This window comes from Castanea sativa, chromosome 8, assembly GCF_040712315.1.
Source record: "Castanea sativa cultivar Marrone di Chiusa Pesio chromosome 8, ASM4071231v1".
NCBI lineage: Eukaryota > Viridiplantae > Streptophyta > Magnoliopsida > Fagales > Fagaceae > Castanea > Castanea sativa.
In genome coordinates this window covers 37,939,532-38,011,620 of record NC_134020.1, presented here as the reverse complement: position 1 = coordinate 38,011,620, position 72,089 = coordinate 37,939,532, and the positions used below count along the sequence as shown (strand labels likewise).

General features: G+C 34.8%; 3 protein-coding genes and 1 non-coding gene across 4 annotated transcripts; 2 read left to right on the top strand and 2 right to left on the bottom strand.

The window, feature by feature from the left end:
• Positions 1-9,681: 9,681 nt before the first annotated feature.
• Positions 9,682-27,110, top strand: LOC142607163 (serine/threonine-protein phosphatase BSL3). The gene is made up of 21 exons (XM_075778587.1): positions 9,682-10,690; positions 11,957-12,017; positions 12,144-12,222; positions 12,312-12,391; positions 12,481-12,575; positions 12,744-12,843; positions 14,593-14,662; positions 15,316-15,417; positions 15,507-15,588; positions 18,113-18,292; positions 19,603-19,864; positions 19,969-20,206; positions 20,312-20,482; positions 21,468-21,706; positions 23,562-23,646; positions 23,743-23,841; positions 23,925-24,124; positions 24,220-24,295; positions 25,297-25,432; positions 25,524-25,663; positions 26,442-27,110. The coding sequence occupies exons 1-21, from the start codon at positions 10,234-10,236 to the stop codon at positions 26,523-26,525; spliced, it is 3,036 nt and encodes a 1,011-aa protein (XP_075634702.1). The 5' UTR covers positions 9,682-10,233; the 3' UTR covers positions 26,526-27,110.
• Positions 27,111-30,596: 3,486 nt separating this feature from the next.
• Positions 30,597-30,670, top strand: TRNAI-UAU (transfer RNA isoleucine (anticodon UAU)). Its single transcript has one exon. It is a non-coding gene; the product is annotated as a tRNA-Ile (tRNA).
• A 4,355-nt stretch (positions 30,671-35,025) lies between these two features.
• LOC142607828 (J domain-containing protein spf31) lies at positions 35,026-45,476 on the bottom strand. The gene is made up of 9 exons (XM_075779466.1): positions 45,251-45,476; positions 42,271-42,361; positions 42,129-42,189; positions 37,932-38,009; positions 37,628-37,701; positions 36,850-36,963; positions 36,647-36,754; positions 35,421-35,459; positions 35,026-35,320 (listed from the first exon to the last, which is right to left on the bottom strand). Exons 1-9 carry the CDS (start codon positions 45,346-45,348, stop codon positions 35,234-35,236), a joined length of 750 nt encoding a protein of 249 aa, XP_075635581.1. The 5' UTR covers positions 45,349-45,476; the 3' UTR covers positions 35,026-35,233.
• A 21,260-nt stretch (positions 45,477-66,736) lies between these two features.
• LOC142608089 (protein FAF-like, chloroplastic) lies at positions 66,737-68,905 on the bottom strand. The gene is made up of 2 exons (XM_075779794.1): positions 68,760-68,905; positions 66,737-68,549 (listed from the first exon to the last, which is right to left on the bottom strand). Exon 2 carries the CDS (start codon positions 68,498-68,500, stop codon positions 66,851-66,853), a length of 1,650 nt encoding a protein of 549 aa, XP_075635909.1. The 5' UTR covers positions 68,501-68,549; positions 68,760-68,905; the 3' UTR covers positions 66,737-66,850.
• Positions 68,906-72,089: the final 3,184 nt, after the last annotated feature.

Here is a 72,089-nt window from a genome sequence, read left to right as displayed (position 1 = left end):
CGTACATGTTGTTTATCTGCAAAAACATCCAAGGAGACAAGCTTGATTAGATCAGCAATAAATGTCAAAGAAATATGTAATAATATACAATATAACCAGAAATGGTGAAGTTTATTGAACTAAGTCACAGGTTAGGAAGTCTAACTCTTATAGAGTCACACCTGGGTCTCCCCATGGGACTGGGCAGTGAGGACCGTCAGACCAGTTTCTCGAGGCGATAAGATAATCGTCTTTCATGCCTTTATTGGATTTGGGAAGACAGGATATGAGCCTAACAATGCTAGATCTAGATTTAAGGTAATATCCTACGCCTTTAAGTTTATGGCACTCGTACATATAAACGATGTCGTGCCATGTGAGGTTCAGACCCATCTGTTCATTTAAAGCTTCGACACAACCTAAGACTCTAAACACATTTGGTGTGCATTGATCTGGGCATAACTTATGGTTACGTAGGTATTCACTGGTTACGTTTTTCATGGGAAGGGTCATCCCACCTTCTAGGAATGCGATGATAGGGATGATAACTTCTCCCTCTCTTCTAGCGTTGCCTATGACTTCTACAGGGCAATATCTCAAGCCTACGTCTTGGGGAATATGATATTTGGCCCGAAAACCCTCCATACCGGCGTCAGTATCTACTAGACACTTGAATCTACCCATTTGGTGGGGGTGTGAATATATGTTTAGAGAGGGAAAGGGTGCGATTAGTGGCCGAGGACAAAAGTCGAGGAGAAATGAATAAAGAAGATTGAGAACTTACGGGAGATAGTTAGACGATTCTTCACGAGCTTCTTGAGAGGAAAGAGAATGTGTAATTACTAGATTTGATTGATTTCTGAAAGGATGGTTTGAGATTTTGGATTCCTAGGCGTTTTGGCGTGTGGGAGGCGGCCTCGAGGCAGAGTTATCCCGCCCAAATTTTTAGAAAGAACCCGGGCCATTGGATGTGCATCTCACCGTTGAACGTGGGGAACAAGATGTAATTTGCAGCCATTAATGCGAGTGTTCTGGATTTCGAAGCATCAGGAGCGGTTCAAGAGAAGCAGAGTGAGCCTTACACGTGTGGTGATTCGCAAAGCGTGTGGAGGCCTTGCCGTTGATTCAAAACTCCACTTTTCTCCTCGGATGGGGATAAAAATGGAGTTTTTAGGGGCTATTGTGGGTGGTAAAATGATTAGAATATGCATTTGGGCCTTGGGCCTGACTTAGTGGAGAAAGTCTATTCAAGCATAGCCTTTGAGGCCCCTAAACCAGTTTATACCATAAGGGTTGGAGGAGCTGTCCGATGAAGGGTATCTCCTCGGATGGGTCAGGTAATGGTCATAGAACATACCAAGATGTTTGGAGACAGAATTCCGGAAGAATTGTAGGGTAAAGGCGTAATCCACGCAGTTATTGGAGGGAAGAACGTGCGAGAAATATCAGGAGAGAAAAAGCTGCTACCATCGTATTAAAGACCCTGCACCTACCTCCCTGGCCGCATTAATGAAGAGATGACCTTTGAACAGTAATGTTCAGCCTTCCAGCTAGTGTCTGAAGAATTCAAGAAAGTGCTGGATGGGACAAGTATCTAAGGGGAAGATCAGTGTTACACGTGGAAAGAGAAAGGAAGAAGAAGATGGATATAAAACAGAAAGAGGGAGATGAGAAGAGGAGAGGTTTTTTTTTGTCTAAAAGATATAAATGCAATACAAGTGGTTCTCGGCTTACGTCCGAGAAGAGTTTCTTTGCTATTTTTATCTATCTAATACATGGGTAATGGCAATCTAGCCTGATTATGTTTTGTCCAATATTCCACAATCTAGATTTCAAGCCCACACTTTACAAATTTTATTATATAAGGCTCTTTGGGCCTGAGTCCGTCGAGTGATCGGATTGGGTACAAATTGTCCACTTACAACTGCCTTAATAAGTAACAATATAAACAAAATGCATTATCTTTTTGAAAAAATGTATCACATAAATCCATTAAATTTGGCTAAAGACTAAAACAAGCACTAACAAATTAGTTATCTGAAAAGTGTGAATTTTTTAAAATAAAAAAATAGCAATTTTAAAATTTGTCATTTGAAAACACAATTTAAAAAATCATAATTAAACGTTTAATTTGGGCTTTTAGGCTAATTTGTTTGTTTGGACAATAATTTTTTAGAAGTACCACGTTCACAACATTTTTGCAATACTTACATAACAAAGCTTAGGTGGTAAGTTTTTACTAGTTTTACTTCTAATTTGAATATACCACTGAAATGATTTTTTTTGTTCACCAATAACAACCTGCAACTTAGGTGTTGCGAACATAGTATTTCTCGCAATTTTTTGGTTCAACATTCAACGGGCTAAAATTTTGGAGATGTTGAATTTAATTTTTAATGGGCTCAAATTGTTATTCAAGGTGTTCAAGTTTTTTTTAGGGTAGTCAAGTTTTTTTTTTCCCCTAAAGTGGTCAACGGCCTTTATTAATTTAAAATTCAATTTTTTTAAAGTATATTAAAAAAAATCAAGTTAGGATGGTCAAGTGACCACTTGAACTACACTTGGCGCCATCCCATAAATACTAAGGTTCTTCATCTCAAAATTTTGACTAAGAGAAAGTTTGAGCTTCTAAATAGCAATAAGGTCATTGCTGGTGATGATAATACCATCAATACATAATAGGAGAATGATGGTTCCATGGTATGTGCAACAAAAAAAAAAAAAGGTTGGGTCATATGAGTTGAGTAGTGAACATGAGAGACAATGATGCTGAATTTGGCAAACCAAGCACTCAAAGCATATATGCTTAAGTCTAGAGGATAAGAAAACTCAACTAGGGTTGCATGAAAACGGGGCTGTTTGGATTTATTGTTTTCCATCACTCATCACTTTATTTTCATCACCCATAACTCAAAACTCGTGGGTCCCACGGCTGAAGGGTGTGTTTGGATTTGTTTTCAGTTTTTTATTTCCATCACTCAATTCTCTAATTTTTTATTAATGAGTTAGCAAAACTGAAAACACATTTTGGATGTTTTCAAGTTATGGAAACTGAGCTTCCATGGCATTTTGGTAAATAAATACATACTACTGGGATCCACTAGTCCCGTCAAGTCAGACTTTCCTTCTCTCTCCCACTGGTCACTCTTCTCTTTTTTTTTTTTTTCTTTCTTCTCCACTTTTCTTTCTTTTTGTCTCTCTTCTTTCTTTGTTCTTCGCTGCAAGCAAGTCAATTATTTCTTTCTTCCTTTTCACCTTTCTCATCACATAATATTTTTTCCTATTCTTTCTTCTTTACAGATCATTTTCGAAGTCCAAATAGTTTCCACAAGTAGAACAACCAAAGCAAAGAGAAAAAGAGACAAAGACAAAGACAAAGAGAGAGCCATTATCGGGTATGATGGCAAATGGTAGGAGTAGGGTAGGTCAAACGGTGGGGCCTGCATTTTGGGGTTTTTGTAATTGAAAACCATGACCAAGTTAAGGTGCCAAACAAGGGTAGGTAGATTTTTGGGATATTTTGAGTGATGGGAAATGAGTGATAGGGTGATGAGTGAGAAGTGATGATATTTGAGTGATGAGTGAGGAGTTATAGATTTTTTGGATCCAAACAGCCCTTTATTCTCTCATATTGCCATTGAGAAGACATTTTTGTCATTATCATCAATTTGGAAAATAGATTAATGAATGAGAGGTAAATATATTAAGGATGGGTACATATAAAATAGAGGCACACAAGATAAGCAAAACTCTATTCATAACCAATATCGCCTCGATTCTTGCTCACTGTCACAAAATGAGATGGCCAGCCCATTAAAAAGGAAATGGACCTTAGAAGATATTATGATGCCCCTTTGCTATGGTGTATTGAAGAGGGTTCTACCATCAACAGCCGGGGAAGGAATACCTCCCAAGCATCCTATGAAGGGTACAGAGAGACATAAAAGCATTTAAGGAGTCATAATGGAGCTTCTCGATAAAGTAATAGTCACTTTCGCATTAATTAGATTCACTTGCTTGACACAGTCATATTTGTTGTTGAATGACTAACCTAAATAATGCCCGAAGCCCCAAAAGTCTATCTTTATCGTTAAAATGGAGGTGTAGGTTTTTTATGAGACAAGCAACTCACCAACTGTATGAGGACAACAAATTCTAGAAAAGGCAAAGATGAGCGAGTATAAAGGGAGGCTGGAGGCATAAGAGAGAGTAAAATAGAGAGAGAAAAGTAGAAGAAAAAACTATAGAATGTTTGTAAGCTTGTTCTTCAGCATTATATGGTGAAGGCAATCCTATCATTTATGTAAGCATCATTTTGGTCTTGTTCTACTGATTCAAATCTCCCATTGTGGAATCTTTGTAATCCTTCTTTATTAAAAAAATGGTGACTTCGTCATTCATCCATTTTTGAGTCCCACACTATAATTTATTCCATTTTCCTTCCCTCCCACATTCTGTGGTCAAAGATGGTGATTTCTAGTGACATTTTAATCAAGTCTTTCCTTACAATGAAAACAAATCATTTGCTTCGCAAATAACCATTGCTCTCTTAGCTTTTTTCTTCTATCGAACTTAAAAATATGGGAAATAATCTCTTATACACATGCTTGTTTTTAAAACTGAAATCATAATTCGACACATTGTACATACATGATTTTAGTTAAAAACAAGTACGCGTACAATATGTCAAGTCACAATTTAAGTTAAGAACAAGTACGTGTACCGTATGTGTAATAATCATTGATCTAAAAAGATTTTAAAACTGTGTTTGATTCTCATTAGATGGAAAGACAAATTGTGTGAGTCGTGGCCTTGTCTCAGAGGCTGATCCATGTGGCCGGCCCTGTCTAAGATGTTCCACGTAGGCCATGCATTGTGGAAATATGAGTTGCCTCACAAACCTTCTTTGCTAGCTCTTATAATTCTTTCTTAGGTAATGTTTGGGTAATGCGTCTAAGGCACATTTTGTGGGGGTTTTTTTTTTTTTTTTTTTTTCAGATACTCATGTACTGTTCATTATCCATGAATAGTGAATTTGGGCAAGTGAACCATGCAATACGTGTGAACAGTAACTTTTTAAATTATTTTTTTATTGTTTTCAGCAAAATAAGTTGTATCCAAACGGACCCTTAATGTGCCGAACAGGAAATCATTTTCACCTTTTGTTTGTTTTTTTAAAACACCTTTACTTTTAAAAGTGGCTTGTGATGTTTCCCAACACAAAAAAAAAAAAATGCCAATCCAAGAAAACATTGCATTTCAGCTGTTATTATATATATACAATAACCAAAAAACACAACAATTGTAACTGTGACACAAATTTTTAATGGTAATGATACTATAATATCTTGCTAAGCCAGCTCCCACCCCATATGTTCTTTGAGACCGGATCAATGTTACTTCTACGCGCTTCCCAAGTATTGTTCACTTACACGCACAAATCAAAATGGACCAGGTCATTATTATTATATAATTATTAAAATTTTCATAATTTCAAAAAAAAGTCGATGCCCTTTTGCTCGATAAAAACGAATCTCTTATGAATAATCTTCTACTCACAGATTGAGTTTTACTCGCACCTTGTGTTTTTTTGTGCACAACATTTAATTTATAAATAATAAACACCATTAATCATTTTAGTGATATCTCAATTTTTTTTTTATAGAAGAAAGTGATACCTCAACTTTGATAATTATGCATAGAGCACTCATGTCACGGTTTATATAATAGAAAAAGTATTAGTATATTTTAGTCAATTAAATTTAAAATTTACTCATATAAGGTTATGTAAAGTTGTATAAAAGTACATAATTGTTACAGTAATTATATAAATTTACATTAACACTATTTATTTGTATTTAATTTTTTATTCTTTTTTTTTTTTTTACATATCTAGAGGATTAAGGAAGACAATGGATCGTTGTTGTTGACTTGTTGTGTGAAAAAAAAAGACAAACAATTAAACAAAAACTATAAAAATTGATATTTTAATGAAATGTGGTGTAAAATAGATAACTTGATGTGAAGTGTTCTGAAAAATGAGTATGTATAATAGAAAAAGTGGATTCTTATAATAAAATAAACATAAATTTTTGCATGACCTAATACAAATACTCAAAGTGATAAGATGCAAATGGAAGTTCTATATGTACTTACGTATGATTTTTAGTTATCATAGCAAACTATGGAATTTATGATTTACACAAAAGTAAAAAAGAAAAATCACACGTAAGAATGAGATTTGTTTAGGTTAAACAACCACTCAAATGAACGTTAGTGAAAATTCACAAAAATAACTAACAGTAAAATTGAATTATTAATCTTTATTTATACAATCACGAAGCATGCATTTATCTAAATATTATTATTAGAGCATCCGCATTGATTTTTTTCAATTCTATCCTATTTTACCATCTAAAAAGCCACTTTATCAATTATACAATACAATTCTACACTATTTCCAGCATTCATTCTTTTATTTTCCTATCCTACTCATTGAAATAATATTTGTACGCAATAAAATAATATATAACACAATAACCCTCATTTACAATAAACACAACACCACCACCGTTGCACTACAGACACCTGACACCACCTCCACCACCGGCAACCCATAATCTACCGTCAACACCAAAAACAAAAAAAAAAAACCCACCCTCTCCGACCATCAACACCACAACAAAAAAAAAAAAAAGCAGCAACCCACGGTCAAACACAACAACCCAGACCACACAATCTTCACCCACAAACACAACAAAAATTTATGAAAACTAGATTGTTCAATTCGCTGCTGGGTAGCTCGAACGAAGCGGATTCACCGCTGGGAAGTTTGAAGGAAGTTGATTTTGTTGACCCACGCGGAGAAGGAAAAATGAAAGAGAGAGAGTGAGTTGCCGGAGAAGGAAAAAGCGGAGACCCACCACCGCCGATCTAGAAACCCACCACGCGGAGAAAGAAAAATGAAAGAGAGAGAGAGAGTTGCTGGAGAATGAAAAACGCGGAGACTCACCACCGCCGATCTCGCCAATCTAGAACCCACCACGTCGATCTAGAGATGGCAGACCAAGAACAAGCACAAGGGAGAGAAGAGCTAGAAGACGGAGAGAGAAAAGAATGAATTAAAAGAATTAATAAAATATATTAAAACTTATACCATTTGAGCTACAGTGCGATTCTACAATTAGAACCGCATTGTAGCTCAATTGTATTTTTTTTTTACAATTGTATCAGTTTACCACATTCACTGCTGGGCCTAAATGAGACTAAATGGGAAAAGGGCCTTACATTTGGCATATCCCACATTCAATGTGGATGCTCTAATTATTATTTGCTACAACATTGTTCTTCCACTTAAAATTTTTTCCCCTTATTGTTATACTATGGATGCCATATGCTGATAGTTGTTTTATTGTATATAATTGCCGTTGGTGTTGTGGGTAGTATTTTTATAGTGTTGTCGTGTAAGAAAGGAGTTGAATGTTTGAGAACAAAAAGTAGTATGCTTATACATGGCATGAATTAATTAAAATTATATATATATATATGTATATATATATGTGTGTATATGTGTATATATATATATATATATATATATATATATATGTAGTATGCTTATACATGGCATGATTAATTAAAATTATATATATAAATAAAAGAGGATTACCCCTCTTTCAACTATATTTTTATGTGGTTTAAAAATACCATCATTAATGAAAGGTAACTTCATTTATAAATATGGTCATAAATTTCAAATACAGATTTTATTTTGAATTCAAAAAGAGAATTTCTAAAATTTATAATTTTTTTCTCTACATGTTCAAAAAAAAAATTACAGTTACTACTTATCTCTAAAGTTTATAATTTTTATTTGGATGAAAAAAAAATATTTCTAAATTATAATAGATGCAAACTACTAACCTTTACTAAAAAAGAAAAAGAAAAAGCCTCTTATCACGAGCTTAGTTGAGTTTTAGAAACTATAACTATGCCAAATGATTCATTTAAACATGTATTACACATTATGTCTTGGATTTTTGTCACTTGTAAATATTTAAATAAATTATCATAAACAGAACTCTGTTACTAAAATAACAAACGACTTATTAATTAGAGTGCGCATTTTGGAGTGAGCTTGGGGCTTACACTTATAAGGCTTTTAACTACTCACATCCTTCACTTTAATTATTTAGCCAAAAACAGGACCTATTAATTGGTAAGATAGTTTACTTTAGGTAGAACTTTATCACCTCAATTTCAAAAATAATTTTATAATTTTACATCAACTGAATTCTATTACAAATAATTTGAAGAAAATAAAAATTTTATAATTTATTTTAAATTATTCTGATATTCTATCATATGTTGTATTTAATATAATAAAAGTTAATCTTATATATTGTGTTGTGTCATTGACAAGTGATTAATATACGCATTATACGTTGTAAATTAATATACTTTTGCCATGTGGCTTATTAATTGTTATGATGATTAATTTATTATATATGTGAAATTCTATTAAAGTTTTAATTTTCAAGTGGCGGGCTAATGATTAAGATAAGATAATTTTGATTATATTAGTAATATAATTTGTTGAATCTCATATAATTCTTATTAATTTGTGTAGTGTTTGAACATAATATCAGTTCATATATAAAAATAGAAATATAATTCATAAATATCATCATAATTGAACAAATAAGGTATTAAAAAAAACTATGTTAGATGATTAAAATAAATATTGAAACTTCAAATAGTTAATTCTTTAGTAGTATTATGTTAATTAAAGTAGTAATTTAAATAAAACTAGTTAGAACTTTGGCAGTGGAGTCTGATTTATGATAGAATTAAAAATTTTAATGTACTTTATGGTGAGGTGAGAGATTCTTTTGGGATAAGAAGTCTTATTAGTTGTATAAAAGAAATGGGTAAAGATTGTCCACATGACAATAACATAAGGAAACAAAAAGAGAGAATACATTCATCGGTGCAACCATGACATGTATGAAACAATTTTTATTATATAGTAGGTGAAGTGCATGATAATAATATGCTTACATTAAATTTTGTCTCGTATATATTGTAAGAGTCAGCTGGATTTGATATAATTTTTCTATCAGCAACACAAGAAAATGGCAATTGAGTAACAAGTTTCTTAATAAATGTAAAAGAACTTCATGAAGTCTAAATTTGGACTATAGAGTATATATATTTTCTTGTAACAAGAGTCCAAAATTTAAATAAGATGAGTTTTAAGTGATATGATTTAGTCTTATGCAAATCTAAAAGAGTAGTGAGATAAGTATACAGTAGTATTTGAGTTAGTTTCAACAGTTGAATTCGCGCGTGATGTACACTTTCTTTTCATTGTAAATTGCTTTTATCCTTCCCCAACCTATTAGTTAGGAAAAGAGGCAAAACTTTCCGTAAATAGGAACCGGTAATCACCGTTAATAGTTTTATTCGTTCCCGGTTTATCCGGTAACACTTCTTTCTGTTCGCCGTCGCAACCACCACATCTGGCGGCGCATCTTACCGGCAAATTACGGTAATAAATCTAGAGAGAGAGTAAACAAAAAGAAACAAAAAAAAAAAAAGTTTCAAACAAAATTGAAAACAACGCACAATTTCTAGAGAGTGAAAGAGAGAGAGACATAAATAATTAAATACAACACCACCACGCCATTCTCTAAAAAAAAAAAAAAAACGTACATTTGGAGAGAGAAAAAGGAAAAGGAGAATAGCAAAAGAAATAAGAAATACTTGTATTACTATACAATAATATTATAATTTAATTCCTAGAGAGAGAAAGCGAGCGATTGGTAGAGAGAAAGTGAGGGATTTTTAGAGAGAGAGACAGAGATAGATTGGTATTTTTTCTCACTTTCATGTGTTGTTTGTTCGGCCTTTTGAGATTTTCTCTGTCCCGTTTTTCATTTCCTTGAGGTTCTTCAGAGAGAGAGAGAGAATTAGAGAGAGAAAGAGATAAAGAGAGAAAAGCCTCGATAACTTTCTCTTTGCTTCGAACTTTCTTTGAAAATTTGCGTGGTATTTTCTCGGACTGAAGAATCGAGGATCTGAGCTAGGGTTTTTTTTTTTTTTTTTGTCTGTGAATTCTTCGAGTTGCGAGAATCGTTGAAGGCGTAAGGGGGATTTTGATTTGAAAAGTGGATCAAAATGTTGATTAGAAATGCGAATTCGGGATAATTGTTGCTCCGATCTTGAACGTAGGGCTCGAATCGAGGGATTGAAGCAATGGATGTGGACTCGTCGTCGATGGTGCCGGAGACCGATCACGATCCCGCGGTGCAGAACCACAATACGCCGTCATCTCCAGCTGCAATGGAGAGAGAACAACTAGGCGAGCCGTCGCCGGCTCAGACTCCGGCGCAACAACCTCCGGCGCAACAACAACAGCAACAGCAGCAGCAACAGCAACAGCAACCGCAATCTCCACCGCCGGCGCAGCAGAGCCCGGTGGTGGGACCGAGGCACGCGCCGACTTATTCGGTGGTAAATGCGATTATAGAGAAGAAGGAAGACGGTCCTGGACCGAGGTGCGGTCACACGCTCACGGCAGTGGCTGCGGTCGGCGAGGAAGGCGCGCCTGGGTACATTGGACCAAGGCTGATTTTGTTCGGCGGTGCCACCGCGCTCGAGGGCAATTCTGCCGCCACCGGAACTCCTTCGTCAGCCGGAAGCGCTGGAATCCGTATGATTTCTCATTCCAATTTCCTCAGTTCGATTGTTGGCTTATAGTTAATACAAGTTCTTAAAAAGGAGCTATTTTCTACTTTTAGATTTTGGTGTAGCGTGAGGAAACCCTAATTTTCTCAGTGAGTTGAATTTATAGTAAGCCAAAGTCATTGAAGCTTCATAGTTTGGTCGTCTTGTTGATTTTTTTTGTTGTGAAAAACCCTGACTTTAACATTCTTTGGAGGGTGAACCTAGCTTTGTCTTACAGATCGTGGTTGTTCTGTTATTGGATTATAGAATATCATTTGTTACTGTTTTGAAACTTTGGTTGTTCAAGTGGTATGTGATCCCTAGTTTTGCCAGATTCCATTGAGTCATAAATTTGTGTTGATATTGTTGACCTTCAAATTGTATTGATTTTGTGACTAGATGGTATTCTCTTCTCCATAAGTGAGATATGGAGTGTTAAGGTTATTGGTTCAGTTGAATCAGTCCTCTATAGATGAGTGTTGTATTTATCTATCCAAAAAAAAAGAAAAGAAGGGGATGTTTCACGTTCACCTAGTATGTTTTGAATCCATGAACTCCCTTGCTATCTGTTCTTGCAACGGAAGGAGGCACCGATTTACTTACTTAATTTTAGAGATTTTAGGTTTTGTTATCAATTTTGGTGCAACAACACTCGAAATTATATTTTGTTTTTGACATCTAACCCTATGTTTGGATGTTGGGAGATGGAAGGGGAGGAGAGGAGGAAGGGGCTGAAATATACGAATTTAACCACACTCCAAATTATGTTATGGTTTTGACAGATGACCCTATGTTTGAATGGAGGGAGAGTGGACTATTTTCCAGTCACCTTCTGGTCTCCTCTCCTTCCCCATCTCCTTCCCCTCCAAACATACCTTTAGTAAATTTGATCCCTTTTATTGTTGAATCCCAATGAATTCATGCCAGAAATTATTGCTGTTGTTTTGAATTCCAATGAATACAAGTGGTATAGTAGGCATAGCTTGTCAGATTCTAATAATTCATTGATGTTTCTTTGTTTTTTTGTTATTATTTATGGTGCCAAGAAACCTTGTTGTTTTATCTAAGTGTTTGATTAACATATGAACCAAGTATCCTTGAAGCCAGCCTCAATATGATATGATGTATATATATAATTTACCAAGTGGAAATTCCAAATATTGGTTCGTTTTAATTCATGGATTCTTGTTTTCATGAAATTGACCCATTCTTGGATCTTTATTGAATATTAACAATTTCACTTGGATTGCAGGACTAGCAGGTGCTACAGCTGATGTGCACTGTTATGATGTATTAACAAATAAATGGTCTAGGTAAGTCTAGGAATCTCATCTCATCAGCCTATGGCTATACACAAGTGCGTTATTGGCTACAGTTAAATAGTGCGTTTCTACCCCGCTTGAACTTATTTTAGTGCTTATAATAAACCTTTTTTGCAGGATCAATCCCTTTGGAGAACCGCCTACACCAAGGGCCGCCCATGTGGCCACTGCTGTGGGAACTATGGTAGTTATTCAGGTTAGCATGCAGTATATTATCCTTTTAGTAATCATTTTGACTAAGTCACAGTTTTAGTTCTTACTGTAGACTTTCATATTTCGAAACAGGGTGGAATTGGTCCAGCGGGTTTGTCTGCTGAGGATCTTCATGTTCTTGACCTGACACAGCAACGACCGCGATGGCATAGGTAGACTCGTAATTTCGTAAATATGTGCTTCCTCATTTTTCTATATATACTCTGCAATTTATTCATTATGAATGGTTGATATCTTGTAGAGTTGTTGTTCAAGGCCCTGGACCAGGGCCACGTTATGGACATGTGATGGCTTTGGTGGGGCAAAGGTACCTCATGGCAATTGGTGGCAATGATGGTAATTCACTCCGCATTCAAGCCTCATTCTTTTTTTTTTTTTTGGTGGGGGGGGGGGGTGGTGGGGATAAACCAAATTCATACTGTGTGCATTGGTTACATAAAAAAACCAGAGATGCATATGTTGAGAGTTAATTGGACATAAACAGTATTGTTGTGTGCTTTTCAGGGAAGCGGCCTTTGGCTGATGTATGGGCACTGGACACAGCTGCCAAGCCATATGAATGGCGAAAGTTGGAACCAGAAGGAGAGGGTCCTCCTCCATGCATGTAGATCTCTCTCTCTCTCTATGAATGGGTCCAAGTACAAAGTTATAAATTGTCACATTTATATGTGATATCCAATACTTTACCTGATTTTTTATTTATTTATTTTTTTTATGAATTTTTTATTGAACCTTTGCATATAATGTTTATTTGCTGTATGTCTTGCCTTTAAAAGTGTTAACGAGCAATAAATTGCACAGGCTTGTTAAGTGAATGACCTTCATTTAGTCATTATGTTGTGACACATCTTTAGCCTTGGGTATATTACTAATTACAGTTTAAGTGATTTTCTAGGTTTTTGACTGGGATGATTTGTTATTCAGACATAATATGTCCACATTGCTAATTGTAGTTTTAGTACTAGTTAGAGACAATTGATATACCTAAGCTTTTATTTAAGTTAGCCAGACATAATATATTCACTTTACTGGTAATATAAGATATGACTGTGTTTCTAAAAACGCCTAATCTAGAAGTTGTGGTTTCTTTCCATACTTTGTGCATGTTTAGGGTCTAGGAATTTGGGCTAACTTTCTTTGGTGCCAGTGTTTTGAATAAATGGAAAGAAGGCTATTCCATGTCCTTGCATGCTGTTTCAAAATCCAGTGTTGAGTTTATAGCTACTTTGCAAAAGTTTATACTAGAATGGTCAGTGTAGTCAAAGGCGAGCCGGGCGCTCGCCTAGGCGCCTGGGCGAGGTGAGGCGCCACTAAGGCGCCTCAAAGGCTCTAAGGCGAGGCGCCTTTAGTGAGGCGCTCGCCTTTAGAGCCTAGGCGAGCAAGGTGACCGCCTTAAGCCATGAAAAAGGCGCTAAGGCAAGAGCCTCAAGTTTTTTTTTTTTAAATTTTTAAATTTAAATTTAATTTAAATTTTATTTATTTATAGAAGTTTGTTGTGAAACCTATTTTTAGACTATTAATTTCAAAAGGCATGTTATAAAACCTATTGTTAGTTAAATTAATTTACAAATTTGTTTTGTAAGACTTATTGTTATATAGAAGCTTATTGTAAAATGTATTGTTAGAACTAACTAATAGAGCCTAAACCATGTTAATCCTATATTGAAATAATTTGATAGACCTAATTTCTTCATGCTACACATTGAAAAACACTTCATTATAATATTATAATACACTAGGTACATATGATTTTAGTTCTATATGTATAATAAATATATTAAGAATTTGGCACCTCACTTTACTCGGGCTAGCGCCTTTTTGTCGCCTCACGCCTTGGGCGATACGAGGCCTTGGCGCCTTAAGGTCGCCTCTCACCTTTGACTACCTTGAGATTGGTGGAAGAGAGGAGTAGGCTGAATTGAGAATGTTCTTGTCATTCCTTTGATTGGTCTATGGTCTGAACTGGATGGCACTTCAGTTAGTGCTTCTCTTACAATTTTGTGACCTTTTAGTAGGATACAATAGGATAGCTTTTGGAAACTGCATTTAGTTTCCTGACAGATGCTCTTTGTTATAATTGTTTGTCATTTTATACTTTCAGATAACAGTTAGTCCTGGCTTGTGTTACACGTGTTTCTTGTGTCACGTGCATGCATTTTTCTATTCACAAGAGTTTCTCTTTTCCTCATTGAGGAAGCAGTGAACATTTGTCTCACTCAATAGGTTATGATATCCACACTTTTTTTAAAGTGCTTATCACTTGTTGAACATGCGAAAATGATGTTATGATTCATTAATAGCTTGTGTGCATGGTATTGATTTGAGCCCTCATTTACCCGATATGTCTGATTAGGTATGCAACTGCAAGTGCGCGCTCTGACGGTCTTCTTCTGCTTTGTGGAGGAAGGGATGCAAACAGTGTGGTGAGTCAAAAAATTCTATCTAGCATCATCTTTAAATTTTGGTATCTAGCATATCATAACTTGGCTTGGCTTGTTGTCACTCGATTGTCATTGCCTTAGACGTGATGCAGGCTGTGTGAAGCTAGTTTTTATTTATTATTTATTATTAATTTTTAAAAATTTTAATTAATTAATTAATTATTTTTTAGGATTTAGGGGTATTTTTTGTATTCATATTCATGTAATGGGCTAGGTCTTATTTTAATTTTATTATGTTACTGTGTTTTTATTCGTGTTCTCATAGTTATCTCAGAGCCTATTAAATCTGAGTTCTGTTATGGTTAGGTGTTAGTTGTTTATTTCTATTGATGTAATGTTTTCCATTCAATGAAGAATATGTTTTGCTAAAATTCCAGAAGTAATGGATCTCTGTTTGGTGGGTTTTAAAATCAGTTGTTAAATTTACTCACACATTTGTCTAGGAATACTCATTTATATCTGTAGAATTCATTCTTTTTTCAAGGCTGTTGTGTTTTAATGTTGCGTGCACAATATTGCTGAAGCTGGTTACCAAAATTCTTGTTTCTTATTTAACACTGTACTCCTTTTGTGCTTCTTAAGTTTGAAGTTTGGTTAACCTGGATTTTGTTTCTTGCTCTCATGATTACTTGCAGCCACTAGCAAGTGCATATGGACTTGCTAAACATAGGGATGGCCGATGGGAGTGGGCAATTGCCCCGGGTGTCTCACCATCTCCAAGATATCAACATGCAGCAGTGGGTTTTGGTTTTTTAAAATTTTGTTTGGTTGACTACCTGATTTATTTTTATAAGAAGATGAATCACATGACCACACATGTTTCCAGGTCTTCGTTAATGCAAGGCTTCATGTGTCTGGAGGTGCACTTGGTGGGGGACGCATGGTGGAAGACTCATCAAGTGTTGCAGGTACTTGATTTGATCTTTACATACTTTGAGTTCTGATCTGGGTATGATTGAGACAGTGGCCTTTTAAAACATAAGCCAAATATGCATTGCTAGGATTGTCAGACTTTTGTGAGCTTAGCCTGGTATAAGCTCAGCTTGTGACTAAGTTTTCCCTAAAAAATGTTGAGCCAGCTTTTTCCCCTGATAAGTAAGTATTGGCCCAAAAGGGAGGGGAAGGGGAGATTCAAACCAGTGACCTCTGCTTCATTAGGATGGTCCCCAGCTGATTGTGCTACCCCTTGTGGTAAACTCAGCTTTGCCTAGATAGAGCTCAAATAAAACTTATTGCTAGCAATTTTGTGCGTAACAGTAAGTTTTTTAGCATACTTGGCGATCCAATGGTTATATGACCATGTCTTGGTGTTTTTTTTTTTTAATGTTTTTTGTCAATTTGAATTGAACTAAGGATAGTGGCGGAGCCAGGCAGAGCCAGGATTTGATGTCATGGGGAGCAAAATTTATGAGCCACAAACACATGCTCATGAATACTTGAGGCCAACCTAAATAATAAAAAACAATTTATGTGAATAATAAGAAATATTTTAATGCCAAAAAAAAAAATTTGTTTTGTGTTTATCTGTTAAATGTTTTTTTACACAAGCATAAGTCATTTTGTGGGTTTTTTTTTTGTTTTGTTTTTTAAGTCAAGATTCCACTTACTATTTATATGAACAAGGTTGTTAATAGTTAGACTAACCTCAAGTGCAACTTCTGTGAATTCTAATGCTAATATATTAATTAATATGAACTCATAAAATAATCAAATTGTAACATTTTTAACAATATATTGTAAATATGGATGTACTTGAAATTTCATATTTCACTTTAAAACAATTTAAATTTTGGAGATTATCATGTAATCCTTCTCATATTTTATTACTTAAGAATAATAAATTATTACATTGTGAATTGTATTTTTTTTAATTATTTTTATCACTTTTGAAAGGTAATAATAATGTTTTTTTTTTTATACATTTATTTTCCTTTTATAGGTTTTGAATCTTTAAGAGACATTGATAAGAATAAGAAAGATTTTCCTTAAATGAAGTTTAACATATGAAGGAAATAATATCCTACTAATCATTTATAATAGAAAAAAAAATAGAAAGAAAATAAAAAGTCAAATTCCAATATGCATAGGGAGCAAATTCATGAACATATACATGGGTAAGGATATTGGGTGGGGCCTAGCTTCACCCTTGATTGCTAGTGGAAAAATAAAACGGTAATTTATTGAAGAGATGCTGGACACGGTTCTGTTGGTGCTTCCTTATACGTACAGGTGGGTGACACTAATTTATCTCAGCTGGGAATCTAACAGCTTCCTATTACATATTTGGAGAAAATGGAAGGGATATTGTATATGAGGTGCATCTAGAGAAAAATATACAAATTTAATTTAGAATGTTGAGGTTTCTGGCCTCTATTTTGACCTGTTCTTTACCCAATTGCGAGGATAGATCATAATGCTTTCTCTAGGACATGATAGTGAGGTTTAAGTTGGATGGATGTTCAACTCTTAGGGTTTGGAAAATTTCTGAGTAGTCATATAGGACTTAACCAGCCAAAAAACAGAATAAGAACAGTCATATTTGATTAAGTTTGCTCTTCTGTGTGCCATTGATCCTTAATTTTGTGCCCAATTGTTCTGAATTCATGCTGTTAGGTATGCTTTCCCCCTTACCTCTTGGATGTATGTTTTTCCATATCTGTCTATAATGATCAGTATTGTGTTGGTTTTAGAAATTGTTAGTTATTGTATCTAGTTCTTTCTATGTTTCCTTTTAAGATGTCATTGTTCAACTTGCTATCTTGTCGCTGTCAGGGTCTGATGGACTTGTCTTACTTTCCATGACAATCTGAAGTGATAGGTTCTATTTTGACATTTTTTTGGATAAGTAATAATAATCAAGAAAAAAGCACAAAAAGGGGTGCAACCCTAGTGCGTGGGGTGTATACTGAGAAAAAGACCAAACAAAAAGGGGAAGAAAAAGAAAAATAGATACAAAGAAGACTGAAGTTCAAGGAATCCAACAACTCTAGAAAGTCCATAGTAGAAAAGGTGGTTGATATTAAAGTCCAATCATAAAGGGTCTTCAAGAATAAGAACTTCAAATCAATCAAGTTCTGCTCTTTTCCTTCAAATTAATCTTACGCTAACTGACTTTGTGAGTTTGAAATAGAGATTTGTTGTTCAAAGTGTCTCGCTTTATTCTACTGCTGGTATTACATATAATTGTAACATCAATATATATATATATATATAAAATTATGACCCTGTGCTACCTTAAAATAGATACTAGAGGTTAAATACTTGTAGAAAAAATATTGGGAAATTCATTATAATTTTAGTTTGATTGTTACGCGTATCACCAATAGAATTGTTGCTGTTATGCTGAAGTAAGTTTATTTTTTTACTTTCTCTTTTTAAGATGATCCACCCAAAGATATCTTACAAAATTTTCATGTTCCTTCCCTTTTGCAGTGTTGGATACTGCAGCAGGTGTGTGGTGTGATACAAAATCTGTTGTTACTAGTCCTAGGACAGGAAGATACAGTGCTGATGCAGCTGGTGGAGATGCTGCAGTTGAATTGACAAGGCGTTGCAGGCATGCAGCTGCTGCAGTTGGTGACTTAATATTTATTTATGGTGGTTTACGTGGTGGTAAGAGATGAATCTAATTATTTCAAATCTTGCATCATTCTGTCTTCTAATAGCTTCGCTTAAGCTGATCATAATGTAGAAATATAAGCCACTTTAAAAGTATTGCATTAATTACTTGAGTGATGTAAAATACATTTCATCTGGTTCTTGAGGTCAATTTAAATGCTATACATATAGTGGTGGGACAAAGTCTTCTCCTCCAAACTGGGTTGGGTAAATCTCCTCCAACCGATTGCGTGACGGTTAAAGATATTGAACATTAGGCTTTTAATGAGTGAGTACCATGGTAAATAGGTTCTGCGTTGCTGAATAATTAGAATTTCACTTTTATATAGAGCACATTTTAGCAGTCTCTGATTTAGGGTGAAAATTGGAAACGGGTAGGATTGGAATATTTACAATAAAATTTTGTAAGTTTGGATAAGGAGGTTGTATTCGAGGATAATGTACCTGCATTAATGATGGGTGAGATATGGAATCAAATGGCTTTCTTTTATTCTTGGCATCAGAATGTTATCCTAACCAGATATTTCCTTAAGTGCCTATGTTCTTCTGAACCTCTTTTTCCTCTCTTTTTTTGGATAATCTAATGCTTAAGGGCTGCCCTTTGGCTAATAGGTGTTGTATGTGTTGCTGTGATAGGGAGTCGGTTAATCACCTTCTTCTTCATTGTCCTGTTACCCACTTTCTTTGGTCTTCTATGCTTCAGACCTTTGGTATTCTTTGGGTGATGCCAAGTTCGGTGGCAGGTTTGTTATCTTGCTGGCATCAGTGGATTGGGAAACACAACTCGGACATTTGGAACTTGTTTCCGGGGTGCTTAATGTGGATTGTGTGGTTGGAACGAAATCGTTGATCCTTTGAGGACAAAGGGAAGACGTTGGATGAGTTAAAGCTTTTATGCCATCGTAGTCTTTTTGAGTGGTCTCAGTGTTGGGGTTTCACTGATCGCTCCTCTTTTTGAGTTTTTGTCCTCCCTTAGCTTAGTTTCCTGATTTCTCTATGTTTGTTGTGCTGTTTGTTCCTTTTTCTGTTTGCTGTTCATCATCATGAACTTCTTGTATTCCTCTTTTTTTCTATCTTTTATAAAATTTTCCTGATTATCTATCAAAAAAAGTTTATCTTGCAAGCTTACAATATTTAGAGTTTGGTCCTCCATATAGGACTTAATACACTTTTCTGGATGGTGATATTTAAAAGCTTTTCTATTTTGGATAGTGGAGTTCACCTTGTATTTACGTGTTGGTGAGCTGATGATTGTCAAAGTTGATGATACTTAAGCAAAATGATTTGTCGTGTTTATGCTATAGGTGTGTTGCTTGATGACCTACTTGTTGCTGAAGACCTGGCTGCTGCTGAAACAACAAGTGCTGCTTCACATGCTGCAGCTGCGGCTGCTGCAGCTAATGTTCAAGCAGGGCGGTTACCTGGAAGGTTCATTGATGAAAGGACAAGGCAAACAATGCCTGAAGCAGCTCCTGATGGTTCAGTTGTGTTGGGCAATCCAGTTGCCCCTCCTATAAATGGGGACATGTATACTGATATAAGCACAGAAAATGCCATGGGATCAAGGTTGGCTAGTTATAGAATTTGTATTTGCATTGGATGTTAGTTATTGATTTGTAGCTCGTTATCTTATTTATTCAAAAAGCATTTGGATGTGGATTTTTATGCAGGAGAATAAGCAAAGGTGTTGAGTATTTGGTTGAAGCATCAGCAGCAGAAGCAGAGGCTATCAGTGCTACATTGGCCGCTGCCAAGGCACGGCAAGTTAATGGAGAGGTTGAACTGCCTGACAGAGATCGTGGGGCAGAGGCTACCCCTAGTGGGAAACAGATATCTACCTTAATTAAGCCTGATTCAACTGGATCTAATAATATTGCTCCAGCTGGAGTTCGGCTGCATCACAGAGCTGTCAGTATTAGTTTGGGATAATATTTTGAACATTATCTCAAGCCAATTTTATTATGGAAATGTACATTTGTGCCTCTGCTGATGTTTTGTTGAATGTGTTGTCAGGTTGTTGTAGCTGCAGAGACTGGTGGAGCTTTAGGTGGCATGGTCAGACAGCTCTCAATTGATCAGTTTGAAAATGAAGGCAGGCGGGTCAGTTATGGGACCCCAGAGAGTGCAACTGCTGCTAGAAAACTATTAGATCGACAAATGTCCATCAATAGTGTACCCAAAAAGGTATAATGGACCTAGTTATACACTACAATATAATTAACATTGTAAATAGATGCATATTTTTTTGATGTAGAATAATGAAGTAATAAACCTGGACCTGTGCAGCCTACCACAATTAGATGGAGAAATTACTACTATTATTTTATATGTGTACTCTTACATTTTACTCTATATGGGGTTGATGTCTCTATAAATGAGACCTGGATGGCTTTTCTTTTGTTGTTTAATCACAGGAAATAAAAATGTCCATGTCAAATTGTACAAAAAATTTCAGTTTGTATGCTAATATTTATGTTTGCAACAAGTTCGGGTTGAGTTGAGATCATCTGAATTCTACATTAAGATGTGTATCTCTTTGCAACTGCTTGGCTTTACTGGTTACTTTTACATGGCTTTTAGATTGATGTAGTATACCGATGATGTGTTGAAAATTGGAATTTCATTAATCAATAGAAAAAGAATATTTTTTTTGGTTAAGAAAAAGAATATTTTTTTTGGTTAAGAAAAAGAATATTTTTTTTGGTTAAGAAAAAATGCATGTTAAAGAAATCTTGCCTTGGAATGAACTTCCTAATTACTAATTAAATAATTTGCAACCATGATCCTCCTTGGCTTGTGGGCCCTACATTATCAAGTGGCTGAAATTTATATGCATTCCAAGATGCATGTTAATGATTACATCTCTAAGAATATATTTTTGAGTTATTTTGTTTTGCTTCCATGTTGTTTATGTTTCCTGTTGGGTATACATACGTATATCAGTCATATATATCTCCCTTTAAATTTTATTCATCAAAAAATGTCACTCCCTTTGAATTTCAAGACAGTGGGTAAGTTGCTGAATCAGTGAACTCTTCTCCCAACCGTTTTGTAGGTCAATTTATCTCGTCCTTATCTCCCACTTATGCTATTTTAAGTTATACAAGATTAATGTTCTTTGTTTTTTTTTTTTTTTTGAATAAGTTTCCTTTTTCCCATATCTTATTAGGTCATAGCAGCACTTCTAAAGCCTCGTGGCTGGAAGCCTCCAGTTCGCCGACAATTTTTTTTAGATTGCAATGAATTAGCTGATCTCTGTGACAGTGCTGAGCGGATATTTTCAAGTGAACCAAGTGTTTTACAACTCAAGGCTCCCATCAAGATATTTGGTGATTTGCATGGGCAATTTGGGGATCTCATGCGCCTTTTTGATGAATATGGATCACCTTCAACTGCAGGGGATATCGCGTAAGTTATCTGATTAGCTAAAATTCTTTTGTATCAAGCATAGTTGTTCATATGGGCCTATGAACTCTAGCCCAAATTGCACTTCCTCCCCTTTAAGAACAGGTGGAGGGTAAAGACGTGGGTTCAAGTCCCTTTGGGTGCATATGTAACTTATGGAGCATTACAGTGAACTTAGCGTCCAAATTTATGCGTATAGACTGGGTGGCAGATTAAATCCTGAGAGCTGAAATGTGACAGAAATATTTAGTTATACCTCTGTCTTCTTACTTTATACTTTGTTTTGGCACTTTCAGGGTTCCCTATGATTATAAGTTTTGTGGAAGGGAAGGTAGAATTAAGGCATATCAGGAGTAAAGGTTGGATTGAAAAAGTATCTTGGGGTTATGGGTTGTTTTAATAAAGAAGAGAAAGTTGCATGGATTTTTGGAGAGAGGAAATTTAACGGTTTTAAGAATAACAACTGTATATGATGTAGGACAAATTACGTTTAGTTGTGGTGGGTTTAGGGTAGGAAAAAAGAAGAATTAGAGAAGTTAGGGCTGTTTTGGGGGTGTGTGAACAGTAATCGTGAACAGTAACCCTAGAAAGAAAGGAAAGAAACAGCAAAGGCCAATGTGCCTATTGCTCAAAATACTCAATTTTATTAATCAACTCATTCTACTCCTTGAATACATTGATCACCCTATATATATATATAAAGACTCTTACTTGTACTAGTAGTATTAGGATTCCTAATAGTACAATGACTACTATTTAACCCTAATAAATTAAACGAAAGCCCATAAATAAAGACCCATAATTAAATAAGACTCACTAATAAAACCTATGGCCTATAACTATGGCCCATACCCAACAATTGTAAAATTTCTAAAATACCCTTGACTCAAGAATAACCAAATAAAATATAAAAACTTAATTAACGACCATGGACACTTATTCTTGGGCTTTGCCTTAGCCTTAGGGCTTCCAAAGAGAATATCTTTTCTTTAACCATGTTATGATTTCACCATCAGTATAACAGTAAGGTTAGGGGCTTGTGATCAAAGGATGGTCTTAGGAATGAGATTGTTTCAAAAAGATGGCTGGCTGTGCGTTCAAAATTGACTGTTTAGTTCTGGATATTAATAAAGGAGAAATCTTCAAATCTGAACTAGTAGAAGTCTTAAGAAGAAGAGAGAGAACCTCCAAGTTTGATGATTGGCTTGTAGCATCTTACCTTGAAGAATTTACTGGTCTCACCATCAAAATGGTGCATACTCTGCAAAATGGTTTTCATGATCAGACTTAGTTTCTGTTAAATTATATAAATTAAATTAGAAACTCCTACTTGGACAGAGAACTTTGAACTTTCTACAACTGAACAAGCCTTGGAATAATCTCAAACAAGAATAGATTAGCCAAGACTCAGATCAAGTAGGAGTCTCTAATTTAAAGGATGGGCTAAATGTGATACAAAAGAACGCAAATTAAATCTGATTAAATACCCCTTATGAAATGTTCAGTGTTTTCTAATTTAAAGAGGCTGGAGCCCTGTTAGTTGGTCATGTCCATCAAAAGCATTTCTGCATTACTCCAATACCCATTGGATTTGAAAATATTTTTGGAAGCAATCTTCATTTTATCGTGCTATTCAACATCCGCTCGTCTTTGGTCTTCACAGTCTATCAGTGCATTTATGTTTCTAAAGCAAGTCATTAGATCATGGATGTTAGCTTGTTCTTTTTATGTTTTTATCAGTAAATTTTTGGCTCATTTTTCAATAGAGTGATACTAGTTTAGCTCACTGCTTTGCATTATAGACAAGTCTATACATGGACACTTCCCATTATGCTGATTTTGTATGGTTGACTATCAGATATATCGATTATCTCTTCTTAGGAGATTATGTTGACCGAGGTCAGCATAGCCTGGAAACCATTACTCTCCTGCTTGCTTTGAAGGTAGTTTATGTGTTAATTATGTTTTTGATGCATTCCTTTCACTTTGTCTTGGAACTTGATGGTCCAAGAATTATTTAACTTATATCAATTTTGCAGGTGGAGTATCAACACAATGTACATTTAATTCGTGGGAATCATGAAGCTGCAGATATTAATGCTCTTTTTGGCTTTCGGATTGAGTGCATTGAGCGCATGGTATATATTAATTGCATTAAATAATGTCTGTACTATCTTGCATCAACTGGTTGGAGCTAACAACTTTGTAACTTGCTGAACAGGGTGAGAGAGATGGAATATGGGCATGGCATCGGATAAACCGATTGTTCAATTGGCTTCCGCTGGCAGCTCTGATTGAAAAGAAAATCATCTGTATGCATGGTGGTATTGGTCGATCTATAAATCATGTGGAACAGATTGAGAATCTTCAGCGTCCAATTACAATGGAAGCAGGCTCAATCGTGCTTATGGATTTATTGTGGTCAGTGAATGTCTAAGCTGTTTCAGTTTGGTGTGTGATAATGTTCATGAGTCTTGTTGAATCATCAATGGCATTTTAATATGCTTTTCCCTCAGGTCTGACCCAACAGAAAATGACAGTGTGGAAGGATTGCGACCTAATGCCAGAGGTCCGGGGTTAGTTACTTTTGGGGTGAGTCTTGTTTTATAGCTTCTATTGTTGTCTTTATGAAGCATACTACCTTTCAAGTATATGTTGAAAGAAGTGTCCTATGATTTATGTGTTGATATATTCCAAAATGAGAATATCTTTGAATACATTGGTTCCAACTTGTGTCAAATTTTTTAAAAGTAAAAGCATATTTAACAAGTTTGTAAGAGGCTCGAGATTAACGTCTATGTTGATAGTTCTCAAGATATGGATATCACTGGATACATTGAAGCCAATATCTGTTGATCAATTTCAATTAATTGTAGGATGTTGATACTATTAGCAAATTTTGTGGCTGTAATGGAAGTACAATAATGATTTGGGTACTAGATTCTTTATCTAGGCTGCAGTTCAATCACATAATGTAATTTTGGTGATTTTGTCTGAAAGGAGGTTCTATGTTTTCATTAATTTAATTTTATATCTTCCAATAATCATTTATTGATTCTCCCCCTTTTCATATGTAATTCTGTGATCATTTAATTCTTTAGGGAAGCTTACACACTCAGTATACATAAGGTTTCCCCTCTTCCATGATAATAAAGTGACTAAATGTTATGATGACTGTCAACCTACCACAACCCTCATCTTTTTTTTTTTTTTTTTTTTTTTTTTCGGACTTGAGACTTGCTGTGAACAAAGTGAGGTTTCTCTTCTATTTTAATAAAATTTTATTACTTATATTAGAAAATGCTTCCATTTATCTTCCCCTCTTGCCGGTTTGAGTGCTGTATTATAATTATAAACATTTAAAAATTTTAGAAATAATTTTCTCATGATAGACTTGGAGAACTATCCATTGTTTATGGTATTTTTTTACCTGTATAATCTTGGGCTTTGGTTCAGGTCATAAGCAGGTTGTGTGAATTTGAGAAAAGTCTTGAATTCTAATCTTATTAATTATTAGTTTCCATTTTTTCTTGGCTGTGTTTTTAAGTTTGTATCTGCGTGTTATGCTCATCTAAAAGGGTTTGCTGTTGCAGCCTGATCGTGTCATGGAATTCTGCAACAACAATGATCTTCAGTTGATTGTACGAGCACATGAATGTGTAATGGATGGATTTGAGCGTTTTGCCCAGGGACATTTGATTACACTTTTCTCAGCTACCAACTACTGTGGTACATTCCTGGTCTTTGTGACTATTATTGCATTTTTTAAGCTCCTTAGGTGATTTAACATTTTAAGTTTGGCCCTTGCCCCTTTCGACAGGTACTGCAAATAATGCAGGAGCAATCTTAGTTTTGGGTAGAGATTTGGTGGTGGTTCCAAAACTTATTCATCCCTTGCCACCAGCAGTTTCATCGCCAGAAAATTCGCCGGAACGTCATATAGAAGATACATGGATGCAGGTGATGCCTCTTTGTGTGTGTGTGCGTGTGTATATAGAAGGTTGGGTTCAAATTACAGTTGGTTTAACTTTTGGTAATGTTACACTATTCAATAATTTTTTTATTGGATGTTTATTTTGACAAATTTACTGTTGAATTACATTCTCCTTATACCTTTCATGCTTGCAAGATTTTAAGACGATAGATATCTCATCTATAAAATGTTAACTTGAAGGTTTTGTGTGTGTGTGTGTGTGTGTGGTTACACCGTGTGTAAGTTGATCTTTATATGTGTGCGTGCATGTTAGGTGTAAGTTATACTTGGTGTAACTTTAACAAAAATCATTCCATCACTTTATAGTTCGCATCATATTAATATTTAGTCAATTTCCACCTATGCAATTTTTGTAGAGAAATTTATGTTCTCTACATGATTTTCGTATCATGCACACTAAATTTCATATAAATTTATTCTAATTTACTACCCAATTCGTATATTCATGCATCTAGTAAATTATTTATTTATTTATATTTTGAAGAATTTATAAATGAGAGGGTTCTTAATCATTGATCATTAAGCTTGATGGGTATGGAGAAAACATATATTCTAATAATAGATTTGATGAAATACTAGCTGGTAAAGGTATTAGATGGTGTAGTATTAGTTGCAAGTTACAGACTTACAGTAGGGGTGTAAATTGAACATGTGTGTGTGTGTGTGTGTGTGTGTGTGCATGACCTAAAATTGCTACATTGTTTTGGTATTAATCCCCCCTACTCTTTTTTTGAATGAGATCAGGAGCTGAATGCTAACAGACCTCCAACACCAACTAGAGGCCGTCCTCAAGTTACAAATGATCGAGGCTCTCTTGCTTGGATATAATATATTGGTCCAAATTGTTTCCCTATGTTACTTTCAGGCGTATGCTACCACGTGGGGTTGCATTTCTGTATAGAGCATGATGACATATGACAGGAATTACCGTACTTGTGATCTTGGTTCCCTGATGAAAATTGAAGGCTTTATGAATTTTGGGTTTCTCACCACACGGTGGACCTTAGCATGAAGATGCGAGTTTGGAGAACCAGGTTGCAGGCGGCTGTAGGTTTTCTTTGATGTGCTGAAACTTGAAAATTACAATATGGGTCGAGCCCCCCTTTGTAAATTGAGCCACAGGCAGGTAGAGGTCAGTCTTGGTTGTTTCTTCCTATGGGTTGGTAGTGATGGGTATTTTTCTCATTAATTATATTATTTTTATTTCTTGTTTTAGGCCTATTATTTTTTCTCTTTTGAGAGGACACGAGGTCTTTATATGTGATGGTGAGATATATAATCTTTGTGGGCATCCGTGTATCATAGAGGTGTTGCTTTGTGTAATTTTCATCTCTGCTTTGTACAATGTAACTTCTGTGTGAAGATAAGAAACGTTTTTGCCCGCCACATGAAAAATATGAAGTTTTGGCCATAGAATGTTGTATCTTGTTTTCTATTACAAAGAATTAGAGATGTAGCTTTAGCTTTATTTATCTGTGATGTCGTAGTATTGTTTTTTCTACTCTATTCTCTCTCTCTCTCTCTCTTCAAGTTTGACAAGCAGTTTGATTTTGATTTCCACGCAAATGCAACCCTGCTCGTCAAAATGCCGGAAAACCCCTAATTTCTTCTTGTTTATTTTAAACTTCTAAAATCCCTCATCTGTTGTGGAAATAGAGAGGTCTGTGGGCTGGGAAATTAATAGTACCACGTAACAGTGATTCTGACAGGCTTGCCTCTAGGGATTTGAAATTGTGAATTAGTCCATTAGGAAAATAGGATGAGTCTTGCTCAAGTGTGGCCTTTTTTGAGAGTCCTAGTGGCACAACAAATGTCACAATTCGTTTACGTGGCGAGTTGTGATTTTGTGGCGGTGGAAGGGTGTCCCCATATGAATTCACCACCACTCTTTCACCAACTACAACTCGTTAAGACTTATTCTTTTATATGGCACAAGACTTATTCCTTTTTTGATCATGACTGCAGCTGTGATCTCGATCTGCTTGGTAGTAGTTGCAGTTCGTTTCCTTTGCTTGGGAAAGGAGTGTCTTATGTCATTTAAAATTTCATTGCACTAAATGAACAATAAAAAATGATTTTAAGTGATGTGACACCATGTATACAACAATTGCATAATGTTCTCTAATTTTACGCCAAAAAAGAAAAATTATAAAAAGGTATGCTTTAAAAGCATTCTCATGAAGTGTTTCAAATACTAAATATTTGGTATTTGGCACATCAAACACTCCAAAACCTCTTATACAAGTGTTCCAAAATGCTCAACAATTTGGCATGGATGTACAGTACCGTTTCAAATTTGAACGATACTGTTCACAAATGCCATAAAATAATTTTTTTTTTTTATTAATCTTCTCTCTCCTATCTGTCACGTTTTTTCTCCTCTCTCTTCTGCCACCTCCCTCTTCTATCTCTCTTCTCTGTCTCTCTCCATTTCCTCCCACAAATCTAACAAATCAACCACACCAAATGCATAGATCTAAAAATTAAAAACTAAATCCATAGGTCTACAAAACAACCACACCACACCAAAATCCACAGATCTACTAGGTGGCACCAACGAGCACCACTAGCAGAAACGGTAGTGGAGCTTCTGCCATGGCTGAGATGAGAGAGAGGAAAAGATTAAAAAATAAAAACTGATGTTTGGTTTTCTACTTTTTATTTTTAATTCTTGCAATGGATGGTGGTGGTTACAGAGCTGGTGGTTGTGGACTTGTGATGGTGGTGGTGGGTTTTTTTTTTTTTTTTTTTTTTTTTTTTTTTTCTGGAATTGTAGCATGAAAGAAACGGATAGATTCAGATAAAATAGAGAGAGAGAGAGAGAAAGAGAGAAACGGTCAGAAATGGAGTGAGACAAAGAAGGGAGAGGAGAGAGAAAACTTTACCGTGTAGAGAGAAAGATAAAGTTAAATAAATAAATAAATAAGTATTTTTATTGGTTTGTGTATATTATTTTAACGTGTAATCTTAAAATAGAAGATCTGGTATACTGTGTATTGTAAAAGGGCGTATTAAAATTGATAAAGTAACTTTTTGGTGCGTCAAAATGACATTTTAATAAAACACTTGATTTTTTTTTGTTGAGAAATTACACTTGATGTGAATGCTCTAATTATATTTCACTACAAAAATGTAGGTTTCTGACTATCTCATCACTATTTCAACAAGATCATGGTCATAGCTAATGTCTCTGCCATGAGAAACCATAACAGTCCCAAGAAATCTGACTGTCATTTGTAGATGGCCGATGATAAATTTTCAAACCAGGAAATAAAAATATTAGTATGTGATGACATTCTTTGCTTGCAACATCATTGAAACTTGACTTATGTACTTTTATTACCTAATTTAGGAGTAAATTTGTTCTTTTATTAATATCTATTTTAAGGAATCAAGTTATACTTATGCTGCATTCGTTTTGAAGTAAAATGATCTATGAAAAATGTTTTCCCATTTTCAAGTGTTTATTTGCATGTAAAATTTGGTCAAACTTATGAAATATTTTTGGTTGACCATAAAATGTTTTACCTTTAAAAATTTGGTAAAACATTTTTATAAAAATGCACAATGACTTCCCTTTGTTCAATCTAGTGGCTAGGTTATCGGTTTGGTCGGCTATGCAACTAGTGTCAGTAGTTTGATAGTCTGAGTCGCCACTCTGGCAAATAGTGCCGGCAATTCGGTCATTGGAGTTATCATTTCAACAACTGGTGCAGGGTACTGCGGTCGGAGCCACTCAGCCACTGCTCTGACTATTAGTGTCTGCGATTACCAAAAATACCATTCTGGCAACTAGTACTGGAGGTTTGATAATTGCAACCATCGTTCTAGCCACCGGTACTGGTGGTCTGGTTACTGGAGAAATCGCTCTGGCAACAGCTGCTGGCAATCCAGTCATTAAAGCCATCGTTTTGGCCAGTTTCAACGGTTTGATTATTGGACCTCCAGCACTGGCGGTTTCATTAATTGAGCTCCTGCTTCAGTGGTGCTATTGGTTTAGTCATCAAAGCTGCTGTTCCAACGATTGATGTTGGGTTTGGTGGCCGGAGCCACCGACAGTTTGTGTTGGCAGTTTGATCATTAAAGACACCATTCCAGCGACTAGTGTCGAATGTTGAATAATTGGAATCACTATTTTGGCCATCAGTGCTAGTGGTCACCAGAGAGACCACTTTGGCAACGGCCGTTGGCAATTCGGTCGTTAGAGCCACTATTCTTGCTACTAGTTTCAACAGTTCGATCATTGGACCTCTGGGCTAGTGGCTCTGGTAATTGAGCTACCAGTTTTGGTAGTTTGCTTGAAAACTTTTATTTGTCATAAAAAACACTTGAAAATATTTTATTGAAAATGTTTTACATGTAAAATATTTTACTTAAAAACAAATGGAGCATTAGTGTAACATCGCTTCATAGCTTTTCATTAAGTTAATATTTTGATAATTCCACTATTAGATTACATGTTTTATTTGCTTTTACCATGCATGTCAAATTTCATGTTTATTGGAGTTATTTTCTATTTAATTAATAAAATCATGTTGTGAATATAATTTCAAAGTTGAAAATAATTGAAATTTAAATATTATATGATGAGATAGTTATTATCTCCGATCATCTTGATATATTACAAACATGAAAAGTATAAACAATACAATGTAATCCAATTGTTAATTTATTAAAATACCTTTTTCATAAAAAATTATGAGGCGGTGTAACATTAAGTATAATTTTAACATGATTCTTATTTTATTCTTTTTGATATGAATTGAATTCTGAAAATATTTTAAATTTACGCATCATTTTTCATCAATCATTGTGTATGGGCCGAAGCACTGGTACTGTAATCAGAACTAGATAACAACCTAGCTTCTTAACAAAAGAAGAACGAAAATCGAACAACACGGTCCCGTAGCTCAGTTGGTTAGAGCGTTGGTCTTATGAGCCGAAGGTCGCGGGTTCGAGCCCCGCCGGGACCACCTCTTCTCTTATTAGTGTGCGGGTTTGTATTTTTGTGAATTTTTTCTTTGCAGGTGTGATTATATAAAACAACCAAGGAACTGTATCTAGTAATTAGTATTCCTTGTAGCTCCCGAGTATTTTATCATTATCTCGGACATCATTTTTATTTATTAAATGTAGCATGACCCTCGGCGCATTTCAAATTTAATGAAAAAAGTTTCTATGAGATCCCTGATCCTTGAGACTATACTAGAAAAGGAAAATATAATATGAAATGTCTTCCAATTAGTCACTTTATACAAACTTGTAACTTTCGTGAGGAGCCCATTTGAAAATTGCTGAATAGAACAGGTGAATAATGCTGTGCTGAACAACATTAGTATGGTAAAGCCACAAGCATTTTTTTTTATTAACCCACTTGACACTTTGTTTAGGCTCTTTGTTTCCACAACTCCAGGACCTTATATGGGAAAAGGAACTCAAAAGTTTTTACCTATATAACTATCAACAACAAACTAGGCATGCTACCACTGCCCACATTGGGCGGAATGGTACTTCCCTAAGCCTTAAAGGCTTGTGGGGTTTGAGGACCCAAGTTCAAGTGGTCCGGGGTAGTATATTAGGTTCATTAGATTAGGATTTCTATATGAGCTCAAAAGAAAAAAGAAAAAAGAAAAAAAAAACACAAGGCATGCCAATACATAAATATGATATGCCACTTGCATTATCACTGGTGAGCAATTTCCAAAACAACAGTGTATTTATTTAAATTTAATGTCATTCTACTTTGCAAGTCAATTGTATTTCTTATTGGTCAATTGTAGTTTTTATTTTAGGTCTTACTATTCAATTAGGTTTATTAATATTTTTATTTACAACGGGTTGGACTTGGAATTAGTGAAAAAGATGTAGTAATGGGATCTTTGTAAACTTAGGGTCCGTTTGGTTGGAGGGGTGGAAAAGGAGGATAGAAAATGAGGAAGTGATAAAAAAAATGGGAGGATAAAAGAGATTTAGTTTCCCCTTATATGTGTTTGGTTGGGAGGATGGAAAAGTGAAGAGATGAAAAAGTCATTTATTTGGTTGAAAAAAAAAAATGAGAGGATGGAAAATGAAATTTGTATAAATTGACTCATATGCCCTTATTAAAAAAATTGTGCTCAATTAAAAAAAAAAAAAGTCAATCCAAAAAAAATCCTACCGAGTTTATTAAAACAAAAATCATGCCCAATTAAAAATAAAATAAAATCAAAGAAAAAGAAAACCAACCATGCTACTTAAAAAGAAAAAGAAAAAGATTGATGAAGACATATAACGTAACTAATGTTAAAGAAGGGAGTTAATTTTGTAAAAGCAATTGGTTGAGCCAATAGCCAAGGTTTCCACTGTGTTTTCGCTCCATTTTGGAAAGACTTATTTTTGGTGTTAGGGAAGAAAATGCATGGGCCCACCAAAAATCCTTCCACTTTTATCTCTTTACCAAACAAACCCCAAAACTTAGGCCCTCTTTGGCTGCAAAAAATTGATCACTCATTACCCATCACTCATCACCCTATAATTCATTTCCTATCACTCAAAAATCCCCAAATATCACCTAAACTCGTTTGGCACCTAAACCCAAACATGTTTTCAACTCCAAAAAGTAGGACCCACATTCTGACCTGGGTACCATTCCTCCCTGTGCTATCAGAACCTCACTTGCCCCCTCCTCATCCCATTTACCCCAAAAGCCAAAATCCAACTTTACCAAAACCTAGTTCGTCAGTCCCCAACTTTGAGTTCCAATCACCATTGTTCCAACCTTGGTATGTCTTTTTCTTGATTCAGTTTTTGTTTTTTTGTTTTTTTTTTTGTTGTAGATGTTATTGTCTCAATAGGTGGTACATGTGGCTCTGTTCATACAATTGGGTCTCTATAGGTGGTTTGTGAGTTCTGTGTTGCCGTCCTCCTCCAGTTTGAGATGGGGCCGTTGCGGGTTGGATCAGATCAGATACGTCGCTGGACATGGCTTGGCTGAGGGGTTTACTCTGAAAATGGGGCTGTGATGAGGAAAAGAAGATTATAGCTCAAATCTCCGAATAGAAGCTAGATCAAAGACATGCAAGACCAATTCCACCCCTCTTCTCCCCCCATTTCCTCTCTTTCATTTCTTACTTTTGGGTTTTGTTTGTGTTTCAAGAAGAAATTTTTAGATTTATTGTGTGGATGAGCATGTTTGTGGGTTTGTGTTTGTGTGTTAGTGTGTATGATCAGTATCATGTGTTTATGAGTTTGATTTTTTGGATTTGAGAAATCGGTACCCATCACCCACGTGTTTCTTTTTTTCTTTTTGATAAAGTTACCCATGTGTTTCTGTGAAGAAGAAAAGCAAGAAAAAGAATGAAGAAGAAGAAGAAAAATGGCCGTTGGAGTGAGTCTGTGAAGAAGAAAGAAAGAAAGAAAAAGAAGAAAAAAGCTGTTGGAGTGAGTCTGTAAAGAAGAAAGGGGAGAAAAAGTAAGGAGGAGAAAAAAAATAAAAATAAAAGTAAGGACGTGACTTCTCTCTGACCGTGGATTCCTCAAATGTGTGTATTTTTCAAAATGTCATCGTAACTAAGTTTTCATAGCTCAAAAACATCCAAAAGTTGTTATCAGTTTTGCTAACTCATCATTCAAAAATTAAAGAATTGAGTGATGAAAACAAAACTTGCAAAACACAGTCAAACAGACTTCATCTCCGTGGGACCCACCAGTTTTGAGTTATGGGTGCTGAAAACAGAGTGATGGGTGATGAAAACTTGTAAATCCAAACAGCCCCTTATTTTCTCTACTTTCTTTTTTACCCTTCCTATTTCACTTCCAACCAAATGCAGCCTTAGTGTGAACTGAAGAATTGCAAAGTCAATTTCCTTACTAGAAACTTGACCACAAGATTCATTTAGGGAAAAGTTATGACTTGAGAAACTTGTTTGGACACGTGGATCAAGCTATAAATTGCACAAAGAATAGGGACACTGGAGACGTGTGTAGTTGGAGTCCAAATCTTCTGTCCCACTTTTCCTGCTCCACTTTATACTCCACCAATAAAAATTTGCCACGTGTTCACTTAATTAATTAAATACTATCATTATTGACTTATTAATGCTACCGTTATTAATTAATAGTAGTATTTAATTAATTAGGTGAACACATGGCAAGTTTTTATTAGTGGAGTATAGAGTGGAGTAGGAAAAGTGGGACAGAAGATTTGGATTCGTGTAGTTGCTAAATACGCTGGATAAGTGTGGCAGAGCTTTATGTCATTTGGTTATCTTAATCTTTGGTTTAGCAATAAGTGTTTATCTCATTAAGGAGTGATAGACGTTATTCATTTGATTTCATTATCATGTTGCATTTCAAATTATTCGCAAAGTACTTGAGCAGGGGAAGTGAATAATAAATGAAGAACTATAACCCTCAATGCTCTCTCTCTCTCTCTCTCTCTCTCTCTCATGTACAAGAGGTTAGTCACCTTGAATAAAACAATTTTTTTATTAAAACAAGTTTTTAAACAAAATCTGGTTAATAATATTGTCAGCAAACCTTACCCTTGTTGTCTTCAGCATCTCTCTCAATCTCAATATTCTTCCTTTTCCATTGGTTAAACACTAAAATGGGAACCAAAATGGGAAGCATTATTGATGAGGCTCAAACCTTATCAGTGATACTAATATACACATCAGAGTCGTAAAAAATCAAAATCTAGAAGAACTAAAATAATATGTTAAACTCAACGTTGTAGCTTAATATGGTAAGGCTGTTTGGCAAGAGATTGAAATCCAGAGTTCAACTGAGGATTTTTATTTTTGTCAGATGTGAGCTGATCTATGATTTCAAGTGGGAGGAAATCATTTCTCTCTTTCAACAAAGTCACAATTTACTAATTTCATTCTCCTCATTTTGGTCTAAAGAATGAAACCTCACAACCGCAAACTCTCCATTCATGTTCCATCACCTCATTTCAGCTATCAAATCATGAGTCTCACTTACATTTTTATAATTGCTGTAGTTTTAAAAATAATTTCAAAAGTACATTTTTGAGATGCAACTTTCAGCTTATAATTGCTACATAGATTATATCGAGAAGGAACTGTCCCATACAAAGTACCTTCAGAGATTAATTTGTTATATAACCCTTGCGACTACTTCAAGATATCCTATTTGATTGAAATGGAGTTGGGTTCTCTTTTTCACCTCTCATTTTAAGTTTGCCTTGGAACTCTGTAATCAAAACTTGTTCACCCAAGGCAGGCAACAAACAAAATCTTTGAGGCGGGTCAACCCGTTATCTTAACTATTCATCCTAAGGCTCGATAAGCCAATCCTTCAAAATTTTAGTAGTAACTTCCTAAAATTCACTAGCCAAAGAATCACAAATTCTATTATTAGAACAATCCTTATCTAATTAAAAACTAAAACCACTTACAATGATTTTGGATTACTTAATGAGGTACAGTGACATTGTTCCAATCGCGTCTGCTATTAACACAATAATAAACCCGTTCACAGTGAACTGACAGTTTGATACAAATGTCAGCCTGCATGCAGAGCCTTCTTGCCATTTAACCCCGCTTTACAGGCCTTTGAACGTAAGATTTATTGGGGTCTTCGGTCTTGAGCTTTGGAGGTCGAATTTCACCCTTCTTAGCCTGTAAATGTACATAAAAGAGGATGTCTTCAGCCATTCTCATTTGCTATATATGTATCTTTGTGTGAATATATATATACAATAAATATATATCATCTCACCTTCTTTCCACTCTTCATAAAATCTCTCCAGCTTGAAACCTGATCATTGAAATAAACAGGAAATGAATACAAGTCCCAATAGCAGAGATAATTGCCAAAAAGAAAGTTAAATTATAAAATGGCATTTTAAAAGAACCAATTTAAGTTCTCCTACCAAAGGAGATTAAAACTTTTAATATGAAGAAAATGATATTGGAAAATATTAGAGATCCAAGAATACAAAACTAAGAAATTGTATAGCACCATTAACATAAAGTTCAAACTCTGACCATAAGAGATACTATGGAGAGCCTAAATAATAGTCCATATCTTATTAATAGCATCACTATGACTGCAACGAATTAGGGGAAACAGTCGCAACGGTAATGACCAATGGACTCAGGGATTACAATACGCCATGTGGAATGAAACAGGTAGATGAACAGATTCACATGGAATTCCATGTGTATCTATCTGATTCTTCCTTCTCACAAAGGATTTAAGAATGACCTTTAAGATTTATTTATTTATTTAAATTAATTTCCCTTTGGCGTAAGTAAGCTTGTGATAGTTGTGACAATCTTAATGTATATGCCGATTTGATAGCTTTAAGATTTATTTATTTATTTATTTAAATTAATTTTCTTTTGGGGTAAGTAAGCTTGTGATAGATGTGACAATCTTAGTGTATATGCCAATTTGATTCCTTTTGCTTTAGTTCTTAATTTTTATACAAGGAAATTTTCTTGTCTCAGATAAAAGTCTACACATCCCTTGACAATATGAGATGGCATCCACTTTATTCTTCTTCAGATCCTATAATCCAAAATGCTTTTCAAAACCTTAATCATGAGGGCAATCAAACCTTGCAGCAGGTAAAGAGTGAATCTTGAATCAGAAGCAGTGTTATGGAAGGCTGAAAATGCACTGAAACACTTAAAACTATTGGAGCCTAGGCACAAAGGGCAAAGCTGAGGCAAGGGACTGAGTAAAGCAATGCACAGGTCGAGGAAATGAAAATGAACAGTCACAAAGAAACTGGCTAAAAATGAAACTACGTAACATGGATGCAATTAAAGAAAATTTAAGCATAATATATATAGGTTGGGTTTATGCATATCATAGCAAATCCAACCGTTCAAACATAGCTTCAGCAAGCATTTTTTATATTAGTAATATAACTTTATAATTATTATTATTATTTATTTATGAAAGATGGATTTTATTTGTGAAAGATGGAAACAAACCCTCTGTTCTCTTGTTCCTTCCCACTGCTCCTCATGCTCCCGCTTTCTCTTCCACATTTCTTTTGCTTCTTCTTCATCCTTCTTTAACCTACCTTGCTCTTCTGATATCTACATGACAACAAAGGCACAAAGATCCTTAGAATATGAAGTGTAAAACGAGAATAGCCCATGGAAACAAGGAAAATACAGAAATTCCAGCATACCCTCATTTGCATTTTTCTCCTCCGCCATTCCTGTTCTGTTAATATTTCTCGAACCTTCAATTTCAGCTCATGCTGGAACTCCTCTGACTGTTCATACATTTGATCATATTTTCCCTTTACATACCAAAGAGGTAAAATTAATAGGTTGTTCAGAAGCCTTCAGTTGGAAGGGACAATTAAGAAAATATAACTGCCTAAATGTCAGAAGTTCAGAAACCCCTCCTCCCCCTCCCAAAAAAAAAACCTCACACATGTATAAATAAATATATAACAGAACCCCACAACAACCAATACTAAAAAGAAATAGATATAAGGGGTTAAAGGGAAAGACATGAAGAGTAAACAACAATAAATACTATTCTAGCAGATATAAAGGAATTAAAAAAAAAAATGAGCATACAATGTATGACTAATATTGGTAAGTCATTCTGAATATGCTCACTGCACAAATCCCTCCAATCAGATATGCAGATAGAGTACAGATTGTCACATAATTATCTGACAACCTGACCCACAAAACTCCCATTTAGATACTCGATAAAAAAACTCACATTATAGCAGTTATAGATGTGGTGTTTTAGGAAAGTCATGATCAATCTCCTTAGGAGATACATGCCAACCAAAACTTTTGTTTCACCTTACACGGATTAGCATCCATTCGATTGATATCACACAATTTTATAGGGTCCAAATATAGACATCAAAAAGTAAATTTTAAAACTAAATGCGTGTGTGAGTGTGTGTGTAAAGGACATAATATAAGGAGAACACTACATACCTCTTCAACCAATGACTTTATTTTAGAAGCTGTATCTTTCCTCAAATGCTTTTTCCTCTTCATTCTAAGCTCATCTGCAGTTCATGTTAAATTAAAGAATAAGCTCTATTTTATATTAATATCAATCCTCAATCTCTGCAATATGTAAACAAAATAATTATGCATACAGGACACTGCATGGACAATCCTAGCTCATATGGCACGAATAGATTGGCCCTGTTATAACTTATAAACATGCAAATAGAGAGCTAAGAGAGGTAAGATCCAGCCACAAAGTAAACTTTAAAAAATTTCAAGTACCAACCTTTTGCTGCATTCACCTGGCTAAGAACATAATCTCTTTCCTGTTGATCAAGTAAGAGTTGTTGGGCTTTTGCCAATGCTGCTCACAAGTCAACAACTCAATGTTAGTAAGTAGTTCAATTATGCATTTGAATCAACAGATGCAGGCAACGTTCTATGCACCTCCAATGTAATTATCAAATTAGCATTCATATTCCTTCACCGTATTGCCCACACAACTTGAGAATGCAACCGTACATCACACCGTCAAAACATAGAATATTTTTTTGATAGGTGAAAAAACATAGAAACATAGAATACTCCATGTAATGTTCTTTTTTTTTTTTTAAGTAAGTAAATTCCATGTGATGTCAAACATGCGCACACAGTTTTTGATAAGAAAGAAGAATATAATTAAAAAGGAAACAACTTAATAAACTTAAGTATAATGAGTTTGAGGAAAATTTCTACTGAAACTTGCAAAGTATAACTCAACTTATCCATTCATAGAATAATTTTTTGATCAGTCATTCATTCATAGAAAGATTTAAGAAACAAACATTCAAAATCAAGCACAGAGATCTCAATGCATTAAAAGTCAGATTATTCCTCACCCTCCAAATATTCCACATAAGGCAAAGAGGGAGTAGAGTTCAAATCAAGATATTGTTGTACCTCCCATGCAATCTTTTCCAACAAAACAACACCACACCAACTAACCCGAATAACGAGGAGATGAGAAAACATATTTCTCTAGCAGCAGAGCAATGGATCAGTAAATGGTTTACTGAGTTCCCATTAGACTCATACACAGCACCGATTCACCAAGATCATATTCCTTTTAATAAGATTACCTACAGCTAACATCTCTTTGCCAAAGTAGATGTCCAAAAAGAAGGCAACTTTTCTTGGGACTATGCTATGCTGTACTCCAAACTCCAAAAAAATTTATGACCTGCCTAGGCCCTAGGTGCAGGAGGGAAGATCCTCCAGCCAAATTTAATATCTAGTAAGATTATTAAAATAAATAGTACCAAAGGGGATAAGATTTAGATGTCCACTCACCCACTCACCCACAGAAGTCACCTACACTCATGACAAAACCATTTCAAGTATATCGCAACTAGTCACAATTTTAACAATGGTCATAGTAAACCATGGGCCTTCGTTCCTGTGATAAAATGAGGAGTTCCATAGGTTATTGGTTCAAACCTTTCCAATAAAAAATGGTCATGGTCAGGAAACAGAATGACAATAACGCTGTTGGACTAACTACACACTTCACTGCTACTATCACATTCCTCATCATACAAGCCTTCAATTTCCACACCAAGGAAAGTAATCAATGGATTTGAACCAGCAAGGGGAAATAAAATTTCAAAATAGAAAAAAAACACCATCAAGGGCCCATCTTCAAATCGCTAGCTGGAGCCATTCTAAAGCTATTAAGATGTTCCAAGAACTCTTTACTGATATTTGTACAGGAAATGCCACACTGCATCCTCAATGAACAAGGGTAACCTTATCCTTTGCCAGTTATACATTTTAATGGGTTGCACACATCCTCTAAAAAGGGATGTCATCACACCGATATCTTCCCAAAATATCCAATATTCTTGCAGCTGTAAAACACAAATGCATGTTTTCATCACACCAAACATCACCAATTTAGCACATTCACATCTCACATATTACTCCATAACTTATTTCTCCCTTAAATCTTCATATCCAATTAACTGGCAAAGCATAGCACACCAACCAATGATGTGGCAAGTATGTAGGAGAGAAATAGAACATTTAAGGGGGAGCTAACCATAAAGAGGAAGAAATCACAGTTTGTTCTTCTGAATTTATTTGGATGGTTTTTCTGAATGTATTTAGCAGGTCTGTGCGGGTGTTTCACAGTTTTTGAAGAGCTTCATAATTTTAGGGACCCAATCACTCAGAGGTACTGGGTACATACATTTCGCTTATTTTTGCTTTCATGTTTTTGTTTTTTTGGGCTCTTTTCCTTTTTTCCTTGATTATGGATTATTACAAATTTACAAGAGCTGATTTGTGTTTGGTCTTATTGTTGAGTGTCAATTGTTAATGTGAGGTTAATGGTTATTATTAAATGGATATTTTTTGTGTCTCACATGAATCTGTCCATCGGCGCCATATGTAACCTCATGCCATAAAATTGTACATGCAGGATAGAAATTAATATCTTAACGTGTCTCTACCTCATGAATCTATTTGAATTATATTGTTAAGGTTGTACACGGGTTATAATAGAGCAGCACAAAATGTGTTTGATGTAATACTTCTTTGTAATTTGTATTGACAAGATATAAAGGTTTCTACCTTTTTAAGGTAAAAAATAAAGAAAAGAAAAGAAATTCCTATCCATATATATAGAATGAAAAATGATGTCCATCATGATTTTTTACTTTGATACTTTAGATCCCAAAATTGTTATGTCTTACACAGTGGTTGGTTTATTTGATATTGTTTCTGGCCGCCAATGCTTTGTCAATATTATCCATGGGAGGCTGTTCCTTAATTGTATTTGATGGTTGTGTTTATAAAGGTTGTGATGAGAGGCTGTTGCACAATCTATAACTTCATTCGGATGGCAACAAGAAATGATCGCTTGTTTACTCAATTCATTATCGATAACCTTATTGTTGAAGGTGAAGGTAGGAATAATTCTAGTAAGCCATCGCACACTGTTGACTTAACTGATCAAGTTGCTGAAGCTATGGCAACTTATAGGGATCAGATCGCAGGATTGATGTTAGCAAATAATAGGCATCATTGATGCCACGTTATAAACTTTAGTTATTGATTGTCTTTTATAACATTTAAATGCCTATTTTTCTTCAATAGTAAGAAACTTTCATTAATATAGTTTCAGTCTAATATGATTAAAGTTTCAGGCTTGAATGTTATATACAAAGCATTTGATTTTATAATTCCTCTAGGTGTGTTGATTTTAAATACTTTGAAGCAAATGTGTTTTTGAATTAGAATAAATAGAATTTTTTTTAAAATTAACCAAACAAAACAAAATTCAACTTTTTCAAAAACAACTACTAAACAAATTTCCTGAATTTTGTTTTTGGAAAATGTTTTTTTTCCTTTCAACTAACCAAACGCGTTTTCATTTTGAAAACAGAAAAATTTTGTTTTTTGGTTTCCTTTTTCCCTTAAAAACAAGAAAATGGAAGTAGAAAATGAAAACAATTACCAAACATGACCCTAGCTTCTAAACCGTGAATCCCATCCAAAAATCTCAAAATCTCAACTGACTCAAAAACAGGTTTGGAAATTCAAGGGCCACCAGGTGTCACACTCTATAGTGTACACCTAAGGCCAACTATATATAATGTTCAAAACAAACTCCATAATGCTATGTTTGGATGTTGGGAAAAGGAGGGGGAGTAGAGTAGAGAGAGGGAGAGTAATTAAATTACCTTGTTTGGATGTTTTTCAAGGAAGGAGGGGGAGAGATTTGGAGGGCTTTGGAGGGGTTTGAACTACTTCTAACCCCTCATTTTTAATTCCCCCAAATTGGAGAGATTTGGAGGGAGAGTGGAGCATAAAAATGCTTAACCAAATGAATTACCAAATTTGCCTTTACTATATTCACAAAATTACAAATGAAAAGACTAATTATTCCCTTCCCCCTTAATTTTAAAAACATCCAAACAAGGTAGAGGATAACGATTCCCCTCTGCTCTCTTCTTCACTACTCTCCTTCCTTCTACTCTCCTCTCTCTCAAAACTTCCAAACATAGCATAAGTTTGAATTTATCAAGATCAGCTTGCACGTTTGACATGGCTTCAGGAAATACTTATCATAAAAGACATTGCTTCAGAAAATCTTAACATATGCCTTATGACTCTCAACTAGTAGTCACAGTTGGTAAAAAATGGCACGTAGTTTGGCAAACCATAGATGTGTAACAATCCTTCAACAAAACCATCAAGTCAAAAGTCAAAACCCCTTTTTTCCTATTAGTTTGTGTCTTTACCACAACAGCAGAAACAGCAAATAATCAACAGATTTGAAGTCTGTTATCAATGTATTTAACATGCTAACAAGTTATCTCTCAAGTTTAAATAAATGAACATGCACAAATGTTATGCACAAGATTCCTCACATGCAAAACAATCACTTTTATAAAGACAAGTAATTAACAAATTCAACCATATAAAACATAGACCTCCATACCTCCAAATGCCTCTTTTGCTTGTGGATGCTTGCATTTATCAGGGTGGACCAGCAAAGACAACTACAAATGTGAAATTATATAAGCACTTTTAATAAGATAAGCAACCTTGAACATGATGGTTCATTCACCAGAAGGAGTTACCTTACGATACTGCCTTTTAATGTCTTCTGGAGACGCACCAAATGGTAGGTTTAGATGCTCAAATGGATTTAACTTGAAGCAGGTGAGGATCCTAAGAATTCATGAAATTTTCCAAAGAGGATGAGAGATTATTAAGCAGATATTATGATATGATATACTGACAGAAAAGTAATTAACAATGAAGCATATAAGTTCATATAAAAACAACCAATATAAGCATTACTACTGATGAGAGATCCTTTGAGCAAGAAGAAAAATAAAACACAGGAAAAACAAATTCGGGAAAGAAACATAGAAATTTTAATAAAAGAAGTTTCAAAAGAAAAGAAAAGAATTGAGGGAGAAGTCTCTAATCAAGTGTTTGACACTGCCTTACTGGCTAGTTAGCCTATGAGCTAATATAGGCACTCACCTCAGCCCCAACCTTTAAGAGTGGAAGAGTTTCAAACTCTCACAAGAAAATAATAATAATAATATTACCAAGAAACCAAACATGAAGATTTCAGCAAAATACTGTGGCAGCAACCTCCAAGGACCTTCTAAAAGTGCAACAAACAAGCTTTGGAGGCCAATTTAAACCTAGTTAACCCCCGGAACAAGTTAATTGTAGTGTTTCCTACATGACTTCTAATATTTCCCAAACAAGCAAATGTTGTGAAATTTTTTATTTTTATTTTTAAATATAGGCAACAAATATTCAAACAAAAAGGATAAATACAAATCCTTTCTTCTAGTTACAATTGAAAATTTAAAGAACAATGAAATCCAAGAAGGAATCAACATACAGACCTCCAAAAGCATGTAGCCCTCATATAGAGAACATGTAAAAACTAAAAACAGCTTTTCTATGAATTCCCATTTAGTTTTGTATAGGAAAATTATACCTCTTCCTCCACAATGTCATAACAATGAAAAATGGAATGATCCCTCTACCCTTTAAATCTAACCTCTCTCATTATGACCAATCCCCCTTTCCAAAATGTAAACAAATCCATCACATCTTGCAGCTGTTGCATCACCCAATGCACTCCAAATAAAGTGAAGACTAATAACCACAATTCACAAGCCATAATGCAATGTAAAAAATAGATTATCTCCCGTCTCACTGCAATTCTAACACATTCAACATCTATTCACAATTATTTTTCCCTTTTTTCTCTGACTTTTAAAATTTTCATTATTTTGCCAAAACTCAAAGCATTCATCCATACAAACAATAATAATTTTCTTGGTACCTTTATGATCCAAGTCTTCTTCCCTGGAAATCCAACCACTAAGCACCTTGTAAAATCACCAATCCTCTAACTCAGTCCATATTCCATACTCCCCTATCCCTGAGGTAAGATTAACATATAATTGCTCCAAGAAAATGCCAACTAAATCAAGCTCATTCATTGTGAGTTTGCTAGCACACCTTGGTTGTTGGCTTTCATCCTTTTCAAAATTCAGTGGGTAATGCCTAGTGGTGTGACTAGTTTAGTAGCTAGTTGGCAAGGGCTCTTTCATAGACACTGTAGCATAGCCATCTGGAATGCGATACTTCATTGCCTTATGTGGCGCACATGGAAGGAAAGGAATGCTCAGTGTTTTGAAGGTCGCGAAAGCTCAGATTTAGAAGTGAATTCCACATTTCTTAGATCCTTCTATGAGTGGTTATCATCCTCAAGACAGATTTCCTTTCTAAATTATTAGACATCATAGATCTTTGTAATTTTGGACAATAGTTGTTGGTGTATCACGTGTACATAGCTTCATAGGTTGTGCCCCTTTGCGCTCTATAATGAATTATTTACTCTAAAAAAAAAATCTTATTTGAGGTTTCATGAATCCCTCTGGAAGTTCCAAGGTGCTTGCCAATTGGGGTTATCAAGCTACCTTTTAACACTCTCGATTGAAGGACTTTATTTTTCCACTTCTAATATTTTTACCTTCACTTACTCATTGACCCTATACTTGATACTTCTATGTTTTTCTCATTATATACACATTATTTTTGTCATCTGTCGTCTGGAATCAGTCTCTCCAGGAAAAAAAAAATTTGGGGTAAGGTTGCTTACCAATCACCTCTCCAATACACACAAAATTTGGAGAGCTTTGTGCAATAGGTATGACCCTCCCCCCCCCCCCCCCTATTTTGTCATTTGTCTTCGTATTGGAGCTCCTCTCTTGTGTACTCTAGGAAACTCCCTTGGAATTAATTTTTATACAAATACAAATGTCTATTTAGGACATTATACTAAAAAAAGTAATTTACACATAACAATTGATGCAATACCAATGAGTTATACATAAGCCTGCTGATTCTGGTGCCAAAATCCAAAAAAAGCGAACCATGTCACAACTCAGAATTCATTTTGATCAAGTCCCAATCTAGAATAACCCACAAACCTATAAAGCGTCTTAAATTACTTTTACAAAAATAAACACTTTTTTTTTTATAGAGATAATTACAATATGCTAATCCCGCAGCTCGATACCTTTCACCCCTAGACCCCAAGCACTTTGTGCATGAAGAGGTGCCAATTCAGCTTTGGCAAAAGTGTTTACTTCTACAAAAATAAACACTTAATTGAGAGCTTCTGCGAATTAAAACCTATACACATGTAGCCCCTTAATTTTGAAGAATCTATGGTTAAATCATTTAATTTTGGAGTTTCTGCGAAATATAAACACGTCTCAATTTATAAAAGTATTTAGAATAAATCAAATCTCTTCAGAATACAATTACGAAGCAAATGAACAAAAAGAATCGTTCAAATTAGGGGTTCAGTTATGTAAAAGCCAATGGAATAAATTGAAAATCTAGCTGAATGCACAAAACTAAAATGAAACGCTAAATTTGTGTCAATCAAATCCAATACCTAAGCCGATATATCAGAAAATATAAAAAAATTAAATTAATAAAAAAGAAAAGAAAATAAGAATTAATGGAAAAAAAAATGTAGAGAATCGCAGAGAGAGAGAGAGAGAGAGAGAGAACCTGTTAACTTCGTTATCTCTCTCGACTTCGCTGACTTCGGCGAAGAAGTTCTTGAGAAGCAAATCGTCATCGGTGCTGTTACTGCTTGCCTCTCCCATCCTCTCTCTCTCTCTCTCTCTCGCCTTTGCTTGCTTTTAGTTTTACACTTCTCTGTCTCTGTCTCTGTCTCTCTCTCTCTCTCTCTCTCTCTCTCTGATTTTTAACAGTAACATACACAAATCTGGTTAATTTGTTTATTATTGAGCCTCCAAGTTTGAGTCCACCGTTTGAGTGGATTGGGCCTCGCACTGGGCCTCATGGTTTCTCATTTCTCTCCAAACCTTATTACATTTTAAACTTTTTGGATTATATTTTGTTTTTTGAAGTGGACTTATTGGATAATAATAATAATAATACCATATACAACAAACACTACAATTTTCTAAGGTATGGATATTATAAATTTTATTATGTAGAGTTCCAAAATGATGTGCTACACTAATTACTGAAAAAACAATTCAACATTCATTTATTAGGGGACACAGTTTATGTCTAATACATTAGTTCACTCGTTAAGTTAGAATGCAGACATGTGTCCAATTACTAAAAAATTGATGCATTGGACACAAACTTATCCCTTTATTATAATACCATATACAACAAACACTACAATTTTCTAAGATACAATAGATACTATAAATTTTATTATATAGAGTTCCAAACTGATGTGCTATACTAATTACTAAAAAAATAATTCAAACATTCATTTATTGGGGGACACAATTTATGTCTAATGCATTAGTTCACTCAACAAGTTAGAATGCAGACATGTGTCCAATTACTAAAAAATTGATGTACTGGACACAAGCTTAACCCTTTGTTAAGTGGCTGAAATCCACCAATCGCATATATTATCACTAAGTTTGTAAGATTTATGCAGTCAAATTTGCATCATTTTTCATTTATTATTTACCATTAACAATTTCCCTTCTTAGCAATTTTCAAATTTTTTGTGACTTTAGAGTTGTTATTAGGATAAATTATCTTAAAACTCAAAATTTATATATATTGTTTAAAATTAAATTTCAAAATTTGGTGGTTTTTGTCTAAGGTTTCTCTCACAAAAGGAGAGAAGAAGATTCTTAGAAAAACAATAGTGGATTTTTTTTCAAAGAGTAGTTTGGTAAATTTTTGGGATTAAAAGATACCCATGGTTGTGCGTTGAAAGTTTATTTATTTTGTGAGTGTGAGAGAGATATTGGGTGTATTAGGGCTTTGATATTGTGTTTGTGAGGTTTGATTGAGAATAGATGTAATCCATATCGTTGATAGTGTATTTTGGTCGGTGTTAATTACATGTGGATGTAGGTATGTAGTTGGTCAAATAATGATAAATATTTTTTTTGTATGGTTGTTCTATTTACTTGTTCGTGCTTTCATTAGCTCTAAAGTACAAAAAAGTGTTGCAGCATTTTAATATTATTTTATTAAAATGAATAAATATGATAATATAAATATAAATATTGATAGACCAAGAATGTATTGATCCCTTGTGATAAATTAACCAATTAATTAATCAAGTGAATTAATTAAGTTAATTAACATGCAATATGCGTGACAATACAAATAAATCATCAACTAAGTTAAATGCAGTAGAAAATAAAGTTAACACGATGATTTGTTTACGAATGGGGAAAATTTCCATGGCAAAAACCCTACCGGGTGATTTTAAGATCACTACTCCCAAGTATCACAACAAGTTGTTACAAGTAAAGGAATCTTAGTACCTTATACCAACCTACAGTTGAACCCTTACCTCAATACACAATTGAACTTTTTGTAGTGATAATCTCTCATTTTCAATGCACGACTTCTAGTACGTGACTAACCAATCAATGTGCAGATCCCCGTACGCGGCTTACTCCTTTGCACGAATCCAAGTACGTGACTAACACACCAACTTGAGAAGAATGTTGGCTGTAAAGTTCTTCAGTTCATCAACGCGATGAAGATCACGAAGCTCCTAGGTTATAAAACCCTACAGCGTACAAACGCAGTAGCTTTTTCAAGAGAAAGATGAACTAGGGCAAATTCTGACTCCGGTCACAATTTGCTTAAACAAAACCTTTGCATCAAGTTTCATTTATTTGCGGCACATGAGAAGATCCTTAAAATAATCCTTATATATGTTTAGGGTTGTGAGAAAAGAAAGCATAAACACATACACATGGATATGCGTGAAATTAGATCTGAAAAACTGATTTTCGTAAATCTCGATAGATAGGTTATCTATCGAACAACTGTCGAGCATCAGGCTAAACAAGTCTTTTAAACCTCGATAGATGCTATCTGTTGAGCTAGCTGTCGAGTTTTAAAATATAGCAATTCTTCACTTGTTTCTTGGACAGATTTGCATGACTTCAATACTTGGATTTAAACTCTTGTTTCTTGAAGTATTAAACCCATCTTAAATTTACCGAAATACAAGTAAAGTGCGTTTTGTTATATGATTAGCCAATTCTAAATGACATATGTTCTTAACATGATTCACATATGTTCTTAACATGATTCACATATGTTCTTAACATGATTCACATATGTCCTAACAATCTCCCCCATTGGCAATCCGGGACAAAACCATAACAAACAAATGAATATATGAGAGAAGTCATAAAACACTCAACTCATACTCACTTGTTGAATACAATAAAATCTATCATAATATAAACTTTTGAAAAACTTTGAAAGAAGAGAGTTCATGACATGAAAGATTTTGACAACCTGTATTTCTGAAACACTTTAAACAAAACTCATCATGGTATCTTAGTGTGAAACAGAAATTAAAAGATTGCATACAAGAAATAAGAAGCATGTGCATAAAGAGAGAAAAGAAACAACACATGAAGAGATAGGTGAAAGAATGTAATGACAACCTCAATATATATATATATATATATATATATATATATATATATATATATATATATATATATATATCAATAATGTATACAAGGTTTGCTATCACAATATAAGAACAATGTATCTAAAAATAAAGAAAAGAAAAGATACAAAAAGTCCTCAATACATCCCTTATAAACAAAAACACTCCCCTTAATAAAAATATCTCCTATACTAACTCTCCCCCTAAGTACATGACTACTCTCATACATAAAACTACTTCCCCTTTTTGTCACAAATAACAAATGGTAAGTCACTGAGAAATAGTCATCTCATCGTCACTGGAAGAGCTAGTAGCCTCATCCTCATCAGCATCACCACCATCAGAGTCACCATCATCGTCCTCGTCCTTAGAAGCCTCTAGAAAAGGAGAGGGAGACTTGACGAAACCACCAAGGCGAGCCTGTCGTCGTGCAATACGACTGACACTGGTGTTCACCTGACACAACTCATCACTGAGAGTGTCAAGGTGAGCATCCATGTGCTGAAGTTGTGCCATGACTACCTCGAGGGTTACACCACCCGCAAAAAAAGAAGGAGTGAATGTGGATGGAGCTGAAGAAGCCGGAGGAGTCGCCATCTCGGTTCGTGGCCACTTCGGTCGAAGCTTGGCCTCGCTCTGTGTAACGGTTGCTGTATCAATGGCACACATGATGAAGAAGTGATCCAACTCTGGATAGGAAACAGAGAAGTGGCGAAGGATCCGCCTGATAGCAGAAGGAAAGATAAGCTTATCGTGGGTCGCCGTATCCTTATAAACATCTATGGTAAAGTCTATGATAAGCCTCTTAAGGAGGGACAACAAAAATAGAGCACGAGGCTCAGTAATTGAATTATAGTGAGACAAGGGATGTACAACAAATGTCATCACCATATTCAAGAACCCCGGACCTTTTGCAAAGGTAAGGTGTTTTGACAACCACCTTATGATAAAGGTATCTCACAAAATAGAGACATGAGCTCGTCTTTAGACACAGTCTTAAGATGACGACAGCCGAGGTAGTCAGGATGCGCTACCCTTAGAATGTGTAGCACCTCGGATATAAGATCTGGAGTGACTACAATATGCGCACCTCTAACAAGAGTAGAGAAAGAGTTACGGTGTAATCAAATCCGTGCATATTAGAGTAAAACTCCTGTATGATCACAGAGGGACAAGTGACCGGGATGTCACAAAGGGACTCCTAACCCCTACTATAGATGACAGTGGGAAGGTAAGTATTGGAAAAATCCGAAAGAACGACTTGGCATTCTGAGTGAATGCTACATTGAGAAAAGTTCTCCAAAAAGACCTTACGGGCTTTATCATCACAAAACCTAACATGAGAGGGGGTAGAATCAATAAAAGATGAAGCCTCGGAACGAAGAGGGTTCCAAGACTGAGTAGACTTACGCTTAGGTGCCATGACATAGACTAACCAAAAGAAAGAGAGAGGGGGAGACAAGAAGAAGAGTACCTACAAAATTAATATAAAAAAGATAGAAAAGAATAGTATGTATACATGAAAAATGTATGAACATGTGACATGCAACAACAAAAACATCATGGGCTCAACCCAATCCAATCCTTCCAGCACATATGATTTCAATCATGGTAAACACACATCTAAATTGCATGAATCATTGTTAAAATAAAAATGTGATGCAATGCATGAACATATGGTATCATTTAAACAAAACCCAGCCCAAAATTTTTGCAAAAACCTCATCAATTTTGAAAAACCCCAAATTTTTCAAAAACCCCAAAAGTTAGGTAAAAAAAGATGAAATGCATGATAAATGTAAGAGGGAAGATCATACCAGAGGAAGAAATCACTCTTAAGGTTGAAGATTAAGTGGGGAAGAGGTTTAGAGTGAGTGAAGGGTTTTTGGGGAGATGAAAAGTCAAAAACAGTCGAGAGAGATAGAGAAGAGAGAAAAAAAATTGCATTGAGACTATATATAGAAAAGCACGAATCTCGATGGATCGAAAGGTGTCGAGAGGTGTCGAGATTTAATTCTCAATGGATGGAGTTGTCAAGGAGCTATCGAGAGGTGTCCACAGCAAAGTGACCTCGATGGATTGAGAAGCTATCAAGCAGCTATCAAGAAGACAGAAACTGTCTCGATGGATTGAGAATCTCGTGAGAAGCTATCGAGACAAATTCTCATAAACTTCAATGGATCGAGATTGCGATAACAGTTGTCGAGAAAGAACGATCAAGAGCTCGATAGATAGCCTAACTGTTGAGAGGTGTCGAGATTGCTCAAAAGCAGTTTTTCAAAGAAGAGAAAAACACAGATATGAATACAATCAAATATGCTACTCAACCAAAGATCCAAACAATATTTTAAGCTCTTAAAAACATTTCTCAAAAAGAAAAATGACAAGCATTTAGAACCAAAACGCACACACACACACACACAAAAAATAGGTCTAACCAATTTTATATTTCAAAAACAAGTCAAAACAGTTTAGTAGCATACATTAACACATGTATTCCTTGTGATGGCCAAATCACATTGTACCTGCACATGTATCAAAAGTAGCAAAGAATATTGCTGTTTTGTGTGGAAAAACATCGGAAGATTGCATAAGTGTCTACATGTTATGACGATTTGAGATATGAGAGAATCAATTTAACTCACACACAATCATAACTGCTTGATGGGGACTATCACCTTTGAGATACATCCTATAACTCCCACATCTCCCAGAAGACACGCTTCTAATCATATATAAAGCATTTTGATTATTTTTGCTTTTATTTTTCTTTGCATATTTTCTTTTAAGTATACCATGCATGGGTATATAAGAGAGAGAGAAGAAATACCTAATGATGTTAAGCTTTTGACATTGCACTTTTGCTATGCTGAAGCATACAGATGTCATTTCATGATTGGTGGGCAACAGTGATGAGATAGTTATTTATGCATTTTTCTTAGGATTTTCTAGTCCTTTATGTCAAAAAGAGTGATACAAGTGTTAAGTACAAAAGATAACTTAATTTTACTCATCACAAACACGAGCCACAAAGCTCACTTGCTTAGTTGTGCATAGAGATGTTCATCTAAGCTACAAAAGATACAAAGTTTAGAAAATTTCGTTTCAATGGCCATCTAAGGTACACAAGTACCAATGTACACAAAACATACACGGTTTTTGTATTTTTCTGATTTTTCAATTTTTTTTTATTTTTATGAAAAAGCAAAATAAAGCAAAACTGAAAACAAACAAACAAAAACATGTTAAACAAAGCATAGCATAAAATTAGACTGCCTCAAAAACAAGAAAGCAAAACACACAAATAATGCATAATCGAAAAGAGAGGGAGAGAGAAAAGTGACAAAATCACTTCAAGCCTTTTTCCTTCCGCACCTTGGAAGAACCTTTCCGTTTAGCGAACCCTTGATCCGGTGATAAGGGGGAAGAATTGAAACCGTTCAAGTTCGAAAGGAACATATGGGCTTTGAGTAGATCTCCAAGATGACCAAAAGAGGATGAAAACTGATTTTGGTTTCCAGATGAGATCATATTGTTGCTCTGTTGAGTGGTTAACCACTTATAACAATTATGTCGAGTATGTCCAGTTGCTCCACAGTGATGACAAAGATGTTGCTTATTTTGTTTAAACTTTTGGGTATTGCCCTTCTTAGCCCTAGAGTTTTTAGTCTTTTTCTTATCAAGCTTAGGGGGTGCTAAGATAGATTTACCCTTGTCTACATTCTCACTAGCTAAAACAGTTTTCACATCATTATTCTCAGATTCAATATTATTAGCAAGTGAAACAAAAATAGTAGTATTAGAAGAAGCAATATTAGGAGAAGAGAAATCATACTCTAAACTGGTTCGATTAGAAGCAGAATTTTGAACACTAAACATCTCATCAAGCTTTGCACTAGAAGTCCTCTCCAATTGAGCTCTGACTTGGAACAGCTCTGCCTCAAGCTTTTTGGTCTTCCCAGCCAAGAAATTGTTCTCAAGCCTTAGTGCTCCAATAGTTTGATTAGTTTCATCAAACTTCGTGAAGATTTCTTCTCGTTCAAGCTCCACATCATTGAGCTTTTTGGTGGCCAACCTATACAATTTCTTATGCTTTTCAGAGACCTTGTACAATTTAATATAGGCTGTATGGATGTCATCTTGTTCATCCATCTTCTCAAATTTAGACTCCACCAAGTCCTCTTCTTCATCCACTTCTTCAACAATCCCCTTAGTAGGATTTACAGTGGCAGTGAAGGCATTCAGGATTTCATCAACCTCATTATCCGAATCATCCTTAGGCTCGGTGTCACTCATGGTAGCAGTAAGGGCCTTGCTTTTCCCAATGGTCTTGAGATACGTTGGGAATTCTTGTTTCATGTGTCCAAAGTCTTGACACCCAAAACACTTAGGCCCTGAGGGAATAGTGTATTGACCACTTTCCTTAGCATCCTTCCTTCCTTTGTCTTGGTTCTTGAACTGAGACGAATTGGACTGCTTGCAGTCTTTGTGAAATCCTTTACCATTGGCATCCTTTATGAACTTTTTGAACGGCCTCGTAATATAAGATTTCATTTTAGAATCTTTATCGTCTAAAGACTCATTAATGTCTCAAAGGAATTTTGTCAATATCCTTTGATTCCTCAATTGTGGTGATTTTGGCATGAAATCTCTTGGGTAAAGATCTGAGCACATTTTTAACAATCTTGGGTTCGGGTATGATTTTTCCAAGATTAAAGGCTGAGTTCACTATGTCCTTAAGCTTGGCATATAACTTATCAAATGACTCATCCTCCTCCATCTTGATCTCTTCGAAGCTTGTAGTAAGCCTCTGAAACTTCAAATCTTTGATAGCCTAGGTTCCCTCATAGGTTGTCTAGAGGATGGTCCATGCTTCCTTGGCAGTTTCAGTAGAGGACATTTTCTTAAACTCCTCATTTGTAACCGCACTGAATAAAGCATTCAATGCCCCACTGTTGAAGTTAGCCACTTTGATCTTAGCATCATCCCAATCAGCCGGTGCTTCCTTTGGCTTGGTCTAGCCTATCTCCACAGCTTGCCGCACTTTTTCATCTAATGACTGCAAGAAAACTCTTATGCGTACTTTCCAGTATGCATAGTTAGTGCCATAAAATAAAGGAGATATAATCAACAAATGTCCTCTATCCATGACAACAAGGGTCAATGGATCACACAGTAAAGATTAACCCTAATCAGAGTGCATCCGCTCTGATACTACTTGATGGACCAAAAATGTATTGACCCCTTGTGATAAATTAACCAATTAATTAGCCAAGTTAATTAAGTTAATTAACATGCAATACGCGTGGTAGCACAAAAAAATCACCAACTAAGTTAAATGCAGCGGAGAATATAGTTCACATGGTGGTTTGTTTACGAATGGGGAAAACCTCCAAGACAAAAATCTCACTTGGTGATTTGAAGGTCACCACTCCCGAAAATCTACTATTATCACAACAAGCGGTTACAAGTAAAGGAATCCCAGTACCTTATACCAACTTACAGTTGAATCCTTACCCTAATACACAATTGGACTTGTTCTGTAGTGACAATCTCTCATTTTCAATGCACGGCTCCCAGTACGTGACTAATCAATCGATGCGCGGACTTAGTACGAGGCTTACTCCTTTGCTCGAATCCAAGTACGTGACTAATATACCAACCTGAGAAGGATATTGGCTGCAAAGTTTATCAGTTCATCAACACGATGAAGATCACGAAACTCCTAGGTTACAAAACCCTATGGCGTAAAAATGCAGTAGCTTCTTTAAGATAAAGATGAACTAAGACAAATTCTGTCTCCGGTCACAATTTGCTTGAACACAACTTTTACATCAAGTTTCATCTATTTACAGCACGTGAGACAACCCTTAGAATAATCCTTATATATGTTTAGGGGTGTGAGAAAAGAAATCCTAAATACATACACATGGATATGTGTGAAATCAGATCTTAAAAACTAATTTTTGTAAATCTCAATAAATAGGTTATCTATCGAGCGGCAGTCGAGCATCGGGCTAAACAAGTCTTTTAAACCTCAATAGATGCTATCTGTCGAGTTTTAAAATACAACATTTCTTCACTTGTTTCTTGGACAAATTTGCATGGTTTCAATACTTGGACTTGCACTCTTGTTCCTTAAAGTATTAAACACATCCTAGATCTACCCAAATACAAGTAAAATGCATTTTTTCATAGGATTATCCAATTCTAAATGACAAATGTTCTTAACATGATTCATATGTCCTTACAAATAAAAATATATGAGAGTTAATATGGAAGATAAGGAATTAGTAGAATGTTTAATCCCACATTGAAAATGAGAGAAACTCTTTTATTCTTTTTAATTGTGGTGATTAATGAGCTGATATGTATTGATTTAGATATTAAGTTAGATATGTGCACAAGGGGGAGGTGAAGGGAGAGGTGTCAAAAATGGAAATGAATTATCCCATTAGATTTATGTTCAACAATTAATCTTGTAACACTCACTACATCATAATTATGGACCTATACATTGACTCATTCAGACCTATTCCATGCTACACACTAAAAAATAGAGAGATTTTTGGTAAGGAATATATGGTGTTCTTTCTGGTGGAGTTTTGGGCTTGAACACTTCTTGTAGAGGTTGTTCTAATTGTATGACATTTGTCGGGCTGTTGTATCTTGGGGGAGATAAGTTAGAGAAAGTCTGCATCGGTTAAAAATTTTAGCCAACCAAGGGCTTGAATCTCCTTAAAGAGAGCGAGTGTCACGCTTCAGTTCAAATAGTTTTATATAATTTTTCTTTTTAAATTAATAATATTCAGAAGTATTATTTAATTTTTCTTTGTGTTATTTCTATTATTATTGTGTTTGCTCCAAGAAAAAGTCATCTTTTCTAAGCCATTGGAATTCTATCCTTTTTCTCCACTTTTTTTTTTTGGATTCATCATTTACCTCATTCTTTTTCTACATTCTTTCACCCCATGTTTGTCTTGCTGAACTCATGTCTTGGAGCACCCTTCTCTACTCTCTCAGTTTTGTTTGTATAGAAAAATTATTATTTTCTTCTATCTTTTCTTTAAAAAAAGAAAAATTTATTATTTTACATTCTTTGATGTGTAATCAGTAAACACAATGTCCATCTTTAAACCAAATTATCCACATTTTAATACATGAGGTGTATGAAGAATGTATAAAGAGAGTGTGAGACAATCAAAGCCTACATATATAAATATATATATATATATATATATATATATATATATATATATATGTATGTATGTATGTATGTATGTATGTATATTACCAAAGAAAGTTGTGTTCCAATGTCAAAGTCTATTTCTACACACTTCGATGTCAATATTTGATGGCCAAAAGTCTTGTAACTCAATGACGTTGTGTGTTCCCTTTTCTCCATTTTTGTATCCATCGAATTTAAAGAAAAATAAAATGAGGACTTGATTGGTAAATTACAATGATCTTTCTTACTAAGTCTCAGGGCCAACTTTAAGGCCTTGGCCACATAATATCAAGCTTAGGCTTGAGCATTTGCATCCGGTTTCTTCAAAAAATTATATTTTACCATCTCAAAACCTACTTTATCAATTATACCATACCATTTTACAATACACCCAGCATTCCAACTTTTATTTTTCTGTACAACACATTAAAATAATAAATCTACACAATAAAATATATAACCCAAAAGTATGCGAGATAAATTTTGTTGGAATTATTAATAAACAGTAGGAGGGAGACAATTAAAAAATGATTTTTAAGAATACCATTGTGTTATAGTAGCATCATATAAATAAGATGCTACTGTAGCACAATTGTAAATTTTTTTACAATTACAATATTGGAAATGCACACTTTTATGGTTTTGATGTTAAACTCCTCTAACATATACCATTTACAAGCTCCAATACTAATGCTCACCCCCAATTGGTAAAAAGGTCTCAAAATTGAGAATATTTTTTTTTATTATAAAAAAGGTGGGCTGTACACTCTCCTTCCATCTCCAAAAGGTCACCAAAATTGTGAACTATTTAATGAAAATAAAGTTGGGGAATTGGTTTTGGCTTCAATGACCAAAAATAGTGTATTTGCATTAATATTTATATAGCTATATATGTAAATTTGTTACACCTGAAAAGATATAGCAACAATTCAAATACAAGAAGATTAAATTTCAGTTGTATCCATTTCTATCTCAATATTCTGCAGCAGCTTTAGATATTTGGTCTTATCTTGATCTTGAGATAATGAGATTTGAACTTGGTGCTTATCTTTATCTTTCTCAAAACTAGCATCAATAGGATTAACTTGATCCTATTGATATTTGAACTTGGTGCTTATTTTTATCTTTCTCAAAACTAGCATCAATAAGATTAACTTGATCCTATTGATCTGTTATCTTAACAGCCCCCCGCAAGGTGATGGGGGTTGAACAACCATCAGCTTGGAGATAAACAAAACGTGATGAAAACAATCCTTTGGTAAAAATATCAGCAACCTGATCAAGTGTGATGAACTTGACTATGATGTCGCGATTAACTACCTTCTCGAGAACAAAATGGTAGTCAACTTCAATATGTTTAGTACGGGCATGAAACACCGTATTAGAGGCCAAGGCAAGTGCACTGACATTGTCACACCATAGCATAGGAGCTACCTTAAAAGGAATCTGAATTTCTTGAAACAACATTCATAACCAGGAAAGTTCCTGTGGTGATGGCTAAGGAACGATACTCAGTTTCAATACTAGACCGGGAAACAACAGCTTGTTTCTTAGCACTCCAAGAAATAAGACAATCTCCAAGGAAAACTAAAAATCTAGAAGTAGAGCGTCGATCATCAACGCTACCAGGCCAATCTGAATCATAAAAGGCATTAAGTTGGAGAGAACCTTTAGAGTAGAACAACCCATGATCAGGTGTACCCTTAAGATAGCGTAATACACGCTTTGCAGTTGATAAGTGAGTTGAAGTTGGAGCATGCAGGTGCTGACAGAGTTGATTAACTAAGAAAGCAATCTCTGGACGAGTGAGAGTACAATATTGTAAGGAGCCAACAATATGCTGATAGACAGTAGGATCATTTAGTAAGTCACCATCATATTTAGAGAGCTTAGAGGTAGAAGAACAAGGTGACTTGGAAGGTTTTGCATCAGCCATGTGAGTGCAAGTAAGTAAATCTGAAATATACCTTGTTTGATAGATATGCATGCCCTTTGGAGTGCGAGAAACCTGAATGCCAAGGAAGAAGCTTAGAGAACCCAAATCTTTTAAAGGAAACTCCTGCTGCATGCTGCAAATGAGGGAACTTATTATGGGAACATAAGTCCCGGTGATGATTATGTCATCAACATAAATTAACATGTAAACCCGGACAGCTCCACAAGCATAGATAAATAATGATGAATCAACTAATGAAAATTTAAATCCAAGCTCTAATAAGAAGGTGGAGTGTCATGTAAACCAAGATCTTGGTGCTTGTTTTAAGCCATAGAGAGCTTTATGCAACTTACAAACAAAATCAGGATGAGCATTATCAATGAACCCTTGACGTTGTTCCATGAACACTTCTTCTCTTAAGTTCCTATGAAGAAAAGCATTAGATACATCCAATTGCCGAATTTCCCAATCAAAATGGACTGCTAAAGCCAATATAATCCTAATGGTAGAAGGTTTGATTACAAGGCTAAAAGTTTCAGTGTAGTCCACGCCACTTCGTTTGTCAAACCCCTTAGCAACTAATCGAGCCTTGAACCTTTCTACTGAGCCATTAGATTTGTGTTTAATTGTATACATCCATTTGTTGCAAATGATATTATGATTTGGAGGGCGAGGACACAAGGTCCAAGTGCCATTGGACATCAAGGCATCAAATTCTAGCTTCATGGCTGCGCTCTATCGTGAGTCTGTAGCAGCCTTGCTATAGCATGATGGTTCAAAATCTTGGATAGTAGTGTGGAGGCCTTGGAAGGGGTATTTGGTAGTTTGGAATAATTTATAGTTAGGAAATGTTTTGGGCTTAAGAGAACCTATTTTAGAACGAGTGAGCATTGGATGAGGAACAATGGGTTGAGTAAGTGGTGCATCAGATCTTGTAGAGGTTGATAGGCTTAGAGATGAATGTGGTAATTGTGGTGATAATGATATGGAAGGTAAGGGTGGCAGAGGAGTAGGAGATGTAGGTGGGTCGTGTACAAGTGGTTCATTTGCTGGTGCAGAATCAGGAGTAGGCATTGTAGATGGAGAGTTTGGAGGTGTTATAGAAGGAATTAAAGAAAGGAAGATTTGAGAAAGTATTATAAGGAGGAAAGGGAAAGGGAAAGGGGAAAGGAACATCACCTAATGCATGAATCTTGGAAGGCAAATGTGAAGTAGCTTTATCCTTGGCTGGGAAGGAACTCTCATAAAAAATGACATGCCAAGATAAGTACAATTTATTAGTAATAGGATCAAGACACCTGTAACTTGCATAGCTATATCCAATAAAAATACAAGGCTTATATCTATATTCCAGCTTATGAAGGCCTTGAGGACGCAAAAGTGGATAGTACAAACAACCAAAGACTCTCAAATTGTTATAATCTGGCTCTTTATTGTATAACTTGAGAAAGGGTGACATATGATCAAGAATAGGGGTAGGCAAACGATTAATAATATAAAAAGCTGTAAGAAAAGCATCAACCCAATAACTATTTGAAATATGAGAATGAGCCAATAGTGTTAATCTAGTTTCAAGAATATGTCGCAACTTTCTTTCAGCAAGACCATTTTGTTATGAAGTGTATGGACAAGACTTTCGATGGAAAATGCCATGCTTGGTGAGAAATGATTGGAAGATAAGTGAGGTGTACTCACTGCCTCCATCAGATTGCAATTGTTTAATAGTTGTAGATAATTGATTTTCTGCCAATAATTTAAATTTGACAAAGCATGTTAACACTTCAGATTTATTATAAAGAGGATAGAGCCAAATATAGCGTGAAAAGTCATTAATGAAAACCACATAATATTTGCATCCATTCACAGATTGGACAGGTGAAGTCCAAATATTAGTATGAACAAGTCGGAGATGAGTAGTAGAGAGACAAGTAGATGAATGAAATGGTTGTCATTTACTTTTTCCCAATTGGCATAAGTACAAGTAACATATTTATTAAAGTCATTACAAGAAAGGGGCAAATGATTGTGTTTAACAACACGGGAAACAACATCAAAAGACGAATGACCTAATCTAAAATGCCACACCAACGAAGATGTTTTTATTCCTAACAAAGCAATAAAAGCTTGATTGCCATGAAGAGAGTTCCTTAGAAGCCGTAGTGGATACAAGTCATTTTCACTTTTCCCTTCCAAGAGATTTGCACGTGTTCGAAGGTCCTTCACAAACAATGAGATGGGGTGAGTATGAAGTAACATGCATTATCTAAATAGATTCTTTGAATAGAAAGTAAGTTGGCAGAAGCATTTGGGCAATGTAAGACATTTTTAAGATGCAAGTTTGAAGAAAAAGAGGAAAGAGTGATTGAACCAGAGTTTTCTATAGCAAGTTCTGCTCCATTTCCCACTTCTACTGTGTCACTGCCTTCAAAAGGTTGCTGAATTGTCAAATTTTCAAGTTCATTGGTGATAAAATCATTTGCACCACTATCAGCAAACCATTTTTGATCTTCAAAGGCAACATTTGTATGAGCCACCATAGCTGCAAGTTGCGTTGGAGGATGTCTTCCTTGGTAGAAGTAATCCATAGTGACGAAATATTTCGTCACTAAATTAGCAAAATTTTGTAAGAAATGATTTTAGTAATGAAAATTTTCGTCGCTATATATGCCTGGATTTTCTTAAAAATAGTTTTAGTGATGAACTTTTTCGTCACTATATGTACCCGAAAATAGTTTTAGTGACGAAATTATTCGTCACTAAATATGATCTAATAAACTAAAGTGTTTTTAGTGACGAAATATTTTCGTCACTGAAAGGTGTTTTTAGTGAGGAAAACATTTAGCGACGAAACATTTTCGTCTTTAAAAGTTTTTTTTTTTATTTTTAAAAATCAAATTGGACTTTTAGTGATGAAATTTTTCGTCACGAGGACTTTTAGTGACGGGGTTTCAGCGACGAAATGAGTTTCGTCACTAAAAGTCCGATTTCGTCACTAAAGGTTCTTAGTGACGAAAAACTGGACTTTTAGTGATGAATTTTTTCGTCACTGAAAATACATTTTGTTGTAGTGCATGCAATGATAACAGTTAAGGGCTTGATGATTGGTCTTGCCACAAATTTGGCATGGAACACGTTCACCATTATTGAAAGGGGCACCACTATTGACTTGAGAAGGTTTAGGGCGAGAATCAGATGTTCCATAAGCATGTTTGGGAGTGAATTTTCTCAGTTGAAATTTGGGTGTGTACTGCATCTTATTGTTGGGAGGAATCTGATGAGATTCAGGCTTATTGGTGAACAAAGCGAAGTTTGTTGCATCAGATACAACAACATTTTGTTGGTTGAGTAACATTTCACGATTCAAGAGTTCATCTCTAAAGTCAACGAAACTTAATGGGTTATCTTGAGTAGCAAGAGAGAAAGATGTGATGAAGTTGTTAAATGAAGGATTGAGACCATTGAGTGCATATGAGATGAGATCATCTTCAGGAAGAGGTTTACCAATTGCAGCTAGTTGGTTAGCCAAAGATTTGGCTGTCTGCAAGTGCTCTGAACAAGTCTTGGAGCCTTGAGTTAAATTTTGCAATTGTCTCTTCAAATGAGTAATGCGAGAGTGAGACTGTGAGGCAAAGCGATTGGCTAGTGAAGTCCACACTTGTTTTGAAGTGTCTAGTCCAAAAACAGTAGACAGTACGTCCTTTGAGAGAGTAAAATTGATCCAACTAAGAAGATATTGATCATTCTTAGTCCAGAGAGTGAATTCAGGATCAAGAGTCTTTTTCCCTTCAGCAACAACTAAAAAATTTGGTGGGCATGGATCAGAACCATCAACAATACCCATCAGTCCATTGCTGCGTAAGGCAGGAAGAAATCTTGAGAGCCAATTAAGGCAGTTGCTGCCATCTAACTTGGCATGGATCCCTTGAGGAAAATTGGGAAGAAGAAAGGAAGATGATGAGATATTAGTAGATAAGTTAAGGTTGGAAGCAGTGGAAGACTTTGTTAGAGGATTAAAAGATTATTGGCCGGCGTTAGCCGAAGAAGGCTCTGATACCACCAAAATAAAGTTGGGTAATTGGTTTTGGCTTAAATGACCAAAACTAGTGTATTTGCATTAATATTTATATAGCTATACATGTAAATCTGTTGTTTGCATAAAATAATCTGCAAGCGCACAGAATCGTAACAAGTAGTAAAGTGTTTTTAGAAAACGAATGTCAAACCCATAGGGATTAACCATGTTATTGAATACCGAAATTCACTAAATTAATTACTATTTGGAAAATCAAGAATAAATGGAACGTTCTACTATCTGAGTTAAATTAAATTATTTAATAAAAATAAATCTACGAATAAAAGATTAACAAAAATGCAAAAATCTAAAGGTGTAAAAATATGATAAGAATGGATCTAGAGCGGTTGATTTCACCTAAAAAATCCCACACAATTTATTCTTCCTAATTATTAAATTCTAATAATCTCCCGTTGATGATTAAAAATTCCTTAAGTATTCAATATCTTCTCTTGAATAATATCAAAAAATATCTTCAACTAACAATTCCATATCTCTATGTGAATTTAATTAATTGGAGACTCATTACGTACTTTGAATTTTCTGAAAAAATCACACTAATCGCGGTAAAGCATCTCTACTTTCGCTCAACTAATAATGTTTAATTATAGAACTAAAATAACAAATCACCTCTCGGTCTCATTATAATTCAATTGATCAAACAATAATTCGTAAAAAAAATAGTACACATTAAGAATAAGAATTAAACACTCAATCATGGAAATAATAAAAATAAAATAACTCAGAATATAAATTGTGTGTTCATTGCTAGACTACATCAACGCTTTAGAAAATAAATTTAGTTCATAATAAAATTGAAAAGAAAACAAATAAAACTTATGTTTTTCATCTGAATTAGTTGATCAACATGAAGCTCTCGCCTTTGTCCTCAGATCCTCCTCTTCATAATGACTCCCAAAACAAGTTCTTCTATGCGGCACCCCCTTTTCCTCTCTGGTTTTGTTTTGTTTTTTTTTTTGTTTTTTTTTTTTTTTTTTTTTTTTTTCCTAAAGAGCCTTTAAATAGGTCAAGGAATCCTATTCCCGTTTGGAGAAAATTCCAGATTTTTAGGCTTCACTTAACCGACAATTTTGGCCCATTTAACATCAGAATTTGGACTTTTGGTAAACTACAAAGTTGTAGCCCTTTAAGTTAACTTTCCAGTCCAACTCGAATCATCTCAATTGGATATCTGAGCCGAAAGTTATGCCAAAAATACTACTGATATGTAGGCTGGAATCATAATCCGAATTGGACTTGGATTTGGTGTAAATTTCCTTTGATTCCTTACTCCACTAGGACTTAAATTTAATTGGGTTGGTCTTCTCTTGAATTCATGCCTGGTTGGATGAAAGTTGGCTTGATTCAATTGGCTTAGCCCCACTTTGCATGTAAATCTCTTATTACCTACAACACAAAGATATTATATAATCAGTAACAAAATAACATAAAAGAAAGGCTAAATATGTAGATATGTGAGTACTTTATTTTATATATTTCATACACATCATCTGTTACACCTGAAAAGATATAACAACAATTTAAATACAAGAAGATTAAATTTCAATTGTATCCATTTCTATCTCAATATTCTATAGTAGCTCTAGATACTTGGTCATATCTTGATCTTGAGATGATGAGATTTGAACTTGGTGCTTATCTTTATCTTCTCAAAATTAGCATCAATAGGATTAACTTGATCATATGTAGTGGCGGCTCCAGGAATTTTGTTTAGGGGGGGTCATTAAAAAATTTTAATAAAAAAAGAACTTGAATATATCGAGTTGTGGACAAAAAAAATTAATACATGAAGTTTTACAATTTTCTTCTACAAATTCTCAAATTTTTAATTGTTATATGATAATTCATTATGGGTATCTATTGCCAATGTGGGTAGCTATGAGCCTATGACTATTTTATTTTGTTAAGTTTATCTAACATTTTTATTTTTATGCAATTGTTATTGTCTATTTGTTATTTTTTTTATAAGAATATTTTAAACTAAATGACTAAACTAAACTCATTAGCTTTGTATTAATTATTGATGCACACAACCACACTATTCATACATAAAATTATACACCACATGTCTACTTAACCAATTAAATGCTTGGACAAACACTAACTTTACAATTTTTTTTTCTTATGTTTTACTAACTTTATAACAAAAAGTTATTATAACATGATAACAATACACACACATATAACAAACCATTTCTATTTCCTAATTATTAAATTATATAAATTTATATTGTACACACAAACGTCCACACATATCATAATTTACACAAATAACATTATAATAAAAAGTAATGCACACAATCAATATTAGACACATTCACATATATAATATAAATTTATAAAAAAGAGTGACTTACAATTCACAAATACTTGCTCTTTACTCTTATGTGGCGTTTGGTACGGGGTAATGTTTTAGGATTCCCAGGAATGTTTAAAGATTCCTATGTTTAGTTGTAAATCACGCTAAGGAATCAGATGCTAGGGGAATGTGAATTCCTCTCTTAGTAGGAATGTGGATTCCTTTTAAAACAGGTAGGAATCCACACTCCCAAGCTTAAAGAAAATTGTATTTTTTATAAATTGACAATTTTAACCCTTTTTTATTATCATTTAAGCAATTAAGATAAAATATAAAACAAATTATTATGAATTAAACTCTTTTAAAATTATTATTAAAAATAAAAGCATTTGAGAATTTAAATAGTTATTTTTGTATTGTACCTGTTATTTTGAAATGTTAGACTATAATTTTAATGAATTTTTCATAATTAATAGTTTATATTTGGTTTTTCATTATTTATTTAGAGGAATATTTTTTTAAGGACTTGGTAGTTCATTCAAATCTAAGGATAGAATAGGAAAAATAAATGATTCATTTAAAATTCCTAGGAATAAAGCAAACATTATCATCTCACATTCCTAGGAATCTTAAGATATTCCTAATGAAACCAAACTTAGGAATAGCTACATTCTTAGGAATGTGATTCCTAAGAATCACATTCCTAGGAATCTAGATGCCAAGAGTAATGTGAATTCCTTCGTACCAAACGCCACATTAGAGTTTGAAATACTAGTAATAAAAATATGCAAAATTTAATTCAGGGTGTGCAAAAATATTTTTAAAAATAAATTTAAGTATTAAACTAAAAAAAGAAATTATATATATAATTTTTTTTTTGAAGTCAGGGGGTTCATTTGAACCCCTGAATATAGACTAGCGCCGCCCCTGATCGTATTAATATTTGAACTTGGTGCTTATCTTTATCTTTCTCAAAACTAACATCAATAGGATTAACTTGATCCTATTGATATGTTATCTTAACATTTGAAACCAAACCTAATTACATAATTGTTTCACAAAAAAAATGAAGTGTTATGAGTGTGTTGAATCCATATAGATAGTCAATTTACCTTAATGTCTTGGAACTTCGTAAACCAGATAACATTAGTGACTCAATCTTTTTTAAAAAGCCGCACTTGAAAATTCTGTAAACTAGTTTCCCACTCAAAAATTTAATAATAAGTCAAACTATTTAATTTATATTTAAATATTTAAAAAGTCCACTTAAATTTGTTGCCTTAGGTCTCATGTTGTTTCGAGTTCTGAAATAAACCCTCTCCATTAAATAAAACAAAAAAACAAAACAAAAACGTAGGCCATGAGGTGCTAGCAATCAATCAGTATATGTCACGTGGTAAAAATTAAGCTCGTGGGTTGAGAGACGTTGGGTTGAACTTGAACATGTGGTGCAGCTACTATTTCGACAAAAAACACTTCTGTTGAGCCCAATTCTGGCGAAAATATGAGCCCAACTCTGAAATTTCAAAGTCAGAAATGTATGGACATAAACAATAAAATAAAACTTCATTACCCAAATAAAATAAAATAAAATAAAAAGAACAAAACTTTAAGTCCTCGACCAAAAAAGAAAACTTAAGATATTAACCGAAAGATGTAAGCTATTTTATCTAAGGAAAAAAATAATAATAATAAAGAACAGAAAAAGATAAGAAGATAGATGTAATGCTATCTGAGACAAAATAGTATAGATAAGCATGTGAGAATATTATGCAAATTATTAGAAACATTCGGAAGCTAATTGTCAATTTGTCAGCTTCCACGGCCTGATTTTATTATTATTATTTTTTTTAGTTTTATATCTCTGCTGTAGAGCACCGCCAACACAAAATGGCACATCTAACACAAGCATGAACCAACATTTATACCATGAGCGTGTCATCTTGCCATTGGGTGATGGTCGAACGCGGCTTCTCATCATTTTGTCATATCTTTTATTCAGGAAAATCTTGTTACACTTGTTATTGCACACATTCTATACGTATATGCTCTCTTTCAAATTGTGTTTTTGAAACAATTTTAGATAAATTTGTGAAATGGATTTTAGCCCCCGTGTGTAGTAGTAAGTATGTGATAATCATTACCCATACACACTTATTGTTGCACATTCCCATATATATATATATATATATATATATAAACTTTCTTTAAAATTGTGTTTTTGAAACAATTTCAATTAAAATAGCGAAATGGTCAAACACGATTATAATTTCAGCTCACGTGGCAGTGTGTACTGTAAGTATATAATAGCAAATATATGATAATCATTATCCTTATATACTCGTTATTGCACATTCCATGCATACATACTCTCTTTAAAATTGTATTTTTAAAATGATTTCAATTAAAATTGTAAAATGGTTAAAACACGATTATAATTTTAACTCACGCGGCATTATACATGATAAGTGTGTACATGATAAGCGTGTAGTAGTAGACATGTTATAATCATTGCCCTATTTATTTAAGATAAGCATCCATAATCTTGCATACATTTTTTGTTGGAGTAGGGATGCAGAACAAGCTGATTCTATTAGAAATGTTAGTTACAAAATTAGATGAGAAATATCCATCACACTCAACCTTAACCTAAACCGGAGGAGCGGACATATCAGGTGCGGATCACGATGTTCCCAAAATTAAAAGCAATTAGGCCGGACATGACTCATAATGAAACCCCATTGGCTAGAAATTACAAAAGCAAAGAAAGTTAAAGAAAAGGAACCATCATAATGCAGCGACAGACAGGACAGTCCACCAAGTCAAAGATGATGCTAAGATCTCGCTTTAGCTCTACAAGGCCATATGAAATTTAGAAAATTATATTCATCTCTCTGTTTCTCTCTTAGTTTTTGGTGCTTTAAATCAAAGTATTTTTTTTGTTCCCTTTGAAACTTTTTGCTTTTATTTTGACTACATACACATACCAGTGGAAAATAAAGAGAGACAATGACAATTAACGGGGTACAATAATTTATGGAAATTAGTAGTAGTAATAATGGATTTGGATTAACATTTAACACTGAGAGGGTAAGACTTAATTAAGAGGATGAATTGGATGGGATCAAGAGGTGGCAATGCAATAGTTCTCCCAGAGCAGTAAAGACATTCTTGAGTCCTTGCAACTCTTTAGCAAAGGGACCAAGCAATCTCCTTTGTTCCCTTTTACAGCAAGAAATTGTTGTTGCTCATGATTTGGTACTATGTCCTTTGAGATAGTGAACTTGTTGCTATGGTTTTTGAAGGATATGTCCTTTGCCGAAGGCTTGGTTCGCCAGTAGTACTCATAAGCATTGAAAGGGGCTGCTGAAGCTGTGGAGGACACAGCTGTTGGGGACTGTATGAGTCGAGACACACTGTGTCGAGGTGGAAGAGACATTGCTACTTGGGTTGCCTTCGCTTTCTTCACATCCATATCCTCCTCAAAATCAACAACTTCATTGATGTTGTGTGACCATGCTTGATTCCTATTTGCTATTCCAATTGGCCTATTCATCATTGAAGAAGCTAACCTGTGAGCATTTATGAATCTACTTGAAAACGCTGGCCCTCGCGTCTGCTTCGACACTATTTCTATTTCTTTGGCTCCCCTAGAATTGTTTTCATTATCAATTCCCTCTTCATCCTCTTCTTCCTCAAACTCTTCTTCTTCTTCTTCTTCTTCTGGATTTTCATCTTCCTCAAAGTCCTCGAGTTCTTCAAACTGATCTGCTTCACTTTTCTCTGCTTCTTGGTGGTGCTCTTCTTCATCTCTTGCTTCTTCTTCTTCTTCTGAGGGAGTAGTATTGGCAAAAGTGAGGACAAGGCGGCCATCTTGCCTTTGAGCACGAAACTGGTTCTGTGAAGGGATGGACACGGCTTCGAGGACTAATCTTCCGTTGTGGCGACGAGACTCCATGCGAAGTGAAGCCCCATCTTGACGAGCAAGAGAAGGAAGAGGTGGAGGGAATGATATAGACTGTGATTTCTTACTAGTAGCATAGTGGTACTTTGCCACTCTAAAACTTTCCAGCTCATCCTTCTGATCAAAGGCTTCAGGCACCTTCTCTTCTTGCAATTCTTGTTGTTGTTGCTGTTGTGGTTGTTGCAGCTGCTCTTCCTCTTGTTCTTCTTCCTTGTCTTCTTCCGAGTCACCGGCCTCCGATGAAGAGTAAGATGAGAACCCATCAGAGCCAGTCTCGGATCCAAGACTCTCAGTACAAATTTGAAGACTTTTTTCACTCAAAGAGCTAGCTGACCTCTTCACAAGAGGGTGAATATAAGGAGGTGGGAGTGTTTTTGAAGCATCCTCGTTGGTCTTTTGAGTAATTGAGCTCCATATATCGAATTGTCCAGTCTGCTTCTCGAGTTGCTCTGACTGCTTCTTTTCTTCTTTAATCAAGCTCCAAATATTAGCATGTCCACCTCGCCCCTTCCTTTCTTCATAGTCTTCTTCTCCTTCTGAAGAGGATGATGATGATGATGAATTTGCTATGGAGAAGCAAAGTTCTTCAGAGGATGCAATCTTTTTCATGGGAGAGAACCCGTTTTGAGCAAGCCATTTCCTGGAGGACATGTCTGCGGAGAGAGTTCTTCGCAGAGAAGAGGCTCTTGTTCTTTGTTCAAACTCGTCTGAGCCAAGTATGGAAACGATGCCTTGCTTGATTTCCATGATCTTGGGCTCTTCGTCAAGAATGTTTGATAGGCGAAGGGACTTGCTCAAAGGACTTGACATTTAAGCAAATTAGCAGAAGAGAAGGACAAGCACTTCAGCTAGCTTCTAGCTGCATAAAAGTGAGGAAAATTTTGAGAGGAATGAAAAACCAAGAAGCTAGCAGAGCTAGTAGCTAGCTAGAGTTGCACAGTGCTTATGTGTATGTAACAAAATTTAAAGTTACAAAGCAGACTGAAAAACATGCATGTGATATTGCAAAAATACAAAAGAAGGTGTAATTGTGGTGGGGGAAAAGAGGAGAGATGGATGGAATATTTACCTCAGGCAAAGCAACAAGCAACCAACAGAGAGGCCTGGTTACAGACCACTAGCTGGGTGCGAGTTGCAAGGAATAATAAGGGGGAAGCCCTCAGATGATGATGTTTGATGTTTGATGTTTGAGGAGTGGCTGTGGGTGATGGCAATGAAAGGGGATGGGGGAATGTGGGTATTTGTAGAGCCAAAAAAGCCTTTGGAACCGTGTCCATTGGGGCCCCCATACGCCACAATGAAAAGACACCCCCTCATTGGTTTTTAGTTTTTCCCTTATCAGAAAAGTGGATTGCAAAAGCAAAAAGGAGTATGGACCGGCCATTTTCATTTTGGTTCACATTATCTCTCCCTCTTAAAAGTGTCTTTAGCCACGACAGTTTTAATTTTTAATTTTTATTTTATGTATTTGAAGTTCGAAAATTATTTTACTTGAACATGAATTAAGGCATATCCTATTGTTCTTTGGTAATTTCTAGACTATAGTGATATTATTAGAATAAAATTATTCCATTAAATACATATTTATTACTAGAGAGGAAATAGGAGGATTGAAGTTTGTGATGAAAAGAAGTGGTTTATATATATTGATGCAAATATTTAGCATTAGGAAAAAAGATTATTTACGAAGAAAAAGTAGTGAGTTATCCTCTTCTTAGAGCATTCACAACCCGGCTTACAAATGTCATATGTAAGAGGATTTTAACATTAAGGCATTAAATGTGAGCAACATTTTACAAATGCTAAAGTTTCTATCGGTTCGCTTATTTTTTAAAGTCTCATTTAAAATTTAATTTCACTTAATATCACTATAGATTTTCTTATTATGCCCTGATTAACTGAATTAATTTATTTTAAGGGTAGAGTGAGGAAATTTATTGGGATACAAATTTCGTTTGGCTTCAAATTAATTGAGCATTATATATATATATATATATATATATATATATATATATATATATATATATATATGAACTTAAATAAAAATCTTCTAATTCAATGACACTAGTGTCTGGTTCCTTTCCAAAGGAGTGAAATCGGATTCGACCCACTAGCTCCCCTAATGGGGTTGACTGGTGAGCTTGACTTCTCCTGAAATAAAAAAGGAAAAAAATAGAGACTATTGTTCTTGGTTGTGATAAATTGATCTAAATATATATTTGGCACCTTGCACAATCAAAATCAAGACAAAACCACCATATATCTGCTCTAATATGAGAAAATGACTTCTCGTCTCAGTAACAAACAAGAAAGCCACATTCCATCTTTATTCTTACTTAGAAGAATGAAACTAGTCATGAAGATTTCCGAATAGCAGTTCAATATATTACCAATATTTTCCAAAGCAAATAGAGTTGAAATGGTATAAACCTTGACTTCACGGTATGGCATATCATCGACTTTTGTGGTGTAGTGATATCTTTATTTCTTGAATAGAAGGTCCAAAATTCACTCATATAAAATGAATGAAGCACATGTGTCAGGATTTAAGGCAGTCACATATTGTGAAGCCTTCAATTGTTCTTAAAACCAAAACATATTATCTCATTTAGTGGCAATATTTTAACCATGCATATCTTTACCTGTAATTTAAAGCCTGTGCAGCAATTTCTTGTGGGCACATATTCGAGTAATATGAAGCCATTATATCTCTTCTCTTCACGTTAATGTTGAACAATTTCTAAATGTGAATTGTTTCGTGCATGCCAATACTAAAGCATTTGGCTTCAGATAATCCAATTCATGGTGATACTTTAAAATTTGAAGTGCTTCTGAAACATGTACAGTATATCAAAAGGTTATGACAACATAATAAGAGGAAGAACTTAAGCAAAGCAAAGCGAGGAACCTCCATAACAGTGTGTAACTCAAAAGGAAAAAGGAGAAGAGCTACCATGCACTAGTAATGTTACCAATTAGGCAAGGCGGAAAGTGACAGTGATGGGTGAAAATGGCTTAGGGAAGAAGCAAAGGAATCACTTTCAAAGAGACCAATATGATTGGGCGGCCAGAAATCCATCAGCTAGACCCTGACTGAGAATCCATCATATATAAAAATAAAATAGTATTCGATAATAAAAAAATAATGACAGAGAATAATGTATGTGGAAACAATGGAATGCGTCACTTCTAGATTTTGGGACCCCTTTGGATATAAAACCTGTCCTCTTTGTCTCTCTCTTTTTTATTTTTTTCTTTCTTTCTCTCTTTCTCACTGTGTGTCTGTGAGTGTGTGAGAGTGTGTTTACGAGACTGTGTGAAAAGTCATGTGGTTTATACGTATATGGAGAGGATGCCCAATACGTCGACCACTCATAAATACCAAAAGGTAGTGATGTTGATTAGCTCAAATTGGATATATAAAAAAATGTTTAGATGAGAGAGAGAGAAAGGAAGAGAGAGCCATAGAAAACCAACTTGCATGCTTTGCCACAAACCAAGGAACGCAATGGGAACCTGGATGCGCCTTGTCTGCCTATAAAGCAATGCCACTCAAACCTACAAAGCTTATCTACTACGTCCTAGCCTCTGTTTTTAAATGGTTCACTCAGTTCCATCTATACAACTGGCTGGTTTGCCTAAAAGATTTTAATTTTCATCTGAAGTCTAAGAGTGTGAATTAGTGAAGTATAAAATATAATATTAGTTGCGTGGGATAGAGGATTTATATTAGGGTTAAATTTGCTGCACATAATCTGTTATACATTCAGGATTTTAGTTTTTTTTGGGTGTATGTGTAAAATTATGTAAAACAATTTCTTTGTAATAAACACTACTCTTTTTACTATGTATGCCTGTTTCTTAAATTATATATTGATTATCAAGCAGTAGTTTTGTTTGTGCATTTCTATAATTTTTTTTTCAAAGGCCTCTTAGCTCAATCACTTGAATAAAATCCTTCTCCTCCACTGGTTTTAACACTATCAAGTTTAACAAGGTTAGTTTTATAGAAAAAAAGTTTTATATTTTTAATTAGGAAAAGTTAATGAATATCTTAAAGGTATTGGTTTTAAGAAATATTTTTAGAATTTTTTTTTATGACAAAAGAAAAAAGTAACTAATTTTCTATATTTACTATGAAATTGGGTATTAAAATTTTTCTAAAATTGTTAACGAATGCTCTAAGAGCATCTTTTTTTTAAAATTTTTTTTAAATTTTTTTATTTTAAGAAAATGTTGTGGACATATCATTTTTATTTATAATTAATGGGAAAAAACGAAGAGAAATGATATATCCGCAACATTTTTACAATATTTTTACAATAAATTCTAAGTGGCAGGTTGTTATTGTTGGGGTAAAAAAGTAATCTTCGTGTTAGGTTCAAATTTGAACCTATAG

What these genes read in the sequence shown, in the direction of transcription:
- LOC142607163 (XM_075778587.1), top strand. Translation starts at nt 10,234, where the DNA reads ATGGATGTGGACTCGTCGTCGATGGTGCCGGAGACCGATCACGATCCC. An exon ending in TTCGGCTGCATCACAGAGCT is followed by an intron (nt 20,207 to 20,311) that starts GTCAGTATTAGT and finishes ATGTGTTGTCAG; the next exon opens with GTTGTTGTAGCTGCAGAGAC. An exon ending in CTCTCCTGCTTGCTTTGAAG is followed by an intron (nt 23,647 to 23,742) that starts GTAGTTTATGTG and finishes TCAATTTTGCAG; the next exon opens with GTGGAGTATCAACACAATGT.
- LOC142607828 (XM_075779466.1), bottom strand. Translation starts at nt 45,348, where the DNA reads ATGGGAGAGGCAAGCAGTAACAGCACCGATGACGATTTGCTTCTCAAG. An exon ending in CCAGGTGAATGCAGCAAAAG is followed by an intron (nt 37,702 to 37,931) that starts GTTGGTACTTGA and finishes CATGAACTGCAG; the next exon opens with ATGAGCTTAGAATGAAGAGG. An exon ending in TAAAGTCATTGGTTGAAGAG is followed by an intron (nt 36,964 to 37,627) that starts GTATGTAGTGTT and finishes TGGTATGTAAAG; the next exon opens with GGAAAATATGATCAAATGTA.
- LOC142608089 (XM_075779794.1), bottom strand. Translation starts at nt 68,500, where the DNA reads ATGTCAAGTCCTTTGAGCAAGTCCCTTCGCCTATCAAACATTCTTGAC.